Source organism: Notamacropus eugenii, chromosome 1, assembly GCF_028372415.1.
Source record: "Notamacropus eugenii isolate mMacEug1 chromosome 1, mMacEug1.pri_v2, whole genome shotgun sequence".
Lineage (NCBI taxonomy): Eukaryota > Metazoa > Chordata > Mammalia > Diprotodontia > Macropodidae > Notamacropus > Notamacropus eugenii.
In genome coordinates this window covers 592,611,767-592,683,855 of record NC_092872.1, presented here as the reverse complement: position 1 = coordinate 592,683,855, position 72,089 = coordinate 592,611,767, and the positions used below count along the sequence as shown (strand labels likewise).

The window sequence follows — 72,089 nt, the reverse complement described above, 5'->3', positions numbered from 1 at the left end:
TAATTTGTACAGGCAAACCTTGATGACAAATTGTCATTGTTTTCAAGAGAGAACAGAGAGATGTTAATCTAGTTACATCCATTTCCAGACTATATCCAGGGAGGAAGTGAGAAGATTTGCAAGAGGGATCATGACAGCCAAAAAAAAAAAAAAAAAAAAAGCCTTCTGACCTCTCCCAATCCTTCTGAGTTTGGACAAAGTAAGGGAACTTCTATGATCTTTAAAACTTCAGCTTAATTTATGGGTGTTAAAGCATTGCAAATATTTGCTTTAACAAAAACAGAACCTGGGTTTGGGAAGTTGGGGTGAGTTTGCAAATATCCCAAAACAAATGTTACAGCTGAAACATTAACTTTAAGGTTAGAGTTATAAGCACAGCTGGGTGGTTGGAATAGGCCACGAGGGACATAGGGTGAGGCCCTTTAAAGATTCCCTGCTTAGTAGGCAAGTGTGAGAGAGGGGAAATCCACTTCGCTCACTGAACCTTGCCTCTTATCCTGGCCAGTATTTGTCTGATAGGATGCAAGTTTCTTTAATGTAGAGACTCATTTTTATCTTTGTTTTCTGACTCCTATAGTGCAGTCACTGTCACATAGAAGGTGCTTAGTAAATAGTGATTAATGAATTAATTGAATACCAGTACCAGTCAGTATTTACACTGAATGAGAGAGTATGGAGGGTTCATAAAAAATCCATCTCTCCTACTGACAAAACAATTCAAAGGGTGTAGCTGTGTGACATACATAGGACAAGTAGTCTGTATGGATGGGCCTCTTTCAGTTTACTCAATAGTAAAACAAAGGAGGGATTGTAAGCCTTTATGAATCTAATTCTGTTGGTCTTATGATCTTGGTAAGCAGGTGGAGAAGGGAAGCAGGGATGAAGGGAAAGGTAGGGAGAGTGCCTGGGCATCGAGTAGATAGCATGAAGTCACCAGTGCCTGGATTCAGAGAATGTAGAGCTTCTAAAAGAAGAGTAAAGCAGGCCCAGAAATGGGAAGTCCATGGGCATCCAAGGAAAAGTTTTCTTATTGCACAATTTTATCCCAGTCCAGTCAAGACAATATCCTAACAGCTCACAATTCAGACTTTAAAGTTGTTTAAAGTTTAAAGTTGTGCCAGAGCATACCTTATACAATGGTTCTTTCTGTATCATGCTTATCAGCGCAGCATTTTGAAAATTGACCTTCTTTCAACTATTTCATTCCTTTGAAAAACTCGAAATATCTTTCCAAGGTAAATCTCATTGCTGTCTTAATTTTTCATAGAATCTTTAAGTTCAGAGAAGACAAGGGTTTTGTCCTCAGGGAGGCAAAAGGTCAGAGCTTAGCTCATCCAATCATAGTTTCTTTGGGATGGAAGGGTCTCCTCAAGGAGCCCATGTTCTGGCTTTCAAACAGGTCCATCCTTAAACCAGACTCATAGAATATTTGATAGATCTAGGAGAGACCATAGAGATCATCTAGTCCCAGGGATTCTTAACTTTATATGTGTCATAGACCTCTTTTGGAACCCTGCTCAGAATAATGTTTTTTTTAAAGTTCATAACTGTAGAAAATGATAAATTTCAATGAGAGGTTACTGGAAACAATGCTGTGATTTTTTCCTCCATTCAAGTTCATGGACATTCTGAAATCTATTCACAGTTCCCGTGTGTGTGTGTGTGTGTATGTGTATGTGTGTGTGAACCCCAGATTAAAAAGCTCTAATCTAGCTGAATCCTTCCTCTCATTTTACTAATGAGAACAATGAGACATGGGGAAGTGAAGTAACTGCTCACATATTCATTATTTCAACTCAACTAGAAAGAGGGACAAGCTGGTTCTTTTGGAAATGGAAAGATAATTTCAAAAATAACTCAAGGATTTCCATTCTGGTCTAGAGCACAGGCTGTTCTGGACCACATTCTAAAGAGGTGCCATAATCATGACATAGTTGAACAAGCTTTGGGTGGTGAGTTAGTAGACAAGAGCTTGAGTTGAGTTCTGAAATTCAGGGGCAATGTGAGCTAGGTGCTGGCTTTGGAGGAAGAATTCCACTCTCTGATACAATTATTTTCATAACCATGAACATTACGCTGAATTTCTCTGAGCCTCAGTTTCCTTATCTGTAAAAGGGGTTTAATTATACCTATAGTTTCTACCTTTCAAAGGGCTCTACATACAATCTCCTTTAAGCCTTTTACTATGAATCTTCTAGGAAAATGTATGTAGAGCCCTTTGTAAACTTTTTATTCTTTTTTCTTTTTCATAAAACGTTTGATTCCCCCCTCCTTAATGTCACATTCCACTGACTCCTTTGTCCCACAGGGTTTTGCAGCAGATAAGAACAGTGAAACAAAACAAATTAATACATTTACCCTGACTGAAAATGTATGTCTTATTCTGCACCTTTAGTTTGCCACCTCTTATCCAAGAGATAGAAGGCACACTTCACCATCAATCTTCTAAAATCGTGATTGGATACTGAAATGATCAGAGTCTTCCTGGGTTGCTTTCTTTTACTTTACAGTGGTCATCTTGTAAATTATTCTCCTGCTTCTGCTTACTAAGTTCATTACAAGTCTTCCCAAGTTTCTTTGAATTTTTCATATTTGTCATTTCTAACAGTATAATGATATTCCATTATATTTATATACCACAGTTTGTTGAACTATCCCTCAACTGATGGTCACCTACTTTGTTTCCAGTTCTTTGCTGTATGAAAATGTCACTCTAAATATTTTTGCACATATGGGACCTTTTACTGTCTTTGACCTCTATGTGATATATACCTAGTAATGGTGGTAACAAGGACAGTAAGTGGCGTGGTGGATAGAACGCTGGGTCTGGGGTCAGGAAGTCTCATCTTCTTGATTTCAAATCTAGCCTCAGATACTTACTAGCTGTGTGATGCTGTAAGTCACCTAACTCTCATTTTGTAAAATGACCTGGAGAAGGAAATGGGAAACCACTCCAGTATCTTTGCCAAGAAACTCCCAAATGGGATCGTGAAGAGTCAGACACAACTGAAAACAACTACGCAGCAACAAAGGAGTATGACAGGATGGCAAGACATTTTCTGTTTAGTGATGAGTTTTACATAGTGATAAGTGCTTACTTAGATAGTGCTTTAAGGCTTGCAGAAAGCTTAATAAATATTATATCATTTTATTCTCACAACAATCGTAGGAAAAAAGGTGCTACTCTTATCCCCATTTTACAGATGAGGAAAGTAGGCAGAGAGAGACCAAGAGCCTTGTCCAAGGTCTCACACATCTTTAGTGTCTGAGGCTGGATTTGAACTCAGGTCTTCCTGACTCCAGGTCTAGCATTCTATTTACTGTATTATCTAGCTGCCTTTTCAGTCAATACCAAATTGTCATTCAGAAAGGTTGGATGAACTAATAGTTCCACTAACTCTGGATTAGTGTTAATATATGCCCCCTGCAACATTTATCATTTTTGTCTTTTGCCAGTTTGATAGGTATGAGGTGAAATCTATGTTGTTTGAATTTGCATTTCTCTTATTTTTGTCACATTCTTTCAAATAGCTGCTGATTGAATTTTTTAGACCTTCGCAAATTTTAAAGAGCTATGAATGTGTAAGCTTTTAGTATTACAAGCTTAGTGGTCTTGGGTACCTTAAGTGACCTTATTTAACCATTATGAGCCTCAGTATCTTTATCTGAAATTGAAGTCAATAATACTTGTATTACCTATCTGATAGTGTTGTTGTGAGGAAATCTTTGCTATAATCTATGCTATAGAAATATCAACAATTTCCATTATTCTTAGCTCTTCCTTTGACACACTTTATTGCCTTGGATAATTCGATTCAATTCATTTCAATTTGACAAATACACCTTAATTCTGCAGGCCTGTGCCTGATACAGCTACAAACAATGCATTACTACCTCCCAGAGATGGCCTGTATCCTATCAATATTTATAAAATACATTGAGATTACAGGAATAAAAGCCTAGATCTTTTTCTCCTTCTATTTAAGAAGGGGTGGGATGGGGCTTGGCCTAGTTTAGGTGCTTGTTAGATGTTGAAAGCATTGCTACCTTTACTTGTGATTATTCCAGATTTTGTATGTGAAGATGGTGCTCGGCCACCAGCAGAAGGATGGGTGGATAGTTTGAGTTTGTTTTTTCCGAGTGGTGAGAATGAATCCCATTTCACCATCCATACTCTCCACACCTTGTTCCTCTGGTGACCTTTGGAATCCATTTTGAGTTACCTGGCTGCAGCTCAGTGTGCAACCATGGGACAGAGATTATCTGCATAAAATCTGGTCAGAATAAGATTGAACTCGTGCTTTTTGGGAAGGAGCATCCTAAACTATAGCTTTGGCTTTCAACCCTATTGATGCCACATTAAAAAAAAATAGCACTATTAATCCAGAGGGCATATTTGTTGTAGTCACTGGGTTTCCTTGATCTTCGCTAGGTTCTTACCTTCTTTTTTTTTTCTTCCTCACCTAGCTTTTCTTATTTCCAAATGAGTTGGAAATAAGAAAATTGGAAGAACTTTCTGAGTATACAGTCAAGAGACACTGGAATAGGCTGCTAAGGGAAGAACACTACCCTAGAGAATTTTTGTCAAAAAGCAATTAGAATGACTCAAGTGTTGTCCTTCCTGGGGACGGAGAGAGGGACTAGATAACCTCTCAAAGTTTCCTACTTCTGTGACTCTGTAAGCACATTTCTCTAAATTGCTTGTTCTTAGATGAGAAAATCTACTGCTGTTTTGATTAAAGATCTCCCTTCAGGGGGAAAAACCAGCCAACTTTTTGTCCTTAGTCCCAGATGTGAGCTCTGAGTCCAGATGTCTGCATTACTAGACATTGCCCTGCCTTTTCCCATAGAAAGACTATATGACTCACTCAACCTTGGGCTGATGTTCTCCCCCATGGCTCCTCCCACTGGAAGCTCCACTGGCTCCCCAGTGATCCCCTTCTTTCCTTATTCTCAGAGACTGAGCAGTTAGGACAGGAGCAGGGTAGTGTCACATACAGCTGCAGGATCGCAGGCTGAAATCTGGGATGGATTTTCCTAGGTGTTGCCCTCAGCTCTAGCCTTGCATATCTCCTCCCACCCTGGCTCATGGCAGATTTCAAGAATTCTTGGCTTTCTTACTCAGCTCCTGGAACCACTTTGGAGCAGCTCAGAGAGTTTCTTGTGCCCAGCTGGATTGCTCTTCTCTGTTCCTATAGGCACATTTTGCTCTCACTCTATTTTTCTGAGATGAGATGTTTGCTTTTGGCAGCCCAAACCATAATTCTGGGCCAACTGAAGATGTAGCAGCCAATAACTATTATGAGGAATGTTGTGGGGGAAGGGAAAGGGTGGAGAAATGGATCTCAAGAGAAAATTATGATAAAACAAATGACCTTTCTTTTTCTCCTTTATCCTCTCCTTTAACTCTTTTCCTTCTTCCACCTCTTCTTCCTCCTTTCCAGGTCTACTCATTCCCTCTTGTTTTTTTAATCTATCCCTCATTTCCACTCCCCTCCAACCTACTTTTCCTCTCCCCCACTCACCCATTATCTCCTCCCCAACCATCCTATCCCTCTTTTCTTCCCATTTCTTTTTTCTCATTTTGTCAGTTCAATAGCTTCCAGTTTTATTGGTGAGAATAAATTTTACCCAATTCTTGACTCTGTCTAGTGTAGTTAACAATACATCCCCTCCCTTCACTCTATCGTGGAATGATAAAAGGTATAAAAAGATTGTATTGTCTAACATACTGCTTCTAGGCTACAATATGCTGAAGCCAACGTAATAAATTCTTGATTTTACTTTTAAATCATCTGCTTTGAATGTGAAAAGAGCATTGGACTGAGAATTAGGAGAATTGGCTTCTAGTTCTTATCTCCAGCTGGTTAGATATGCAACTTAAAAAATATAAAATAAAGGAGTTGGACTCCTTCCTTCCTGATAGCCTTTAAGGAAACTGTGGATGATCAACTTTAATATGGTATTCTTCTCCCTTCCTCCTTCCCCCCAACATTTAACTTAGTCCTTCTTCTTTCCTCCTGACTCCATCCTACTGGACTAGGGAGAAGATCAACTTGGGTGCCCATACCACTTTTTTAGCTGGGAGTCATCAATTCTAATCCTTCTGGTGAGACCTCCCCAGGTCTGACACTGCAGTCTAAGGTCCTCCCAGTCGTTCCATTTGACCTGCCATTATGCTTTCTAAGCACTGTCATCTGACCTGCTGATGGATCCCTTATGGACCCCTAAGCATTGCCATCCTCCTTGCCACCAAACCCTTAGGACTTCCTCCAGGCTTTTCCATCCACCCTGCAGCTGACCCCTCCTGTATACATTATTTCCCTCATTAGAGTGTGAGTTTCTTGAAAGTAGGGACTATCTTGAATATGTCTGAGGCTAGATTTGAACTTAGGGCATTCTGATTCCAAGTCTGTAATTTGCATGGACAGGTGAGGAAACTCTTCTTATTAATGCAGACAGCACCTTGTCTGCAATTTATAATCTTAGAGAGTTGCCTAAGGTACTGATATGTTAGATGACATGCCCAGGGTCATAGAGCCAGCATGTGTCAGGCACAGGACTTAAACCCAAATTTTCCTGGTCTCAGGATCAGCTCTCTTTCCAATACCCTACTACATTCATTCATTCATTCATGATTCTCCACACTTTGTTTTCCTCATAAGTAAAACAGGGACTGATAATTAGGGTCATAGTATCAGAGCTCAAAGGGACCTTAGGGGTTGTCTAGTCCAATCACCTCATTCTTTGTGAACTAAGTGGGTAATTCAAATTTTTAGAGCTGAAAAATATCTAGGGAGGAAACCAAGATCAAGTAACTTTCCCAAAGTTATAGTGGTAGAATCAGGCCAGAACAGGAGGCTTTTGGATCCCTCTCTGGAAGACTAGACGAAGACCACCATCCTGCAGTCAGTGGGCACTTCTTCTCAGTTCAGTGGGCTGTTACACATTCTACTGCCTCCTCACTCTAAAACCACTGCCATCCTCTACTCAGCTGATGGCATCTTGGTCTCCCCAATATCCCACTGCAGAGACTCCTGCAGGTTGTCACTAGATTTATCTTCCTAAAATCATTTTCACCATGCCATACACCAGTTCAAAACCCTTAAAAGACTACCCATCTTTTACAGTATAAAGTTCGAGTTTTTCAACCTGGAATTCTGGGCTTGTGCAATCTTGAGGAATTTTCATTCTTTTGAAAATACCTGTTCAAACTCAATCCAACAAGCATTCATTAAGTGGCGTATAGAACAGAGTAACGGATTTGGAGTCTGAAGACCTCAGTCCAAATTCTCCCTCTGATGCTGATTAGATGTGTGTGAATTTGGACAAACCCTGTGTCTCAGTCTCAGTGTCCTCATCTGTAAAATGGGAAGATAATAGTACCTATATTGGGATTATTGTGAGGATCAAATGATATAATCTGTGAAATCGTTTGTAAACCTTAAAGCCCTATAGAAGTGATAGCTATTATTTTTATTACTACTATTGTTATTGTTTCAATAAGTAAGGTTCTGTGCTAGGTACTCAAGTCACAAAGACCACATGAAGCAGTCCCTGCCTTCAAGGGGTTGATGTGTTGGTGAGGGATAAAACATACAAGTATGAGTATATAGTTTTGAGACTGTCATTCTTACCTCTGTCTCAGCTCTTTCCCTGAGGGAGAGTTTTCTACTAGAATCAAGCCTAGGACTATGGGAAGGAAAAATGGTGGAAGGCCCCACCTCGATGTCGTGTCCAAACTGAGAAATTGGCTCCAGCCAGACTGGTTTATTCAGGGTCATCCAAATGTTTCCCACCCCTTCTGGCCTCTGCATCTTTGTCCTCACCCTTCCTCCCACCTAGAAAGACCCTCTCTATCTTCTCCCATTATTTAAATCCATATTATTCATAAGCCTTACCTCTGCTTTGAAGCCTTCCCTCACTATTTCTGACCCACTATGGTTTCTTTCTTCCCTGAGCACTTAATCTGTGTCACTCATAAGGCATATATCGCTGAATCAGGAAACTAATTAGGAGTCTTAGGAACCTTCTTATGTAACTTTACAGCTAGGAAAACTGAAGCTAGGAGAGGTGTGGAAGAAGATTAACAACCTCCTTTTGGTACAATTGAAACTATGAAGTATTAATATTTTCTCTAGACTAAAAAAGAATGTTCTTTTGGGAGGGGGTTGTAGGAAGATGGTAGTGTATTCGGAGCTAGAGGAGTCCAGATCCTCTGTAAATATGCTTGTGGTGCTTAGAGTGTACCAATCCAAAAAGAAATAAGAATCACCTGTAGACTTCTCCTCTTAGTCCAGGCATTCATGAAAGATCCCCAGAATCCCATAGAGACCATGGGATAGATTTGTCTAAACTGGGAGTTTTATCTGCTTGTTGACTGATGTGGGAGTTAATGTAGCTCATGATCCCCACATCAACCCCTACCCAGTGAGATCCTTTCTCAAAAATTGCTATGAGTGAACTTGATCCAGGTCACTAAAATGTAATAATTTCTCTGTGACCGAGATTGGTTGAGGATGTGTGTAGTTGTTGTGTCACTGAAATTTTCAATGGAATTACCATTCTGCTGGTCTTCAGTGTTCCAATTGTCTATGAAAAGTATGACATAGATGGGCCCCTGTGTTGGCACTGTTCATGATTAGACCAAGTCAGTGCAAAGAATCAAGCAAAAATCCCTGGTATCACAAAGAAAAAAGAGAATAATAGCCCAGAAAATGCAAATCCAACAATTATGACAACACTCTTTAATAATTATAACCATTATTTACTTGGACCTATGAATGAATATGCTCATTGTCAGCTTGAGCCTTTATTCAAAGTTTCTTTATTTGGTTGCACTAAATGCCCTCCATGGTTCCTTCCAACCTCTAAGAGTACATTATTATAACTTATAGCCAGCGAGTCATTTATCATGTTATTTTTAAACCAAAATCAGACTCTAAAAATGGGGATAACATTCTAGCTCAGCTTATTATTTTTGTAGATGATAAATAAAGACAATAAAAAGAATTTGAAATCTCAAAAAAATTGTGTAAGAGATCAAAGACAAAGGCTAAGATAGGAGAAATATCTCATCTAGTTTAAGATCATTGCACCTTCCCCATCCTTTGAAGCAACATAGATGTATGATCCACACTTATTAATTTGAAAAGAATTAAGATATCAATCCCAGAGAGGAAGCCCTTTTCAGTTCTAGTCAAAAAAGGAATTGAGCAGTTCTAGTTAAAAATCTGGGGTAGATAAGTGGTACAGTAGAGTGCAGGGCCTGGAGTTGGGAAGACTCATGTTGAGTTCAAATCTGGTCTTAGTCACTTATTGACTGTGTAACCCTAGGCAAGTCACTTTGCTCATCTGTAAAATGAGCTGGAGAAGAAAATGGCAGACTGCTCCAGTATCTTTGCCAAGAAAACCCAAAGAGGGTCACAAAGAATTGGATATGACTGAAACAATTGAAGAACAGCGACCACTGAAGATTGAGTGACTATTGTTCTACAATATTAATCTCAAATAACATTTTAACATATTATGACATTTTCCTTATTCAGGATTCTTATAAATGTTGCCTTACCTCAAATTATCTTGGGGTAGAGATATTTCAGAAGGCATGAGGGGAGATGATACTGTACCAGTTTGTATATCTCTCTGATAGAAATGCCTGAATATAGACTAATGTTAAATTAATAAAAATTATTTCTAATAGATATATTTTAAACACAGAATATAATATTAATTTTTTCTTGACATAAGTAAAATGACTTGTCCAAGGTCACACAGATAGTTAGTGAGCTAGAGTGAGTCTAGAACCCACTCCAGCATTCTTTCAACTATTTAGTAGTGGCAGGGGGATATAGTGTAAAGAGGACTGGAATTAGAGTTCAGAGATAAGTCTGGGTTTGAACACTTCCCATTTAACTTCTCTGAGCCTAAATTTGGTCATCTGTTTAAATAATAATAATAAATTAATTAATAACATTAATATTAATTAATAAATAATCAACATAATAGTACTCATGATGCCTGTCTCAAAGAAGCCTTGTGAGGAAAGTAATTTGTAAACTCTAAAGTTCTGTTGTTTCTTTTCAGCTGAGTCCTCAGAATCTGAACTTCTAGTTGAATGAAAGTTCCTAGAAGTCAGAAATTGTTTTATTTTTGTCTTTATATTTCCAGTAACTAGCTCAGTAGTTTTTGCAAGTAGCTAAAACTTTGTAGCTAAAAAATGCTTTTTAAGTTGATCTGAATTGAATTGAACTTGGTAATTGAAGTGAGTTAAGCATTGAAAATATTGAGACTCCATCTCTGCTCCAATTTGGGAGGGGGGGGGGGTCTACCTTGGTGCTTCCATTCTCAACAGTCAATAAACATTTATTAAGTTGTCAGGTGCTGTGCTAAGCACTGGGGATACAAAAATGAAAAAAGGAAGGTAGCACCTGACCTCAGGGAACTTACAGTCTCATGGGGAAAGACAACACACACAAGAAAGCTGTAAGGAAGGGAAGGTCCCCTATGTGAGGGCATGGTGGAGAAGTTTCACAGCATTGAAGGAGTGGAGGTGGGAAATGAGGAGATAGATATGTCTCCTTCTTTAAATAGAGGTTTTAGAATTCATGATTTTGCCTTAATCAGAGGGGCAAAGGATAGTGATGAGGTATGAGTACTAAGGCTGATGGGACCTTGCAGGGTGATGAGGTTTTCCCAGTGATGAGCTTTCAAGGCATGATAGAATCATCATCTTCATCACCATCATTAATGTTTGTCCTTTGTTCCCCAAGAGGACCATGACATCAGAAAGGTGATACTATGACATACAAATGAATTGAGTTTAAGTGAGGCAGGGCTGTGCAAAGTGACCAGCCTCACTTTCTCCTCCAGAGCCATCTGGGTGCAGTGACCAGATGTAATTCAGGACAACTGGAGATGGCCCAGGATGCAATGGGGGACCTTGGCCTTTTTGAGCTAAGGTTTTTGTAACAGGCCTCAGTTTGACTGAGGCAATCTTAATGATTGAATGGGTAGAAAGCAGTAGGGCCAGGTGGGGAATGAGGCAGCATGGTATATATAGAATACTGACACTGGAATTAGGAAGACCTGTGCTCATTTCTTGCCTTTGATGCTAGCTGCATGGGCAAGTCATATAAGCAATCTGAACTTCATTTAGAAAATGGCATCAGTAAAGTCACTCAAAGGGTCATTGTGAGAATTAAATGGCTGCAAAGAAATAGATAAATTGATGATTATTTTTAATATCCTAAATCAGAAGTGTCATTCATGTGACCCATATTGGCTAGCAACATTCCTGAGTTTAGTGACCTAAACTAGATTCAAATGAAACGCAATTGGGAAATATTTAAGAAAATAAAGAATACAGTAGAACATAGATTGGGTCAGTTGTGTTGTACAGGGGGTAGAGCACCTGACTGGAGTCAGGAAGACCTGAGTTCAAATCTGACCTCAGATACTAGCCCTATGACTCCTGGACAAGTCATTTAATCCTGCTTGGCCTAGTTTCCTCATGTGTAAAATGAGTTGGAGAAGGAAATGGCAAATCACTCCAGGATTTTTGCCAAGAAAACTCCAAATGGGGTCACAAAGGGTTGGTCATGACTAAAATGACTGAATGACAAAGAACATAGATAACATTAGTATGTAATTTTCTAAGTCATATACAACCTGTAGGGAGCCTTATGTATGGTTTAGAGGTCTTAGTAGCCTGTTTCCATATTCTTCAAAAAGACCAAGTAGTTCTAAGTACATCTCTTTGCATCTGTCCCATGCTCTTAACTCATATGGCCTCTAACCTATTCAGGACTTTATTGCCTCTCATGTGGATTATTTTAATAGCCTCCAAATTGTTCTCTCGGTTTTTAGTCTTTCCCCTCCACAGATCTCCCAAATGATATTCCTAAATACAATTCTGACTATGCTGATCCTTTTCTCAACAAATCTTTACTGACTTCCTATTACCTTTGTGATCAAATGCAGAATTGTTGGCCTAGCATATAAAGCCCTACACAATCTTTCACCTACCATTACTATCTTATTTCACACCAGTCCCCTTTACACTTCTTCTATTCTAGTCAAACTGGCCCTGTGTATGACATTCCATTTGTTCCCCTTTGTACAAATGGTTCCCCCAAGCCTGGAATATACCCACCTCTTAGAATAGCTTCTTCAAGACAGTTTAGTTGCTACTTCCTGCCCAAGGCTTTGTTCATCCCCCTGGTCATCTCTCTGTCTGTCTTAAGTTTTACAAAGTGTTTTATAAACATCAACTCATTTTATCTTCACAACAATCTTGGAAAGGGTAGGTACTATTTTTATTCCCATTTTATAGATGAGGAAACTGAGGTAGCTAGGGTCACATCGCTAATTGTTAGCTGAGTGTTCCTGACTCCAAGTGCAGTACTCTGTTATACCACCTAGCTGCCTCGTATGTATCTGTATCTATCTTTGTGCACATGTTGATATATAGGTATACATATATATGTATAGTTTATATTTATTGTCTAGGGACAGGGAGGTAGAACTGTGCTAGTGAAGAGGAGGGAATCGTTATTTCTTCCTGGCCTACCTTAGAGTGAGTCGTAGTAATATCTCCTGGTTATGCCCTTTGGCCTCCCTTTGGGTGTGATCCCTTGAGGAAGGGTTTCTTTTCAAACCTGACTTGGGAAGAAACAATGAGAAAAAGGAAATGCCTGAACTGATCATCTCAGTGAGGCTAATTATCGGCTCACTTAGAAACCTTTCCCCATCAACGCTGATAAGCTCCTTTTATCTAACTGGTCTAGAGCTCTCTTTGGGAAGCCATAAAAATATGAATCAATCATTTTCTCTTCTGTACAGTTCTGAGCCCCCATGCTGGGAAGGTCCTAGCAATCATTAAAAAACCTCAAAACTCTATCCTGGGTACTTTACCCATGTTACCTCTCCCTTGGCCAACACTGAGCAAACACACACACAGAGATCAGCAATTCAATGAGTGACCATTTTATCCCAAATCAAAATTGAAAGCAGAACAGACTCTTAAGAAAAAGCAATTGAGAAACAAGCCCATCCCTCCACCCCCCCATCCCCACCCCAACCCCCATGCAGATTCATCAGTTCTGTTCATATCATCAAGAACAGTTCTAGCCATGTTGTATTTTATTTTAGTGATCCAGGTTTGGCTCCTCTGATCGGTTTCTCCCAATGGTGGTGCTAGTGGCTGGGGTGGCAGCAGGAGTGGCAATGAGATAGCAGTCCCTTGAGGGTCCAGGCACCATCTTGCCTATAACCTATCTCTTAGCCTCACTCCAGTCTCACGTAGTTCTTTGCCTCTGATGCAATCATCTCTACTTTACTCTGTCAGGTCATGTTCCTTCCTAAAAATTACTTCTTTATCTGTCCTGGGTCAGCCTAGAAACTAATCTTTCTGTCACAATCTCATGACTCTTTAAGGGTTTGAGCAGATGGTAACACACTGGGGAATCTGTGTCTGCCAATAGACAGGAGTATCCTTATCCTGTTACATTCAAAGTTCTTTATAACCTGGGCTCTTCCTGCCTTCCGCCTTAAAGTTCTTCATAGATGTCTACCATTCCTTCTTATACATACTCTGCTGGAGCTTCCTTGTTGCTCCTCACAAAGGATACTCTTTCTTTTGACTCTGTGCATGTTCATTGGATGTCCAGTCTCCCATGCCTGGAACTCTCTCCCTTCTCATTTCTACCTTGGCTTCCTTCAAGTCTCAGTTAAAGGCCCACATTCTGCAAGAAGTCTTTCTTAGTCGTCCTTAATCTTAGTGCTTTCCCTCTGAGATAGCCCCCAGTTTATCCTGTATGCATCTTGTATACATATACATGTTTCCATGTTGCCTCCTCCATTAGACTGTGAGCTCCTTGAGAAGATGAATTCTTTTTGGTTGCCTTTTTTTATATCTTTGGTGCTTAGCATAGTGCCTAGTGCATGAGAGGTGCTCAATAAATACTTGTTGATTGATTGACATTCATTTGTATTTATTTATCTTGTATAGGTTGTATCCTCTTATTAAAAGGAAAACACCTTGAGGAACTATTTCATTTTTGTCTTCTTTTTGTCTCTATGTACCCAATGCTTAGCAGAGCAAGTATCTGTTGAATTTTATTAAATTAAAAGAGGAGTCCCAAAGGAATTTTGAAGGTCAAATGCAGGGTTCCAAATAGCTATTTATTGGTGACATCTGGGGAAGAGCAAAGGAGTTTAATTCAATAAATATTTCCCAAGTTCTTATGATGCACAAAGCACATTTTTATGGACATACAACTGGCTGAGGATAGGGAATCTAAGATCCCAATGTGTCTTTTTTGTTGTTTTTAAGGAACATTTGGTTCAACAGAACAAACTTTTGCTTTAAAGGCTCTCCTTAGACAAAATGTTTTCTACTGACACATGAAAGTTGTGCCAGACTCTGACTGTATAACTGATCTGACTATAGAGATAGCTTTGTTCAAAAATCCGCTGAGCATTAGCATCAGGTAAGGTACAGCCATGGCAGTGAATGCATGACTAAGGTGTTTGTCAGTGGTACAGAACTGGGCTTAGATAAGGGCCCAAATAAAAGAAGGATTCTTTACTGATAGAAAGGTTTAGCACATGCCCCCATTTACAGCTGACACCGTACCAATTACATTGAACCTCAGAACACTATGTACAAAGTCTCCTCTGTATAATTCATAGCAGTGCAAAAGAGATTGTACTAACCATCTAATATAGAAAAACAAAGTGGATGGAAAATATACATTACCCAGACTATGGTGTGCAGCTTGATGGGTGACTACTTGAGTTAGTCCATGAGATACAGATATCTTGCTCAGATATAGCACATGTACCATGAGCTAGTGCCGGAAGTGGGTAATAGGAGAACATCAGGCTGAATTGTTTCTGTGTGATGCTTTCAATTATCTCTTCATAAAAGCCTGTCTCTTTAACAGCAAAATTTTCCTAGAAATGGTATATGGCTATGAATTATGGAACACTGCAGTCTTGGAAGAATCAAAATTACGAGTGACCAAAATGGCAAATGAAATATGCATGATGAGATCAAATGAGATAATGTATGTAAAGTGTTTTGAAAATAACAGAACTCTACATAAATTTCAATTATAATCATTATTATTATGGTGGACATAAATAGTCTGAAGCATATTACCAATTACTATTTGTGTATAAGAAATAAAGTAAAATATAAACTATTTGAGGACAGGGATTGTTTTTGTATCCGCATGACCTTTCACATAGTAAGCACTTAAGCAATGTTTGTTGAATTAAATTAAGGGGTATAAAAGGCATCGTTAAAGCTGGATTGACAATAAAGCAAGAAGAACAATAGATAGATAGTCCAGGACCTACATCAGTAGCCCTGCCTTTCTGCCATTTTTATTTATTGATAATATCTTTTATATCACCTTCAGATCCAAATATCTCTCTCTCCTTTTCCCTACCCATAAGTCATGCCTTGTAATAAAGATTTAAAAAGAAAGAGTTCAAAAAAGTAGCCAAGAGGTCAACAAAACTAACCAACAAATTAACCATGTTTGACTGTATATGCAATATTTCAAGACCCATATTCCTCTCTATCTGCATAGAATTAGTAAAAGGACTCGAGGAAGGAACTAGCATGTTATATTGATCCTCTAATGCAATGATGTCACCCTCAAATAGAAGCAGAGCCACTAAACCGTATATAAGGACTACTGCAGGCTTCATGTTGACTTAGAAAACAACATATTAACATTATCTATATTCTGTTGTATTTTGATTTATTTTGTTAAATATTTCCCGATTATATCTTGATCTAGTTCAGGCCATACTCTGTTCTAATACATTTATAAAGCACTTTGTGGTTTGTAAAGTACTTTCCTCACAACCACATAGTGAAATAACTAGTATAGGTGTTACTATTTCAATTTTACAAATGAAGAAACTGAGACTCTGAAAGCTGGAAGGGGAGTTGGAGGGCATTAAGTCTATGCCCCCTCATTTTACACTGGCTTTTTTACAGATGAGAAAACTGAGGCTCAGAGACATTAAGAGACTTGCCCATGGTCACACAGTCAACGTCTGAAGTCAGATTTTTAACCCCCAGGTCTTCTTGACACAAAGTCAGGAATTCTGTCCACACTGTTTTAAAGTGACTTTTCCATAATCACATAGGAAGTAAACATTTCAGGTAGGATCTCTCTTGGTTCTGAGTACAACATCCATTCATTATACCATTGCTGTCTATGGAGGAGTATTTAAATGAAATGGATAAGAACAGCCTAGAACAGGATGTGTGTGTGTGTGCATGTGCATGTGTGAATAGATAAATAGATTTAGAACTAAAAGAGGACTTAGAGGTCATCAAGACCGACTCTCTCATTTTATTTTATTTTTTTTTACGAGAGGGTTTTTATTGTAGGTCCTTATAAAACATTCACTAGATATTTTTTCAACAATTAAACCTTCATCTGATTACATGCTTCCTTCTTTACACAGAGGGGAGTCCTATATAGTTTTAAAATATTGAGACATTTCTAAGAGGAAATTTAAACAAAATATAAACAGACAAAGCAGAAAGCATACAGACAAAGATTGTAGTTAAAAGTTCAGGAGTGTGGGAACCGTCTTCTCAAAATGGTGTCTACTCTATGATAGAATAATTTTTTAGAAGAAATTTCTACAGGATATTTGTTGTTTTTCTTTCTAGTTTTCTCTTAACTTTTGTGTTTGTTTTTCAAAGTTTGTACTCAACTTGTACTTTTCTCTTCTTTTATTAATTTATTTGTTTTCAACAATCACTTCCATAAGTTTTTAATTTTCTCCCCCTCCCTCCTCAATCCCTCCCTGAGACAGCATGCAGTCTTATATGGGTTCTACACATACATTCTTATTAAACACATTATCCCATTAGTCATGTTGCATAGAAGAATTAAAATGAATGGAAGAAACCATGAGAAAAAACAAAACAAAATATAACACAAGAGAAAATTGTCTGCTTCATTCTGTGTTCCATTTCATAGTTCTTTCTCTGAATGTGAATGGCATTTTGCATCAAGAGTCCTTTGGAAATGTTTTAGTTCCTCGCGTTGCTGTGAAGGGCTAACTCTATCAGAAACAGTCCTCGCACACTGTGGCTGTTACTGTGTACAGTGTTCTCCTGGTTCTGCTCATTTCATTCAGCATCAGTTCATATAAGTCTTTCCAGGGCTCTCTGAGGTCCACCTGTTCATCATTTCTTATAGCACAATAGTAGTCCTTTACATTCATATACCACAATATATTCAGCCATTCCTCAGTTGATGAGCATTCCCTCGAATTCCAGTCTTGGCCATCACAGCAAGAGCTGCTATAAATATTTTTGTATATGTGGGTCCTTTTCCCATTTTTATGATCTCTTTGGGATACAGCCTGAGAAGTGATATTGCTAGGTCAAAGAGTATGCACATTTTTATAGCCCTTCGGGCAGTTCCAAATTGCTCTCCAGAATGGTTAGATCAGCTACCAGCTCCACCAACAATGAATTAGTGTTCCAGCTCTCCCACATCTTCTCCAGCATTTATCATCTTCCTGTTTTGTCATGTTTGCCAATCTGATAGGTGTGATGTGGTACCTCAGAATTGTTTTGATATGTATCTATTCAATCAACAGTGATTTAGATCAGCTCTGGACTTCTCATAAAAAAAGTTTGAAACTCTTCTATTAAAGGTCCATTCCCAACCCCCACACTCCCCTGTAAGATGATACTCAGCTTTACAGAGTGTTATTCTTGATTGTAAGCCTTTATCTTTTGACCTCTGGAATATTTCAAGATCTCTCATTTTTAGTGGAAGGTGCCATGTTTTATATAATCCTGACTGTAGTTTCTTGGTACTTGAACAGTTTCTTTCTGGATGTATTTTTTCTTCCATGTGGAAGCTCTTAATTTTGGCTAAGACATTCCTGGGACTTTTCCTTTTGGGATTCCTTTTAGAAGGGGATGATTAGCTGCTTTCTATCTTTACTTTGCCTTCTGGTTCTAATAGATTTGTGCAGTCTTTATTTTTTATTTCTTGAAATGTGGTATCTAGGCTTTTAAAAAAAAGTCATGATTTTTCAGGAGGTCCAATTATTCTTAAATTAGCTCTCTTTGACTTGTTTTGCAGATTAGTTTTTCATATCATATAAGTTACATTTTCTTCTACTTTTTCAGTGTTTTGATTTTGTTCTAACATGAGACTGTTCTTACTGTCTCATGAAGTCACTGATTCATTTCAACAAAACTAACCAACTCGTTTTTAGGCAGACCATTTTTGGAGTAAGGTTTGATACTTTTTCTTATAAAAATGATTCTCCTTCCAATTCTTTCCTTGAAAGCTTTTTTCCTTTTTCATTCATTCATTCATTCACTCATTTTTTTTCTAGTTTTCTCTTCATTTTTTCTAGGTATTCGTGTAGTCCTTATTTAGAATCCATTTTTGTAGTTAGATCTGAAAAAAAAAAAAGATCCTGGTCAGCATTTTCTGTATTTATTTGCTCTTCCAGCTTTAGTTCCTGAACTGGGGCTTTGTTCCAGGGCCAGTCTCCATCCCCTGCTGTACTTTTGGGTCAAGCAATCAGCTGTACTCTGTCTTGCTCTGAATTGCCTGGGCTCTTGCATTGATTTCTACCTCTTGAGTTAGGTTCCATTTGATTACTGAGGTTCAGAGTAGTGGCCTATGCTGGCATCTCAGGGTTGAGTGTTAGGGACCCACATTCTGAGCTCTATGGCACCACATTGGTTGCTGCCCTGCTACTGCTCCCCATGGCTTCCAACATTCCTATCCTCAGGCTTTCTAAATACCTTGGTAATTCCTGAGGGGAGTCTTCCATTCTTGTTGCCCTGACACAGAGATTTACAGATTATACAGATGTGCCACATCTGGTCATACTGGTGTTCCCTTTGCTGGAAGGTTCTTCATTTCCTATTTCCTATGGAATTCTTGCTGACTTCTAAAATGCAATTCTGGAGCAAAAAGAAACCTATTATAATTTCTCATTGGATTTCTTATTATTTGGGTTGGTGCAAACTTCAGGGATTTGGGGAGAGTAGGTATGTGGGAAATGGGCAATTTTCCTCTGTTCAGGTAGCCATCTTGGCAGAAAGTCCAACTCCTTCATTTAACAGATAAGAAAACTGAGCCTGATAAAGTTAAGAGACTTCTCTAGGGTTACACAGTTATGAAATGTCTGAGGCAAGATTTGGAGCTAGGTCTTCCTGACTCGAAGCTCAGGTATCTATCTACTTATTATACCTAGCTATACGGTAGAGGCAGAGGAGTTGCGGTGGGAAAGGGATATGTGATTTGTTTCATGGAAGAACCACTTATATGGATGAAGGGTATAATCCTTTGAAGTGCATAAAAATGCACACAGAGCACTGTGCTCAGCACTGGGTGGTGATGGTGATGGCAGAGAGATAGACAGGCAACTTTCTTGACTGAGTTCACTCTCTAGTAGAAGAAAGGAAAAAGCAGGAGTAGAAAGAAACACAAGTAACTCTGAACCAAAATAGAGTATGGTAAGAGCCTAAGAAAGGATTGAGGTGTAAGAAGGGGAAGATTCATTTCTACTTGTGGAAACTGAGGGAGGTTTCATGGAGAAGAGAACATTTAAACTGGGTCTTGAAGGGGACCAGGAAGGAATTCAAAAGACAAAGTATGATGGTGGCAGGGGGCATGGAGTGAGCAAACTTTTTTTACCTTCTTGACCTTCCCCCTTGTTCCTTTGAGATCTTTTGTGATACAAAAACTGTGTCTTTCTGAACAGTTATCAGCTGGTGGTAGCAGCCTAATGATTAAAAAGGAGATTTAGAAAAAAAAAATATGGCCAAACCTATTTTTTTTTCTTTGTAGAGGTGTGGAACCATGGATGTGGAATGTTGTATATGTTTTCAGATATGGATGATATACTGGTTGGTTTTACTGAACTGTTATTCTCTTTTTTTAAAAAAATTCTTATTAAAAAGGATGACTCACTGCAGAGGGGAAAGGAGGGGAAGGGATATATTTCGAAATGAAAGTGACGTAAAAAAAAGATATTAATAAAAATAAGGCTGAAAATACAGAAGACAAGTAATGAGAGGAATCATAGAACATCTTTGTGGCCCAGGGCAGGGCAAGGGGAGATAAAAATTTATGAAATAAAGATTTAGGTGTAAGGAGCTATATTCTGACAATGGAGTGGTAACATTGAATTAAATTCAAAAGATTTAGATTCCTATCCCACTTCTATCACTTACTGGTTACTTGACCTTGGATAAATCAATTAACCTTGCTCAGTTTTCTTATCTATAAAATAAGGGTGATAACACCTACCCTGATTACTTCAGAGGGTTGCTGAGAAGACCCTGGAGATGAGTCATCTATTACTGTATATTTTATTTGAGGCCTCTTTTCTCTCACTAAGCCCAAACCACCATGTTCAGGTTGAGGCCAAGTTTGTGGGTAAGGAGAGGCAGAGGGAATATGCTCAGTTCCCTCTCACCTGGACTGTAATCTTGCAGTCCCTGTCTGAGCCTCAGTGTCCAGCTCGCTCAATCCTCCCTATTCTGCCTTAGGAGGAATGGAATGATTTTCTGTTGGCACTGGGAAAGCTGTTCATTTTCTGGAGGACTACAGTTGCCAAGATGGGGAATAAAAAAATAAAATGCTGAGCTTTATAACAGCCAGTTGCTCAGGAAATAACAAGGGATCAAGCAGATAAGAAGTCCAGTCCAGTCTGGATATTTGTCCTTTCTGAAACTTCCTGCCTGGCTCTGGATGCCAGCTCTCCCCATGCATGGAAGAGGTGAGCCTGGCCAGAGATCCAAGCTTTGAGTGTTGACTCTGGTGTTCTGGATAGGATGAATTCACAAGTAAATTGGCAGAGGCAGAAATCAACAGGAACCAGTAATAGTCCTGATGACTGGAAGCCTGCTTAGTCACGCCCGTGCCTGTGATTCTGAGTGCGCTGGCATCCTCAGACCTCTATAGCTATCTGTCTGTCTGTCTGTCTCTCCCCACTGCCCCTATAACTACCCCAGCTATGAGATGTAGAAAGCAGGGCATAGTAGAAAGAGAGAGCTGGACTTGCAGTTAAAAGATCCACTTGTGAGCTGTGTGACTCTGGATAAGCCACATTACCCCTCTTAGTCCTGGTTTCTTCAACTGTAAAATGTGGGAAAGAAATAAAATTTGTAGTACCCAATAGGGGTTCCGAGGCAAGTATTTAATAAACTGTATTAAATGCTATGAAGTCATGAATTCTTGTGACTAGACAGCCAAGCAAATGGTCAACTTAGAAGACCAAGGTTCAAATCTCTATATCTGTCTGATCAAGTCTCTTAATTCTCTGTACCTTAGGCAACAATCTTGGACTCATCTCTCAAGTCACCACAGGCAAGTGGGAAGAACACCTACTTTGGATTCATTCATAGGACCTAGGTTGAAATCTCAACTCTGAAACTGGCTCCCTCTGTGATCTTTGGCACGTCACTGAAACGTCCTGGATCTGTTTCTTTGCCTATAAAATGAGGGGGGCTAAACAAGATGGTTACTGGAATTCTTTCCAACTCTACAGCTAAGATTATAACTGGGATTGCTGTCTGTTGGTGAAGGGAGTTTCCCCTATGCTAAGGGATGGATTGAAAGCTCTTGCCCATACTGGTGGACGCATCTAGTCACTTACTTTGTTGAGTGACTATAACTATGTCTTACGTGTAGAAAGTGATAGGTATGAATCTTTGTGTATCTAGGGGCTAGTTAGCTCCACAGGTTACAACCAAATGCTTATGAAACCAAGTTTCAGGGCTCTGTTATTACTTTGAATCATTTGCTTCACACAGAGAAAAAAGCTATTCTCTGAGCAAAACTAGCTTCAACTCGGTGTTTCAGTATTAACAGCTGGTGGCTCCAAGATGGACCAAACCAGAGACTAGGGATGTCTCCATGGAACCTAGTGCCACCACTGGAAGACCAGCAACAACTCAAAGCAGTTGTCCAATTAATTCACGTCTTTTTTTTTTTTTTTATTAAGGACAGTATGTTTCCAATGTATGTGTATGTTGAGTAAGACAAGTGAGAGAGGAAAATATCTGTACTTAATAGAACCACAAAATAAGCCTTGCTCCACTAGCCCAGGGCCTAGAAGAAGTCAAGACTGGAATGAGAATCATTCAGGCATCTAAACAGCACTGGGGAAACGCTGCCTCTCTTTTCCAGTCTGTTTTGGTTTGGTTTTCGCGGACAATTCTGTTGGTGCTCAGACTGGATTTTTGGTGTCAGGCTTGTTCAGTAGGGAGAGGCAGTGTGGTATGGTAGGTACTGCTGGAGAGGGGAAGTACAAGTCTCACCCCTGACTCAGATAGCTAAGTGACCCTCTGAGCAAGCATCTCATCTCCTCAAGCCTCAAATTCTCCTTTGTTAAATGGGGATAATAATGCCCCCTCCAAGACTGACTTCACTCTGTTGTTACAAGGCTGAAATGGCATGAGGCTTATAAAGTACATTGGAAACTTTATGCTGTATATAAATATCATTATTATTGTTAATGTTATTCTTATTTCATTGGAAGTCAAGTGTCATTGGTAAATGTAGGTTGGCCAGCATAGATTTTTAGAAAACTTTACGGAACTTTAGCCTAGGCTTCCATTCTAAAGTAAGTTACCCAAACGAGTTCAGTCCCCACAGTAGGAATGAGTCTGTGTCCAAATTAATTTTTAAGCTCTGAATAATGTTAGGCTAGGAGTCAAGAGACCTTGGCTCAGGTGTTTGCCCTGATACTGTCCGGATGTGTGACTGAACAATTGTTTAATGTTTCCAAGCCTCGATTTCCTCATCTATAAAGTGAGGGCGGGATCACAATTTTGGAGCTTGAAGGGACTTTAAGAAGCCATCTAGTCTAACCCCTGAGGCCCAGAAAGGTGAAGAGACTTGTCCAAAGTCACACAGTAAGAACCAAGGAATTAAACCCAGCTTCCCTAATTGTTCCTTAGGCTAACGAGTTCTTACATTGATATTGGGTTTGACAAAGGTTTTTCTTTTTCTTTTTTTCCCCCCTGGATTGTTTGTTTTCTCTGCTTTTCCTTTTTCTGGCTGGGATTCTAATCCCAAAACCAGAGGTGTGCTGAAGCTGGCTCTTACCTGCTAGTCAGAGCTGTTGTTAAATTTTCAGTGTGAGCATTTACATCTTTGAAATTGGCAAATATAAATCAGGGCTTGAATTATGGTTTTGTTGATTGTCCAGACTTAATAAAGTGGTGGAGAAAATATAAATAATGTAGATTAAATGTAGAAATGTGTCATGCCATCTCTGAAGAGCAAGTTGTTAAACATTTACCAAGATACCCCTGCTAAAACCCTGAGTGCATCCAAGAGAAGAGTTTTTAAATGGATCTTCCCTTAGTGTAGCCAGTCAGTCAACAACATTAATTTGAACCTATTAAAGCTTAAAGTGGCACTAAGACTTTTGGGATACCTTATACAGCGACTGGGGAGCCTTAGATTGTAGATCTTTGTTAAAATGACAAAATCTTTTAGCTGTGGGTGGGGTGGAATATTTTTCTAGCCTCCATATTGTGATTCACAGGCTGATTTCTTGACTCCATGGAATCCCTAAATTCCCTAAGATTTACAGGGGCTGTCTTGGGTAGTAGCCACCTTTGTTTATAGCAACAAAGACAGATGAACTTTGATTGTTTTTGAACAGAATCAGAATCACAGAGGTAGAGTAGACCTTAAAGGTCATTTTGTTGAACATTCTCATTTCTAGATGAGACAAAACTGTGAACTTATTTAAAACTTCCAGCCTCTCCATTTGAACCCTCATTCTCTCTCCTCCCTTCCCTTGATGGAATCTGACCCCTCTTCCCCACTCCCACTCCCAAGATCTGATAAACGAATTCACTTGAAGTTGTGAATGACTGGTAGTACCTTAAGGTTTTGTGTTTCCAATCAGCTAAATTCAACAAACATTTAACCTTTAATTAGGAAGGGAGCCTTCAGCCAAAGGGCCGAAGCTCTGAATTTCAGTAAACAGCCAGATGGCAGAGAAGGATTTAAGACACTTATCTGGGCCTTCCCCAGACCTTGAAACCATACCCCATGGATTACCTGATCTACTCATATGTGTGACCAGCCCTGCTCGGCATCGTCATGAGTAATTTAGGTTGCGTTTTAAGACCTTAGATGGGCTGTCATTTTCCTATAGTCATCGTCATTGCATAAAGAATTTCCAAAGCAGGCTGGTGTGCCAAGGGAATGACTGGCACCAAGTTCCTGCTCTCTTAGAACTTAGTACAAGATAAAAGAGGAAGACGGTGGCAGAAATAACCAGTAAAGTCTGTGATCCCTATGACTGGATTGCACTCTTTCCTCAATGTACCTCTAGTAATACTGCCTAGCTCCAAGGCTCTTCTCAGGTACCACCTCCTCCAGGAAGCTTTCGCTGATCTTTAGGCATGTTAATGTTCCTCCGTCCTCAAATTATCTTCTCTGTCCACAAGCCACATGCCCTAAGAGAATATAAGCTTTCTGAGGGCAACCTTTTTTTCTTCTGACATTCCCAAGATGTAGCACAACACTTTATGCACAGAAGGGACTTGATAATTGTTTACTGACTGACTGACTGAATGAGTGCTAGCTGGGGACACCAAGTCAAGAACTGATCCAACTGAGGAGTGCATATTGCTTTGGGATCCATTAGTTCCCTGAGTTCAGATCTCAGTTTTCTCACTTTTAAAATGGGAACAAGGCCAATCTAGTTTTCAGGGTCATTGTGAAAATGAACAAATCGAAAACCACAGAACTTCTGGGCAAGTGAACCATGTATTTAATTAAATAAAAGTTATGGAAATACCTACTATATATTAAACATAGTTCTAGGAGCTAGGGATATAAAAATTGAAAAACAAACACAAAAATGGGCACTATTCCTTCCCTTAAGTAGTCTAAAGGGGGAGGGGAGATAAATACAAAATGTACACAGATAAATATAGCACAAGGTCTTGTGTGACAAATACTATACAAATTTAAGGAGACAGAAATCCCTTTCAGCTGGGGCTAGGGGGAAAAGAGGGAAGGAGTATTAGGAAAGGTTGTATGGAAGGGGTCGTACCTGAGTTGGGCCCTGAAGGAAGAGGAGGATTTCAATAGGCAGGGCTATGGAGGGAGTACACCCTAAGGGTGGGTGATGGTTCTCTGTGATACACAGAGGAAGGAAAAGTTAAGAAATGGCAGAAAGAGATTGGGCAGAGTTAGTAGTCCAGTTGGGGTAGAACATGGAATGCTCAAAGGGGAGAAATCTGAAATAACACTGGAGAAAAAAGATGGAGCTAGAATGAATAAATGAATGAATTAAAGATATTGATTGAGGACTATGTGCCAGGCATTTCCTACAATACTGGGGAGTGGGGTGGGTGGGGGAGTGGGGGTAGGGAGGTACAAAAATACAAAAAGGAAGGCAGTTCCAACCATCAAGAAGCTTACTTTATAGAGAAAGACAACACATAGCCAAATGATGGGAGAATCTGTTGGATTACTGGACTCAGAGAGAGGTTGAAAGAAGTATATGTGTACATAGAGTGTGGTAGGGCAGATGGTAGAATGACCTAGGTATGTGTAGATGGCAAGATGGAAGGCGAAGCATGATTTGGTGGCCCAGAATTGCCTATAATATTGCAGGTTTAGCTAAGTTTGCATTTACTTTGTTGCCAATTAGGATAGCTCAGCCCCAGAATAGGAATTCTAAAGCTGAGTGGACTGAGTGGGTAGAAATCCTTAAATACCAGGCTAAGAGGATCTGGAGGTCTTAATGGATCACAAACCCTCAACAATGTGATATGGTTGCTCTCCCTCCCCCACCAAAGCTAATTTGATCTTAAACATGTTTGAGAGAGGCATAGTATCCCATAGTAGAAAGGAAGATGCCCATTATGATCTTTCTTATCGTTTGCAGATGTTTATACACCTGATGAAAATATATCCAAAGGACTTCCTCATCCATCTGAGTAGGACATCGACCTAGTCTGTCTTTGAAACAGAGGCAACCTTATTTGTGTGGTTGTAAGAGTCAGTCCAAACCACACTGGTGAAGTATTTGAAGGTGCTGGGTTTTTTAATGCACTCCCACACTCCTCATCTCCCTGATTCCTTTCTTTTGCCTCTGGATCCAGGGCAGTCTCCTACCTGGGGGGTGGGGGGAAAAATAGGGAGCTGATAATTCATTGACAGGTAGGTGTAGGTTGAAGTATTTCCATTTGAAAAGAGAGCATAAGGAGAGGAACTCTAAGGAAAATGTGTTGCCTAACAGTTAAAAGGGCCTTACTTGATCACTACAAATGTATGGAAAGGTGACAAAAAATGAACTAGAGTTCATTAACCTCTGCCCAGCCCCATTGCCCCCCCCCATTGTTGAAATCATGTGTAAAACCCCTGATTCTTCCAAATGTTTCATGTTTGAATTTCCATCCGGTGACCTGAATTTGCCCATTTTTATGGCCAGTTGTGCCCCCACAGTCCTGTTATTATATCTGTTTTTTTCTAGTCTCACCCCACCCTGTCAAAGATGAGGCCACCATGCCTGGTTGTCTTTTGAGCTGGTCTCATGCTTTTTGTTATTCTGTAACATGAAACAGAAACCATACTGTGAAGGAGGAAGCCACAGAATGAGCCACTCTAAGGCCAGCAGGTGCTCCAGTGTACAGGGTGTGACAAATAAGAGACTCACCTGTTTGACTTTATGTAAGGCTGCTCTCCCCCACACCCTGAATGCTAATGCACAGGCTTTACCTCACTTATCCTTTCCCTTTGTCTCTGAACTCTAGAGATAGGCCTGTATTTCTAGTAAGATTGCCTCTGGAAAGGAGGCTTAATCAAGGTCACATAGGGAAGTCAATGGTCCAGACCAGAACACAGGTCTCCTAATACCTTCCTCCCCCACCCCAGCTTCCCTTTCTGCTTGATTGCTTCTGTGTCACGGTTTACAAGGAAAGAGGTCAAAGCTTACTGTTTCAGACACCGCTCTTTGCAATTGGGGAACTGGGGATTTTTAATCTGGACAGAAGAGAAAGTAATGGAAGTAGAGGAAAGCCCAGACTGCCAGCCTACCAATGGATTGTATATCTTGTCTGGGGACTAGCACCTCTTTCTAAGTCTGGAGAAATTCATGCTCAGAAGGTTGGGCCAGCTACTTCAGAAATGTGGTAGGGCAGAACTAAGAGATGAATAAAAGGGCCGAACAAAGGATAAATAAAAATAAATCACATAGCAATATTGTTTTAAGAACAACTTGGAGCAGAAAAGTAATTTTGACTATTATAAACACCTAAATTGACTACAAAGGGCATATGAAGGAAGACACTATCTGAGAAAGAACTGATAAGTAGAAGTATGAGTAGAATGATTTTACATATATCATATTTGTGTATAATGGTAGCCATCAGGTGGGGGAAGAAAAAAAGAAATTTATATAATAATGTTATATATTTAAAAGGAATCGCAGATTGTACATAGTAGGTTTGCAGTTTCATGTGCAATCATCTTTTTTATTGTACCATGTTATGGAAATGCTTGTGTCATTCTAGAAATTAAAAATAAAATAAAATTTTAAAAATAAGTAAGAGAATTGGGTGAGGAAGACTCTAGTCAAAGTTAGGTGGTGTAAATTTGTCGTGTAGCTAACTAGCCAGTATGGTTCTCTGATGTTCTTCAGGGCTTCCAGTGTAGGAACTTACTCAGGGTTGGGATTTAACAGCAGTTTTTAACTCACATTTATGTAGTTTTAGAGAACATTTTCTTCACAAACACCTCTTGAGGCAGGTAACATAGTTACTTTAGCATCACCTTTTTCTAGGTAAAGAAATACAGGTAGAGGGAGGACAAGTCATTTGCCTGGGGATACCCAACTAGCAAGTCCCATGGTGGGATCTGAACCTGTGTCTCTTAGTTCAAAATCCAGCCTACACCAGACTGTCTCCAGGCTTTTCCTTGTATTTTAGAGAATAGATACCAAAGTTAAAAAAATAAACCGCCTGAGCTGGATGCTCTAAAAATGTGGTCCCTTTCTATGCAACATGACTGAGGTGAAAATGTATTTAATAGGAATGTACGTGTAGAACCTGTATAAGATTGCATGCTGTCATGGGGAGGGAGTGGAGAGGGAGGGGGGAAGGAGGGGGAGGGAAGAGAAAAAATCTAAGATATATGGAAGTGATTACAGAGAACTGAAAACAAAATAATTTAAAATTTTAAAAAATAAAATAAAATAAAAATTAAAATGTGGTCCCTGTTAAAGATTGTCTTGACTCTGCCAGAGAAGTGAGAAGCATCTCCAGTGATAGTCCAAAAGCACTTCCTGTTGAAAGAAACATGAATGGAGCTCCTTAATAGCAGGAACATAAACCAGACACTTCCAGGAAGGCTGAGAGGCAGGGCTCCCTATGAACCAGACTCCTAGTTTTTAGACTTAACACAAATATGATGTTTGTTTTTGGGACTGAAGGACAGACCCAAGCCAGGAAAGTGGCATTTCCCAGAAATCAAAGGACTGGTTGTACTGCCAGGCTGTGTCACTGCTTTTAATAGACTAGTCCCTGGAATGGTTGTACATGGACTCTGTTTAGGAGGGGCTTCCCCAAATGTTGTGATAGAGGAAGAAATGGGCATAAATTTAGCTTTCTTTATTTGCTCTCTAGTTCTGTTAAAGGGAAAATTGTTTGCAAACACTCCTATGTGACCTTGACCTGCCTCTCTGAGCCTCAGTTTAACTAATCCATAAAGTAAAAGGGTTAACCTAGATGATCTCTGAGGCCCCTTTTGGCTTGAAGATGCCATGAGTAAACTGAACCTGATTTAAATTGGAACTCCAAAACTTATTGACTGTGTGACCATGGTCGAATCTTTTCACATCTCTGAATATCAGCTTCTTCATCTGTAAAGTAGAGCTAGTTGTACTTGCACTGTCAGCTACTAAAGGACTCTTGTAAGGAAAGTGCTTTGCAAACCTTAAAGCACCATCCAGAGGAGATCTCTTCTTCTTTTCTGTCTGCTCCTCCTTTTCTGCCTCCTCTATCTCCTTCTTCTCTTCCTCTTTTCTCCTTTTTCTCCTCTTTCTCTTTTTCCTCCTTCATTTCCTCTTCTCTTTCTCTTCTATCCACTCTTTCTCTTCTTTCTTCTTCTTCTCCATTTTCTCCTTCATCTCCTCCTTCTACTTATCATCATCATCATCACCACCATCATCACTGGCATTAGCTTGTATGGCAGGAGATGTGGGTTCTAAAATCTTGCTCTTTAACTTGCTGGTTTGTCTGGGAAAAATCACCTAAATTCTCTGGGCCAGTTTCCTCTTCTATTAAATCAGGGATTCTGAACATTTTTTGCATCTGGACCCATTCAGCAGTCTACTGAAACCTATGGGCCCTTTCTCAATATAATGTTTTTAAATGCATACCATAAAATATATAGGATTACAAAAGAACCAAATATGTTGAAATATATGTATAAAAATTTTTTTAAAAGCAAGTTTGTGAGTCTCCTGGAATCAATCCATAAACCTGAACCCCTGGTTAAGAGCCCTTTTGTTGAAAGAATGATAACCCCCATATGTAGATTTATGCCCAGAATTTTAGCCCTCTTGTTCCAGCTGCCCTGTGGATCTCTCCTCTTGGATGTCCTGCCAGAACCTCAAACTCAAAGTGTCCCTAACTGAGCTTTTCCTAGCTAAGTGATCATTATTCTCAGTTCTAAAAATCCTTTGATTCCCAGAGTGCTTCTGGGTGCTGCTAAAACAGCTAAGTCATAAGAAGGGAGAAGGAAAAAAATGGAGGAAAAATGGAAGAGCATAGGATCAGAGTTTTAGCACTAGAAGGGACCTTCAGGGCCATCCTTCTAATTTTATAGATGAGGAAACTAAGGCTCAGAGAGGTGAAAGCAACTTGCGTGTGGCTAAGTATGTGAAGTAGAATTTGAACCCAGGCCTTTCAGACTTCAAGTCTAGCATTGCCTCTTCTATAAGAGAAAAATAAGGGAAGGGAGAAGTGAAGGAAGAGGGAGAAAAGGAAAAGGATGAGGGATGACATTGGCAAGGTGACCCAAACCATCGCCTCAGGGACCACTCAAAGGCACCTGTTTCATACACCACCTACCCTATCCTGGGAATTTCGACGTACAAGCCCATAGTGCTTGTCAGTGTGCCAACACCCAATAAATCAGAGAACCTGGTTCTGCTACTTACTACCTGTGTCCCTCTCTCTGGACCTCAGTTTATTCATCTGTCAAATGAAGGGATAAACAGTTCTACCTCTAAATCCTGTGATCCCATCATTCTATGCTCCCTCAGACTGTCAGGGTTCCCAGACTGGCATCCAGAATAGATGCTGTGCCACCTTTCTATAATATTAATTGGATCTTCCCCATCAATTAATAGGCCTCAAATACCTTTGTTAATTTCTATTGAGGCACTGGGTCAGAGGATCCTACCCTCCAGCTTTGAAAAGTGTAAAATACTCTGAGGTGAGGTTTTACTTTGGGACTTACTCATTGGAAATATTTGTCGACAATGAGACTCTGGGCAGCACTTAGGATCCCCACCTCCACCCCAACCCCCTGGCTTTGAAAACCCGGATGTTGGTGCTTCTCTCTCCTGTAACTATGTATCTATGTGTGGTCAGTTATCTGTCTGTTGATCTGTGATGTATGTATTGCTTATGGTCAGACAGTTGGAAGCCCTGTCTGTTGGTTGATCTTTGTTTCTCTGTATTTTCTCTGAAGTTCAGGGTGCTGATTTTTTCCTCTGGACCAAGTGAATGATATATATGCTTGATTAGAGTGATTGTTACCCCTCAATAGTTGATTTCCTTTTAAAAAAGCAGATGTAAGAAGATGTACAGCAGGCCCTCCTGTGTATGTTGGGGTCCTTGGTGTTACAGCTTCCTTAGCTTGATGCTGCAAGTTTTCCACCGTTCGATGGCAAGATACCTATTGCCTCCAGACTCTGTGTCACAGTTACTGATGACCTAGAAAAGAAAATTTGTGCCACAAAAGCCTTTGGCCCTATGAGATAATTCAATATCAGAAGCTGATATTTTATCAGTGGAAATGACATTGAAAAAGATGCATTGCCATCTGCCATGGGGCCTTTCCAACTGACTTGGAGCTGAAATCTTCCATATGTGTTATCTTCCCCATTAGAATGGGAGCTCTATGAGAGGAAGGGCTGTCTGACTTTTCTATTTGTATCTTTTATACATAGTAACCACTTAATAAATGGATTAGTTATTCATTCATTCATAAACTACAGATGACTTGCCAGTCTGCATTAGTAGAAGGAGTTCCCTATCCCGATTAAATCATTGACATAAGAAAAATTACTAGATTGACTTGGAAATGAGCCACCCCATGTAAAGCAACAGACTTCAATTTAATTTTGCATGAATCTCCTGGTAGGACTGGCCCTGGACAAAACAGTGAAAGATGATGGCACCGAGCCAGGCCTTTTTGTGCCTTCCTCCTTTTCCCAGATGCATCAGATGCAGGACTAACCATTGCTGAACCCTAATATTAGTTTGTTTTCCCTGAGTAGATCCCCTGCTCACAACCTTCTCCCCTGCAAACACAGAAGACTCTAATGAATTGTTGACTTTCTATCTTCTTTGTGGGAGGCAGCTAGATAAATGTGTCCAGACAGAGGTAGCAGAGTTGAGTGGAAAACATGCTGGACTTGGTGTCAGAAGACCTGCGTTCAAATTCAGATTCTGATATTTTTACTACTTATGTGGCCTTTGGATAGGTCACTCTATTTCCCTTCCCTTCAGCCACCTTATCTAGGGTCTTTTCCAACTTGAAATCTGAGCTCATAAAATATGAGTAACCTAAATTAATTTACAGATTTAGTGCTATACCAATTAAACGACCAAGAAGTTACTTTATAGAACTAGACAAAATAATGACAAAATTCATGTGGAGGAACAAAAGGTCAAGAATTTCAAGGGAAATAAAAAAAATCAGAATGAAGGAGGCTTATTAGCATCATCAGATCTCAAGTTAGGCTATAAAATGGGAAACATCAAAACCGTTTGGCATCAGTTTAAAAAACAGAAAATTTGATCAATGAATCAGACTAGACACCTAAGACCCAGAAGCAATCAAACATAATAGCTTAATGGGTAGTAAACATAAGTACACCAGCTACAAGGATAAAGACTCCTCCCCCAACAAATGCTGTTGGGAAAATTGGAAAGCATTTTGGTAAAAATTAGATGTAGACCAGCATCTTACATCACATGCCTTAAGTGTCAAATTGACATCATTAAAAAAAAATTAGAGGAGGGTAGAAGAAGTTACTTGACAAAACTATGGCTAGAATTTTTAAATAAGCAAAGGATAGCTATGATCATAGGAGACAAAATGGGCAATTTTCATGTTATAAAACTGAATAGCTTTTACACAAGCAAAATCAGTACAATTAGAAGTAGGGATAAGTCATTGTGGTAAATACCTCTGATAAGGCTGCATATCTAAAATTTATTGGAAATTGTTGTAAATTGAAAAGAATGAGTCATTACTTAATAGATGGTGAAGGAAGGGAGCAAACGTTTATGAAGGGTCTGCTCTGTACCAGGTACTGTGCTCAGTGCTTTATGAATAGCAAAGGATGTGAACAGTTTTTAAAAGACTTGCAAGCTCTCAACAATCAAAGCAAAGAATCCTCCAAAACTCTACTTATAAAGGAAATTAAAATCAAAACAACACTGAATCCTCATTTAATACCCAGCAACCTGGCAAAGATGCAAAAGATGGAACTAATGAAGGTTGAAGAAGGATAGAGACATTAATGCTTTATTGGTGGAGCTGTGAATTAGGATAACCATTTTGGAAAGCAATTTGTAATTAGGCAAACAAAAGTGGCTGAACAATTCATACCATTTGACCCAGAGATTCCCCTTTTGAGGCATGTGCCCGAAGGAGGTTATTGATGAAATGAAAGTCCCCATATACACCAAAATATTTATAGAAACATTTTCTGTGGTAGTACATAACTGGAAATAAAGTAAATGCCCGTTGATTAGTGAGATGGCTAAACAAATGTTACTGTGCTACAAGAAATGAAAAATATGATGACTACAGAGAAGCATGGAAAGACTTACATAAACTAATGTAGAATGAAGTAAGCAAAGCCAAGAGAACAATATATGCAGTGACTTATGCCAATGTGAATGAAAAGAGCATTCACCATAAAACAAAACACAAAATGATGCAGAATTACAAAGAACGAACGTCCCCAAAGAAGAAATATGAAAAGACACTTCTCCCTACTCCTTTGAAGAGAAGCATGTGTTTGGGGATGTCTATGAGTTTGAAACATTGAAAAAATTGGTAGATTTTTTTCAATGTATTGATAAATTTGGGGGATTTTTTTCTTACTTTTAAAAAAATTCCTTGTTGTAAGGACAACTTTACGGGAGAGTGAGTTGAAAGAATATAGGAGGAAACAGACAATGTAAAACAAAAGATATCAAATATGTATAATTTAAAAAATAAACACAAAGAAAAATTTTGAAAGTTCAAAAGGGGATATAGACGGTGTTCTGTTGTCACTGCTATATGGAAGTACTCTTTGCTCCAGTGACAGTGACCTCCTTTGCTATTCCAAGGAAAAGATCCTCCATCTCTTGACCCTAAGCATTTTCTTTAGCTGTCTCTCATGTCTTGAATGCTTTCCCTCTTCATTTCTGCCTCCTGGCTTTCCTGGCTTCCTTAAAATCCCATTTTCTAAAGGAAGCCTTTCCCAGTCCCTCAATTCTAGTGTTTCCCTCTTTTAATTTTTTTCCTATTTATTCTCTATATAGCTTGTTTGTACATATCTGCTTCCTTGTTGAATCCCCCATTAGATTTTGAGCTCCTTGAGAGTAGGAATACTGTTTGCCTCTTCTTGTAACCCAAGCACTTACCACATGGTAGACATTTAATAAACGTTTGTTGACCCACTGAATTACACAATCATTTAAAATGTGACATGATCACAGTTTCACATACCACCCTCTTGTTCTTTATGTATTGAAATACTTATGTTTCTTAATGATTGTTATGGTCATTCTCTTTAAAAGGAAATTTTTAAATGGGAAAATGTGGTTTCAAAATGTAATGCCACTTTTTTCCCTTCTAAATACTATCTTATTTCTTCCAATTACATGTAAAGATATTTTCAACATTCATTTTTTAATAAGATTTTGGGTTCTAAATTTCTGATATATGTTATACATGTGTGATCAATGTCATTTTTTTAACAAAAAAACCCCCAAAATGTATCAACAAAATCTACTTTGATATTAAAAAAGAAAGAAAAGGAAATGTGAATTTAACCAATTTGGATTTTTCAATTTACAGTCATAAAATTGGTAAAGTTGACAAAAGATGAAAATGTTGGAGAGACTGTGGGAATGTAGGCACACCAATGCTTTGTTGGTGGAACTGGGAGGTAGTTCAACCATTCTGAGAAATAATTTGAAATTTTAGTCCTCAAATCATTAAATTGAATGTGCCCTTTGACCCAATGGTACTACTACTAGACATGCCCCAGGGAGGTTAAAGACAGATGGAAAGTTCCCATGTTTACAAAAAAATTTATAGCGACACTTTTTATAGTAGCAAAGAGTTGGGGAAAATCTGGATGCCCATCAGCTGGCTGAATAACTTATGCTGTATCAATGTAGTGGAATATTATTACACTGTAAAAAATGATGGACCTAAAGAATTCAGAGAAATTTGGAGAGACTTCATAAACTCATTCAGAGCGAAGTGAACTGGACCAAAAGTACAATTCACATGATAGCCAAAATTATGTAAAGGAAAACAACATCGAAAGACTTTAGAACTCTTATCAATGTAATGACAATCATGACTTTAAGACTTATGGTAAAATATTCCTGCCTTCAGTTGAGAGAGAAGTGGTGACCTAGAGGTATAGAATAAGACATAAATGATCAGATATGACCAATGTGTTGATTTGCTTTACTTGACTGTAATTATAAGGGAAGTATTTATGGCAGAAATAGAGAGGAATGTCAGTCAATGGGAAATAAGAATACATATAAAAAGGAAGATAAGATATTTTAAAACAGAATTATTTATGTATTTGATCAAAAATATTTCTAATGTAATTCATATATATTTTTAAATTTTGTATGAATGACATATTTGCACTTCTGTTTTCTAAGGAAAAAATATCAAATCAATAAGCATTTATTAAATGTTTATAATATTCCAGGCACTGCGCTAGGAGGTGGGTATACAAATACAGGCAAAAAGAAAGAGAATCCCCTTCTCAAAGAGCTCACATTCCAAAGGGGGCAGACAAAACAGAAAAAGGAGCTAAAAGCAAGAGAAGACAGGAGAAAGGTATCTCCACTGGGGGTGGGGGTCAGGGGAGTCATGGCGGAAGAGTCCAGAGTGAGATTATTGTTGTTGTGTTTGCCCTTTGTTTTCAAAGAGGACCATGACATCAGGAAGGTGATGCCATGACTTGCAAGTGAATTGGATTTAAGCGAGGGAGGGCTGTGCAAAGTCACCAGCCTCACTTTCTCCTCTGGAGCCATCTGGGTCCAGTGGCAAGATACAGATCAGAGCTAGGAGAAGAAAGAAGGGCCCTTCCATGAGATAGAGGTTCAAGGTGAAATTCATGGATGAGAGATGGTGATTACTGGAATAGAAGGATCTTCAGGGTAAGAAGGTGACTGGAGGAGAGGGTGAGAAGATTCGAGATGAGAAGGCAGCTAAGGCATATGGTGAAGTACGGGTCATGTTAGAGTCTGGTAGTAAGTTAAAAAGAGTTGGGGAAGCAGAGTTTAGTGCTAGATGAAACATGATAATTGAAGGCCCTCATTTTAGAAATGAGCAGACTGGGGCCAGAAAACTGAAGTGGCTTGCTCAGGGTAAAGATGAGAATCTCAGGTTCTTGCTACTAGTACCATGTTCTTTGTAATTCACAAGATTGAAATAAAAGAATGATGGATGCATCCCATGATCAAACATAGCCTACCACCTTTCCTCCCAAACCTGACTTCCTAACTTCTCTTGCCCTATTGATAGCAAAAGATGTCCTTTTAAGAAGATGTCCTATTAAAAGACAGCATGGCATAGTGGGAAAGGGTGTTGGCCCCAGAGTTAGGGTCAAATTCTGACTCTAATGCTTACTCGTTGTGTAGTCTTGTTTTTCTCAGCTTTCTCATCTGTCAAATGGTAATACTAATGCTTGTGATATCTCACATGGTGGTTGAGGAAAGTGCTTTGTAAACCTTAACGTACTACATGTTGATGTGATCTGTTATTACTCTTTTCCCAGGCTTGACCCTTCTGGATTACATTTAACTCACCTTCATGAACAAACAGTGGCCAAGTCCTCCCATTTCTACTTCTTAAACATTTCTAGAATTTTCCATTTATGCTCACCATGTCCCTATATTAACTGTTACTTCTCACCAGCACCATTGAAATTGTCTTATTGGTCTGCTTAACACTTTGGTTGTTGTTCAGTCATTTTCAGTTGTGTCTGATTCTGTGACCCCATGTAGGGGTTTTCTTGGCAAAGATACTGGAGTGGATTGCCATTTCCTTCTCTAGCTCATTTTACAGATGAAGAAACTGAGGTAAACAAGGTCAAGTGACTTGCCCAGAGTCACATAATTATTCTAAGTGTCAGAGGCCAGATTTGAACTCAGTAGGATGAGGCTTCCTGACTCCAGATCCAAGCTACTATCCATCTACTGCACCACCTAGTTTCCTAATACTTTTGTCTCCTTTCTAACCCATCCTTCATTGTATCACTAAAGTAATCTTTCCAATATGAAGCTTTCATCAGACCTCTCATATTTAAAAAATTCTACTAGATTCCCCACTATTCCAAAAGACAAGTGAAAACTCCTCAGTGTGGCATTTAAGGATCCCCATAACTTGAGGTCCCCCTTTCTAGCTACATTTCATTCTCTGTTGCCCCTCTCAATTAATTAACCAACTAGTAAGTACCCTCGTAAGTTGGAAATCAGGAGGAAGTGCTTTCTAGGCACAGGCAATGCATAGGTATGGGGATAGGAAATGAGATGTTATATGTGAAAAACAGAGAGAAGGCTAATTCAGCTGGATCACAGAGCACCAGTGATGTCTAGTGAGGATGGAGTGAAACACCATGTCATGTTGCTTAGGGCTTTAAAAGCCAAAAAAAAAAGAGTTAATATTTGATTCTAGAGGAAATAGGGCATTGTAATGCTATTTAGAGAGTTAGAGATCTTCCCCAGCCATTGATGGACCTGCCCATTAAAGGAAGCTTGATTAGGGGAGGCCCACACCTTTTATTAATTTCTAGTGCACTGGTTCTCAAGGGTTGAGATGTCCTCTGACTCTAAAAAGTGGATAAGTACTCTGAGGTAAGGTTTTACTTTGGGGCTTACTCATTGGAGGTGTTTGTTTGGCCAGAGGAGACTCTGGGCAATGCTAAGGAGCCCCTCTCCTCTTACACCCCTTTATAGTCAGACAGTTATCTGTCTGTTGATCTGTGATATATGGATTGCTTATGGTCAGACAGTTAGAAGCCCTGTCTGTTGGTTGATATTTGTTTCTCTGTTTCTATTTTCTCTGAAGTTCAGGGTGCTGACTTTTCCCCCTGAACTAAGTATATATATGTGTAAATATATGTGTTTGATTAAGGTGATTACTGACGCCCCAAAAGTTGCTTTCCTTTCAGAAAAGCAGATCTAAGAACCTGTGATAGCAGGCCACCCTGGATATGTCAGAGTGCTTACTTTTACAGGAGCTATTAGCACTGATGGAGTGATTTGCGGACTAGTTGGTGTTTAAGGGAAATGACTTAGGCAGCAGTATGGATGATGAGCAGTTGTGATGAGAAACTTGAAGTGGTGAGGCCAGCCTGGGGGTTGTTGCAAAATAAGCGAGAAGTAATGATGGCATCAAGCAAATTGTTAGTTGTGTGAGTACAGATAAGGGGCCTGATACAAGAGATGCTGCATGCAAAGGTCAAAGCGGTGGGATTTGGCAAGCGGTTGGAAATGTGGATTGGGAGAGATGGAGGAATCCAGTATGATCCTAGAAGGATAGTTGTACTTTTTGACAGAAGTGGGGAAATTTGGAAGAGGGGAGGGGCAGGGGAGGAAAAGAATGCATTTAGTTTGAGACAAATCATCTTATATCTTATAGATACTTATATATATATATGTATATACATGTGTGTGTGTGTGTGTGTGTGTGTGTATTACCTCCCATAATACCTTGAGGGTAGGCATACTTTCGTGCTTTTGTTTTTTTACTTTTATATCCTCAGAGCCTAACACATGACCTGGCTCATAATAGGCATTTAAAAAATACTTATTGAGCAATTGATGCTATTTCCCTTCATGTACTCATCTCTAGAAAAGCTGCATTACTCACCATTCCCTGACCTAGTCCTGATGTTTTCAGCTGCTGTATATGGTCCCCTATTCCTGCAATGGCAGTTGTAGGCATGGGAAGAAGGAGGAACACAGGATCAAGATGGAAGAGTCTTTACATCATCTCATCTTATACCAGAGAGGAACTTCCCTCTTCACCATCTTTAAAGGTGGATTTTGAAAAAGTCTTTTTGGAAAAAGACTTCTAAGAGAGAATCTATTATTTTCTGAGGCAACCCCTTGAATTTTTGGACAGAATCTCAGTTAGTAACTAAGAGCCCATCCCACCCAACTTATACCTGAGTAAGAATTAGCTGTCATGGAAAGGGAGCGGAATTTGGAGTCAGAGAACATTTAAATCCACCTCTGATGTTTATTACCAAGTCATTAAATTTCTTTGAGCCTCATTTTCCTCAACTATAAAATGAGGGAGTTGGACTAGGGGACCCTGAGGTCCTTTTCAGCTGTAAAGCTAGGATCCTATCATCTTTGGCCCAAGGGCCACTAATGAAGAGGAATCCACCCCCTCCTCATTGGCAGTTAAGTGGCATTGTGGGTAGAATGCTGGACCAGGAGTCAGAAAAAGACCTGAATTCAAATCTAGCCTCACACACTTACTAGCTGTGTGATCACGGGCAAGTCACTTAAATTCTCTTAGCTTCCTCATCTGTAAAATAGGGATATAATAGCACCTACCTCTCAGGGTTTTTCTGAGGAAAAAATGAAATGTTTGTAAAGTGCTTTGCAAACCTTAAAACACTATATAAATGCTAGCTGGCATATTATTATTATTTATTATTATTACTTCTTGATGCTGCCTATTCCACTTTGAATGGTTCTCATTGTTAGGGCAGCTAAATGGTGCAGTAGATAGAATGCAGGACCTAGTCAGGAAGACTCATCTTCCTGAGTTCCAATCTGGCCTCAGACATTTACTAGCTGGGTGACTCTGGGCAAGTCGCTTAACCTTGTTTGCCTCAGTTTCCTCACCTGTAAAATGAGCTGGAGGAGGAAATGGCAAACCCTCCAGTGTCTCTGCCAAGGAAACTCCTAATGGCGTCATGAAGAGTTGGATATAATTGAAAACAAACAATAAAAATTGTTAGAAATTTTTTCCTTTCATGTTGTCCAAATGTGCTTCTTTATGTCATCTACTAACTGCTCCTGATTTTGTTCTCTGAGACCTGCAGACCAAGTGTAATCTCTCTTCTGCACAAACGCCCTTGAAATCTTCAGAGACAGCTATTCTGTCTCCCCTTGCCAAGTGTTTTTCTCCATCTGGTCCACATTTGGCTGACTAGAGAGTGACCTCACCATCTTGGTCATTCTCTTCATCCAATTTATTAATGTCTTTCCTGAAAAATGATGTTCAGAACTGAACACGTTTCTTCAGATATGGGCTGACCAGGGCAGAGAGGCTGTCACTTCTTTACTCTTGGACAGCATACCTTTTTGCAGGCCATTTAATGTTATATTTGCTTTTTTGGCTGCTGTATCACATTGTTGGCTTGTGTTCAACTTACATGGTTTGAAGTCCACTAAAACCCCTAGATCTTTTCTTGTGATCTGCTATCTAGCCACATTTCTGACATCTTTTATTTGCAAAGTTGAGTTTTTTGAACGCAAGCATAAGAATTTAGATTTATCCCTGTTAAATTTCATCTTATGTGATTCAGTCCAATGTTACATACCTTGTTGAGATCTTTTTTAGATTCTCATTTTGTCATATGTTTACTATTCCTCTTAGAGTTATAGCAGGAGGGAAAGGATAAGTCAGCAAAAGATACAGAGAAGAATTGTTCTTGGAGGTGGAAAGAGATCCATGACAATGGAAGCCAAGGAAGGAGAGAAATATCTAGAAAAAAGGGGGTATGCCCCACAGAGATCAAGGAAGATGAGAGGCAGCTGGGTGACATAGTGGATAGAATGCTGGGTTTGGAAATAGGAGGATGGGAGTTTGTATCCAGCCTCAGATCCTATGTAACCTTGGGCAAGTCACTTAGCCTGTTTGCCTCAGGTTCCTTACCTTAAAAATGGGGATAATAATAATACCACCTACCTCTCAGATGAGAATCATGTGAGGTAATACCTGTAACATGCTTTGCACAATGCCTGGCATACAGTAGGTACTATATAAATGCTAGCTATGATTATCTCTTGGTTGTTCCACCAAAGAAAAGAAAGTGGATGAAACAGGCAAGTGAAAATAGTGGGGGACAAGGGTGGTTAGGATGGCCTAGCACAAAACCTTAGACTAGACAGTGACTGGCTGATAGAGGGCACAGTAATATAATGGGGGGCAAAGTGATGGTCATCTCTACCATGATATTCTCTCATTGGGAAATCTGGACAGTCTTTCTCTACTGTGACCATTCTTAAGAATGCAGAGTATTGCTAAGGCAATGTGTAAGTGCTGAGCTGCCCAAAGTTCCAAAAATGCATCACTGGACACATGTTTTAGGCCCCTAAATATGCCTTGAGGCAGAATAGGATTACAAAATTTACAACTGGAAGGGACCTCAGAAGTCAGGACAAATAAAGAAATTGAGGCCTTATAGATTTAAGTGATCTGTCCAAGGTAACACAGGTTATAAAATAAGCATAATAATCCTTTGCCTACTTACTTAACAGGGTTGCTGTGAGGAAAGTACTTTGTAAACCTGAAAATGCTATACAAATAAGAATACTTTGTTAGTAAGTAGCAGAGCAAAGGTCTTATGACCCCTCTTCACATTCAAACTGATCTACTAGCTGCTTCCCTGATTCAAAATCTCTTTTTCCATTTCTGTGGCTTTGTACAACTGATCCCCAGGCCTGGAATGCATTCCCTCCTCACCTCTGCCTCTTCAGCTCAGCTCAGCTGCTACCTCCTACAGGAAACCTTCCATGGTCCCGTCTAGTTATTAGTCAAATCACCTTTGGCTCTGAAATCCCCCCATACTCACTTAGCTGCGAACACGTCCTTCCTCCCAGTGAGTAGAATGTGAGATCCTCATGAGCAGGGACTATCTGGTTTTTTGTCTTATGTGCCTGACACATAGTAGGCCTTGAACAAATGTATGCTGAATTCAATTGTTATGGAATCTATCCCTTCTCCTGCTCCCCCCTCCCCTCTCCTGTTGGCTCTCCTCTGGCTGATTTGATTTCCAGCTGTGCTGCAAGGAATGTTTCCCAGATGTTGCATTCCTATTTGGTTTTTCCTCATTTGTATTAAAGGCAGAATCTGCAGCCCAAATAATCACCTCAGTCTGTGAAAGCGCCATAGAACGGACTCTCTAAATGAAGACAGCCCACACCGACTCCCACTTTTCCCTTCATTACTCACTGGCCCTCCTCCCCCTCAATTTGCTCCCAGTGAGTGGCTTACCTTACTTAACCCTCTTCAACAAAGTCAGGTGAATCTTCAGAATCTCAATTCCCAGCTGCTCCTCTCTGGCAACTCTGCTATTTTATGTCTAACCACCCCCCCACCCCCACCCCCATGCCAACTCCTCTTTTTTTCACTCTTTGCTCTTTATTTTCAGATATGACCTCAGCTCGGCCCTCCCTTTGCTGCTTCTTCTAGGTGATTGTGGACTCATGATTCCCCTAGCATCTTATCACTGGAAACTGGTCTCTCCAACTTTGGGGCTGTTCTATAATTAGGTGGCCTGGTGGGTGGCTGCAGGATGGATTAGAAGAGCCAAGGAAATGAAGTGATTTCTGGCCTAATAGAAAGACTCAGGTCTCTCTCAACCTTCTTTCTCATTCCTACCCTACTAGTCAGGACTTGATATTCTTGTCACACTGGGATCTGATTCAGCAGACATTAATTAAGCACTTACTATATGCAGGGTTAGAGGCAGCATGGGGTAGTAGCTAGAGAGCCAGCCTTGGGATTAGAAAGACCTGAGTTCAAGTCTCACTTCTGACACATACAGGCTGTGTGACCCTGGGCCAGTCATGTAAGCTATCAGTGCTCCAAGAGTCTGTCTAAGACTGAGTGGCAACAATAACAGTAGCTAACATTTGTGTATATTTGATCTTCACAACAACCCCGGCCGGTAGGTGCTATTATTATTCCCATTTTACAGATGAGGAAACAGGTTAACAGAGGTTAAGTGACTTGCCCAGGGTCACACAGCTAGGAAGTGTCTGAAGTCAGTTTCAAACTCAGGTCTTCCTGGCTCCACATAGGAATGTAAACAGCTTAACTTTATGGAGTCCCTGGGATTTCTCTTTCACGTTTAACTTTCAATGCTTCTCTTGAGTCTTGTGTTTGAATGTTAAAATTTCCATTTAGCCCTGGTCTTTTCATGAGGAATGTTTGAAAGTCTTCTGCTTCATGAAATATCCTTTTTCTCCCCCTGAAGGATTATATTCAGTTTTACTGGGTAGGCTATTCGTGGTTTTAATCCTAGCTCCTTTGCTTTCTGGAATATCATATTCTAAGTCCTCTAGTGCGTTAACGTGGAAGTTGCTAAATCTTGTGTGATCCCCACTGTGGCGCCTTCATCTAGCATCAGCAAAGAATACCCCGTGATCTCTTTCTGACTCCTTCTGTCAGATTGTTTCTGGGCTGAGAGCTTTCAAAGCTGCTGCTGCTAAGGTAACTGCTTCCAAGGCCCACCACAACTATTACTGTGCTCAGTCAAGCCACTACTTGGGTGACACAGCCCTTTCCTGCTGACCTTCTAAGTCATCTTAGACTGGAAAAATGTTGGCTCTGTCCCCAAAATTTGATTTGAAGAATTATTTTAAAGTTGTTTGAATGAGGATATTGGGAGTATTCAGCTGGTTTGCTGCCTGTCCTTGGCCATCTTGGTTCCACCTCCCTCCCTCTCCTCTCCCCCCAACTTCCCCTGCCCCCCCCCCCCCCCCCCCTTGAGCTGTAAGCTAGGGATTCTATGAGGTAGAGGTGAGAAGAGAGTGCATTCCATAGGTGAGCACTTGTACAAAGGCACAGGGGTAAGAGATTTATTTGGGCCCAACAGGCATTTTAGGATCATCAGATTTCAGTTTAGAAGGACCTGATAGATCAAGTTCAGCTCCTTCATATTTACAAATGAATCTGATTCCGACTTGCTCCATATCATACAGGTAGAAGGAACAAAATTGAGATTCAGATCAGGCCTTCGGACACCAGGGCCCGCATCGTTTTCATTATACCACAGCTATCTCTTTGATTGTCTAAAATTATGGATATGATCTTGACTTCCTTTTTAATAATTCATAAGCATGCTGTCCCCCCTCCCCTTGTTCTCCTGACAGCCTGGAGGAAGTCTAAGACTTCGAAGGATCCATGAAGATGGGGAGGGGAAAAGGAGAGGAAGATAGGTACAGGCTTAAAAGAAATGATGATCTTAATATCAAAAACTCTGGAGAGACACAATCCGTATTTCTGGGAAAAACAGGAGAAGAAAATGGAGCAGACAGCTGGTGAATGTGGACAGATTTTCTGTTGCTAATCGTCCCGGTCCACTGCTTATCCAGAAATGCTTTGGAAATCATTTGACTCCTCAAAGGTGGGCCAAAAGTCACTGAACAAGTTAATCCCTTTATCAAAACTCTCCTTCTTCCCTCAAACACGGAGTTAAGAAAGTTCTATATCTGGGGAAAATAAATAAATAAAAGTCGTAGCAAAAATAGCCCTGGCCGCCTGGCCCTTGCCAATTTCTCATTTCCTCCTGTGAGAAGCTTTCTCCAGTGCAGCTGCCCCTGGAGAGTGTGGAGGGCAGTTAGAACAATGTGAGCAGTGCGGCCAGCCGGAGGTTCCCGGGGAAGCACAGCTGGGCACATATTTTTGGCCCCCAAAGAAGTGCCTGGAGGCGGAATAATCTTCCAAGTTTCAGAAACATAAGTGTCAACAAAAGTTTTGTTGCTCCCTCACTTGGAGACATGTAGGAAAGCTGTGGCAAATTCAGAACACATATGTACCTCCAGGCCAACATTTTCAGACGATGGGAGCATCAGACACACCCTCGTGACCCATTTTCAAACCCCATCTCCCTCAGGCCAGCCCTAATTCTTTATGTTTTCGTTGGAGGATCTCCTAACACTGAGAACATGGAAGTCAAGCATCCAATTTGTTATTCTCATCTTTCCACCCCTCTCTTAGTGTCTCTGTCTCGTTTGGATTGGAATTTCTGAAGGGGAAGGAGAGACCCGTCTACTTATTTTTATGTTACTTACAGAGAACTCAGCATTACTCTACTTACAGAGAACTGTCTGCATTTCATGGCAGTGAGTGTTGTTAATCAAAGTCATCACCTCCCCCATTTAACTGGCTTCCCTTTCTGACTTCCTTATTCTGACTGAAGTTCCACCATTCTCCCAGACACTTTGGCTCCTAACTCTGAACACATCCTTGTTCCTTCATCTCCCATAGTTCCCACATCTCCCATAGTTCCCACATCCAAGCAATTGACATGTCCTGGTGACTTTTCTTACCCAACATCTATTTCCTTTTCATTCCAGTGGTCATTACCTTTAAAAGCTCCTACCTGTATTAGTAATACATCCTATTCAGTGGCTTTCCTGCCCTGAAGTCATTCATTAGACCAGTCAATATCAGATTCATCAGACAAAAATGTCCCAAATGCTTATTTCCATCTTTATACATTTCTTTGCTCATGCAGCTCATTGCTTCTCACCATGACTCTTTCCCTCTACTTATCCAAACTCCAAGTATTTGCTGAGTTGATTATAAATGTATAACATAGTGATGGACACTGAGAGGTGATACAAAAGCGTGTTTGAAAAAACATGAGAAAACAAATACTTGTTCTCTAGGAGCTTAAAATCCAGTTGGGGAAGAGATTATATATAATGTATATATATACACATATATACATACATATAGGTATATATACACATACATATGTGCATATACGCATACATGTATATATTATGCAAATATATATTTTGTTCAATCATTTTTCATTTGTATCTAACTCTTTGTGACCCTGTTTAGGGATTTCTTGGCAAAGATACTGGAGTAGTTTGCCATTTCCTTCTCTAACTCATGTTATAGATGAGGGAATGAGGCAAACAGGGTTAAGTGACTTGCCCAGGGTCACTTAGATAAATGTCTGAGGCTGGATTTGAACTTGTGAAGTTGAGTCTTCCTGATTCCAAGCCCAGGGCTCTAATTACTGTGCCACCTTGCTGCCTACATATACCTATACATACATATACATATACACATCTATGTATGGCATGTGTATAGGTGTATATATATATGCACATATATTTATGTAGGTATAGATATGTACAGAGACATATGCATGTACATATGTGTGTATATATGCACACAATACACATGTGGCTATATGTTTCAGTGGAAGAGTGCTGAACTTAAAGTCAGAAAACGTGACCTGAGTCCTGGTTCTATCACTAACCAGTCATGTGACTGGTCAATTACTTAACTTCCTTGACACTCACTACTTTATACTATCTGCTTTTTGGGATATTGGTAAGAAAATTTTTTTTCAAACTGAAAAGTTCTATTTAAATATAGGATATATTACATTAATACTGGATGGATGCTATTTTAATGTGAGCAATTGGTAGTATTACTGTTAGGAATAGAACCTATGATTGTATTGATACAAGGGACTCTCAGAAGAAGGAATTCCCTCTATCAATACAGATTGGCACCTTCTTTGCAATTTAATGGTTTAGAGAGCTGTCTTGAGAATTAAGAGAGAAGTGACTTGTCCAGGGTCACAAAACTACTACGTCTGAATCAGGACTAGAAACTAGGTCTCCTTGGCTCTGAAGTCAATTCTCCAACCACAGGCCATAGTCCTTAGTAATTCTATGAGGATAAGGAGGTACATATGACTTAGTGTACAATGAGTAGGCTTGCAAAGCACCACATTTTCAGAAAACTCATTCATCTCAGATCAGGAAACAATCAAAACAAAAGAAATATAAGTAATGTTTGCTTGAGAATACATGAATATGGAGTGAGAGATGAGGCAGCAGCCTTTCTGCCTCTTAGATGGCTCCTGGCAGTCTTCATTCATGAGATGCCAGAGAAGAGAGACCATCTACAAAAATAATGATAATCATCATCATAGCAACAATAATAGCTCTTTAAGGTTTGCAAAGTGCTTTACCAATATTATCTTATTAAATCCTCACATTAGCCCTGGAAGGCAGGTACCATTATTATCCCCATTTGACAGATGAGGATATTGAGAGAAACAGAGGGTAAGTGGCTTGTCAAGAATGACATAGCTAATATCCTAAAAGATAGTCTTTTAAAATATTATCATACAATCCAGGGTTAAGCAAAAGGCAAGTATATATTGTTTGATGACATATTCCTGTACACTAACACAATGACATAGCACTGTTTTATTTTTCTTGCCTACTTCAAATAAATACTTTTTAAAAAATCACATAGGTAGGAAGTTTCTGAGGAAGAATTTGAACTCAAGTCTTCCTGACTCCAGGTCCAATGTTCTACTCCAGGCACCAGGTAACTGTTTCTTTAGTATATCTCTGGACTTATGGTTCAGCAGCCAATTAAAAGAATTTTCATCAATTATACAGAAGGAATCTCTGAGTCACTATGAATGACAGAAAACAGTCTGAGGATATCTTTGCATGTTCTGAAGAGGGGGAAGGAACTCTAATTGGAAATTTTTGAACAGAGCCTTGATGAACACTCATTACTTTGGATGTAAAACAAGTATTTTTTCAGAACCATTAAGATCTCTTCTGACTCTGAAATTCTGTAAGTTAGGATTCATCTGAGGTTGGAGACTTTGCATTTGTAATGAGACAGGTCCCCACCATTCTTTGTTTTTCTCCAGCAGCACCCTGGGACCTGAGAGTAGGAGAAGAGAGTGTGTGGAGAGGGGATGACCAAAGGTTGGGGACAGACATGATGTAGACAGGGAAAATGCCAAAAGGGGAGGAGGCCTAATATAGCAATGAGGGCAGCGTTGAAGTAGCTAACCATGGAGTCAAGAGGAATTAGAAGAAAACTAATAGGCTTAATGAAGTAGGAAGGATTGGGTGATTGGCAGTCTTGTTTAGAGCAGAAAGCATATGGAGTGGGGGAGAGAACATTAAGAAGCTGTAATCAGAGAGTGGGAGAACCAAGTTCAAGATTTATAGAATCACAGGGTCATAGGTTTGGAACTGGGGGTAAGCTTACACATAATTTATTCCAGCCTCTTAATTTTATAAATAAGGAGACTTGGGCACAAAGTCACACAACTAATGCATGGAAGAGTTCTCTGACTAAATTCAATGTTCTTTCCTTTACAGAACCTATTACGTGTAAAGTACCATGTTATATACCAGGGGAGATACAAAAGTTAAATAAGATACAGTCTGTGTCCTCATGGAACTTAGAATTCATTAGAAGATATGATGCATACATAAATAAGCATATCTCTTACAATCTGGTTTCAATTCATCCCATTCTTCTGACATAGCTCTCTCAGAAGCGACTAATTACCTCTTTATCTCCAAATCCAAGGTCTTTTCCCCCATCTTCATATTCCTTAATCTCTCTACAATCTTTGACATCTTCTTCTTAATAACCTCATTTGACTTTTGTGGTACTATGTTATTATAACTTGACTCCTACCTTTCAGACCATTCTTTCTCTGTCTCTTTTGCTGACTCCTTACCCCGCCCCTTCCTCTTAGATGTAAGTATTCTGTCCTGGGTCTTCTTTTCTCTATATATTCTTTTTCTCAGTGTTATCCACTAGCTGGGATTCAATTATTTCAATCATTCAATCATTTTTTTACAGTTGACTTTCAAATCTGTATTTCTGATCTCAATTATTTCCAGAATTCTAGATTTCTATTATCTTTTAACTTTTTAAAATGAATTTAACAAACAAACATTTCAATATGCAAAGAATAAAAAAGAAGATTGCATATGGACTTGGGAACTGTTTTGGTTGTATCACTCAAATTGAACATAATAGTAAGAAAACTGTCCTACTTGTCTGTGTCTCTTCCTCCACTTCTCTGCTTCCTTCTCTGTATTTTTATTTTTTCTGGATAATTAATCATTAGTGAATAATTAATAAAAGAATGGTCATTTGGCTATCTCTCATAAACCAAAGACCCCTTCTAGGGTCCTCTTTATGCTCATAGACCCTTCTTCGTTGTATTTTCAAACGTTTCATTGGTTATCTTTTTTATTTTCTTTCTTGGTATCATTATCACTACCCACCAAGACTCCCCTCTAAATAGAAGCCTTCTCTTGTGTAACAACACCTTCTTGGATATACTCTGAAATATAAACTTGTTCTGAATGCTGTGTTCACAAAGGGAGCCATGATTCCTGATTGGATGAAAGATTAATGAATACTGATGTAAGAAATATAGGAGTTGGAAGCAGGCATATTTCAAGAGAGGGAGTCAGGAGAGAGAGACAGAGACAGAGAAACACAGATTTTTGAATGGCATGAACTTTTGAGCTGTGGACTGGATTTTGAGGGCTATGGACTTGTACCTCAGAGGCAATCTACTCCAACCCATAACTAAAGAAACACTGCTTTGTAACATGCCAGCCAAATGGTCACCCAGCCTTAGCTAAAGACTTTTAATAAGAGTTCATTTTTAAATAACTCTAATTGATAGGAAGTTTTCCCTTACATCAAGCTTTCTGGAGTCAAGCAGAATAAGTCTAATCCGTTTTCTATGTGGAACCCTTTAAATACTTTAATCCATCTTAACTGACGTTTCACACAGTTGACCCAAAATGCATTTATAGTTTGATAAAACTCTCTAATCTTTTTCAGACACACTGATGAACCTCCGGGCCTCCCTTTTTTTCTTTGTGAAGTTGATTTTTTTAAACTCAAGTATAAAACTTTACATTGATGCTTACTCAGTTTCATCTTATAGCCTAAGCTATTAAAACTGAAAACTGCATGAAAGACTTCTGGGACACTTTGGGTTTGGTTCAATTTTCTAAACGGTTGAGATCTTTTGAGTGCTAAGACTATTGTCACTTTAGCCTACATTTACGTAACCTCAGCACCCTACAAATATGCATTTTTATATATTATCAGTTGTTTTATGTTCTCTTTGATTGACCAACAGGTCTCGGGCCAAGCCCCATTTGGTCATTATTTGGGCTCTGATGGCTCGGAGTGAATGTAAATAGCAATTGTTTCTGCCTCATTTCTTACCTGGCCTTCATTACTGATTGGGCATTGCCTCAGTCACTGGGACCTATTAAAAGCCTTAGCTCAAATAGGCCAAAGTCTCCCATTGCATCCAGGGCCATCTCCAGATGTCCTGATCTATATCTGGCCGCTGGATTCAGATGTCTCCAGAGGAGAAAGTGAGGCTGGTGACTTTGCACAGCCCTGCCTCACTTAAATACAATTCACTTGAATGTCATGGCATCACCTTCCTGATGTCGTGGTCCTCTCCAAGGGCAAAGGACAAACAACAACATATACATTACTCTTACTTCTCTAATTAGGTTTTTGGGGCAAATAATGTGCTTTATCCTTCTGAATCCTTCAGCTGGCCAATCACAGTACTGAGTACATGATGAGTACTCATAAAAATTCTTGTTGAGGGGGTGGGTGGGTGGATGGATAGATGGAACAGATGGACAATGGTTCAATAACACAAGGGTGTAGTAAAAAGAGCTCTGCAAGGTCAGAAGACCTGGATCTACTAGTTCTCTCTCCATTTACTAGTCATGTGACCTTAGGTAAGTCACTTAACCTGTCTAAGCCTCCATTTCTTCATCTGTAAAATGGAGATAATAATTCTTATATTATCTTATCATAAGATGGAACGTGGTGAATTGGATGTTGGATGTGGGATGAGGAAGACACATAGAGTTGTGTGACCATCCTTAGAATAACTTAACTACTCTGAGCCTCAGGCAATACTCTCAGACTCCCTGTTATAGATTGGTTGCAGTCTGAGAGCTCCTGAATTAAGAAACTGACAGACCTTCTGCAGAAGCTATGATACCTCTGTTTCACAGGTTGTTGTGAGGATCAAATGACATCATATTATATATATATATAATAGTACTTTGTAAATATATAGATGAGATATGATAATGTGAGTTTTGTCACCAGTCTGAAACAATGGATAGGGTGGTTCTTGGCCTTTACAGAAGTCTATAGGGAAGCGATCCCTTCCCCTGCTCTGGATGATTTTTACAACACTCCTGGGAGACAGAGAAGCAGATATACTAACAACCCTTCACAGCAGCTGAGGCAATGAGTATATAGAGCAATGACCTCAAAGTCTCTTGTCCAAATGATACCAACATGAGACAAAAGGTCAGGTTTGCTGGCCTCAGAGCTCCTGCTTTCCCTGCCTGGCACAATGGGAAACTGGAGTGGGAGGCACAAAGCAGAGGTCATGGTCCCAACCTTTAGGAAGAGACAAGGTGGACTCCAGCTTGGATGTGAGAGTAAGGGATGAGTGAGAGCCTAATTATAAGCTGCTCACTTAACATCCTTGAAAGGAAGGCATTATACTATATAGGAGGCTCTTTTTATGCTCAAAACTGTATTGTGCTGGCTTTATCCCAGAAATCAGGAGAAATTAGCATATGGCCTTTAGATCAGTTCCCAAGGATTGAGATAACTGCTATGTTGGGAAGCACCATAAAATGAAGCATGTACACAATAGTTCATAATAATACCTCCTATCTCTAGGTCACTTGAAGCTTGATAAAATGCTTCCCTCATGGCAACACCAAGAGGCAGAACAAATAAAATTCTAAGACTCCAGTGAATCTGTATTATATTCATGTGAATATTCCTTCTAGCAATTCAAGCCTTAGACCTCATTTGTACCTGCTCATTCATTGCCCCTCTTATCTACATCTTTCCTTGGAGAAAGGGCATGAACAAAGTCCCACAGAGAAAATGAGTCAGAAATAAACAGAAACTTGCCTGACTAGAGGATCTGACTGAATCTATCCCTTGGTTCCAGGAAGGTTATCCTCCCCCAACTTTTAGTACCCAAGGTTTACATCGCCGTGATATTTTTTTTTCCCTCTTGATAAGGTTGCTTAGTAAATGTTCTTCATTAATTGTCTGGCTTGGGTTCTAGCTCTTTAACTATACCCATTTTCTTTTTCTTTGAGTACAGAACTGGGTTCGTAGTGTGTGCTCTGAAAATGCTACTGTTCGCTCATTTCAGTCACATCCCATCTTCATGACCTCGTTTGGAGTTTTCTTGGCAAAGATACCAGAGTGATTTTTCCATTTCCTTCTTCAGCTCATTTCACAGAGGAGGAAACTGAGGCCAGCAGGGTTAAGTGACTTTCCTAGGGTCACATAGCTAGTAAGTCTCTGAGACTGGATTTGAACTCAGGTCTTCCTGACTCTAAGTCCAATGCCCTATCCATTGTGCCACTTTAAAATTAGATCACTTTAGATGTTTACTTCTAGACAGCTGTGAGGTAAGAAAAAGCAAATAAAAGATTCTCTCACTATATAAGTGGAAAAAACTGAGGTAAAGAGAAATGAAGTGATTTGCCCAGTCAACCAAAAAGTCTGGGATGAAGTCAGGCCCAAAACCTGAGAAACTAAATCCAGGTTATTTCTGTTTCCCTATCTTAGTCTGTCTCAGTACCTAGGACAAGAGGGAATCTGATAATCAGCATTTGCAAGGCTTCAGAAGGTTTCTTTTTCACCCTTATGAGGAAAGTGGGGAAACCAAGCAATCAATAAGCATTTATTAAGCACCTTCTGTGTTCCAGGCGCTGTGCTAAGGGCTAGGGATACAAGAAAGGTAAAAACAGATCCTGCCCTCAAAGAGCTTACATCTAATAGTGGAGAAAGCATGTAAAAAAATGTAGAGACAGCAAAATATATATATATATATATACATATATATATATATATACATACACACACACACACACATATATGTACCTAAAAGATACATATAAGCATAATGAGGAAACCTCAGTTCCTTTCCAATCCTACAGGGAACTAACCTGCTGATGTTGTAAAGCCATCTGTACTCAGCTGTACAGCTGGTATATGAGGAGCAAGTTGTGAAATCTACCTTAACCATCTCTGTCCACCAGATGTAAACACAGCCCTGGTGCCTACAGTCTCATGCTGGGTAAAAGCAGCAGGTCCCAAAAGGTATATCTGTGGAGACAAAGCTACTATCTGATAATTGCAGAGAGGAGCAGAACTGGTGAATAGAGACCTATTAACAAGTGTTCTGTAGGGATCATACATGGCCTGGGGCCCATTTCCATTGTGGGAGCAGAGAAAGCTAAAGCACCTTCTTTTTGCTTGTGAGTTGTCTGTCTTGTTCCTGACCCTGTTGTACTACAACCCCTGCCCTGTCTGCTACCTTTCTTCCACCTGAAACAGCAAGGGTAGTCCTATTTATTAGAGAGGGTTTACAAGAGAGTAGGGGCAGCTAGGTGGTGCAGTGGATAGAGCACCAGTGCAGGAGTCAGGAGGACCTGAGTTCAAATCTCACCTTAGACACTGGACACTCACTACCTGGGTGACCTTGGGCAAGTCACTTAACCCCAATTGCCTCATCCTGGGTCATCTCCAGTCATCGTGATGAGTGTCTGGTCACTGGATTCAGATGGCTCTGGAGGAGGAGTGAGGCTGGTGACCTACACAGCCCTCCCTCACTCAAAACAAAGGCAAATACAAGTTATATTATTGTTTTTCTGATGGCATGGTCCTCTTTGGCAACAAAGGACAAACACACAAGAGAGTTAACCTGAAGAAGAGCCTTTCCTGTTACTAGCCTCCAGCAGCAGGCCTGTCCAATCAAAGGATACTACATGCCCTATTCCTACCTGTGAGTCCCCAAGCAACAGCTTTGTCTATTTCTGAGGTGGCTGATACCCAATTCACCTGTCTAAATAAAAAACCCATACAAGCTTTGTCCTTTTTTTCCCTTCAGGGAGTCTTTGCCCATGCAGACAGGGCTCTGAACTGAATAAACCCTCCTTGATTTCTAAATGTATGGTAAAAGGTTTAGTTTGAGGGTTTTGGTTCCGGTTCTGATTCTGATTTGTGGTGGCACCAACAATTTCATCCACAGGCTTCACTGACGGGCATTTAGAGGATGGAAAAGGAAAGAAAGGGAAGGGAGGGAACAAAAAGGAAAGTAACGGGGAAGACAGAGGAAAAGTTTCTCTTGTCTTCCAAGTTTGCCAGCTGGTCTTGCCTCTTGGACATTTGATATTATAAAGTAATTGAACTCAGAGTGAATCTATGTGTGATTTTACTTATTTACTTTAGAACATGTTCTTATGTTACAATATCTTTGAAGTCGGGATGAAAACATCTTGCCATAATTTAACGTTTTAATGGTATTTGACTTCTGTGAACTTTTAAGAACGTTTCACAATAATAGTAATAATATATTTTACATGACACGAATGCATGAAAGAAAAGAATTTATTAAGTATTTACTACATACAAGTAAAGCAACTACAAATACAAAGAGAGAGAGAATTCTTTCCTTCAAAAAACTTATGTTCAAATGGGAGAGATGACATAAAGGCCTGGGACCTGGAGAAGTCATAGGGATGGTGAATGAAACAACATGGAAATCCATTGACATGTTCTCTGCAGAGCACTGGTAATGTTGATTGGATTACGCTTCCCAGAGCAAGAGGTTTTAAGTAGGGAAGTTTAGGGGAATGAGTTTTGATTTGAACATAGTGAATTCGAGATGACTTTGCAATGTTGTATTGATAATGGATTTTTGCTTATTGTTAATATAATTTTGCTTCTTAATGAGATCTTCCCCACCCATTAACAGGCCTGCCCATTAAGGAGAGTTTGATTAGGGAATATTTGTAGGAAGGCCCACATGTCTAGTGAGGCACTGATTCTCAAGGGTTGTGATGCCCTCTGGTTCTGAAAGATGTGTAAGTATTCTGAGGTGAGGTTTTACTTTGGGGGCTTAGTTTTTGGAAGAAGGTTTGTGTGCCAGGTGAGTCTCTGGGAAGCTGCTAAGGAGCCCCCCAGCTTTGAAAACTCAGATGGTGCTTCTCTCTCTGATAACTATGTATATGTATGTAATTAATGGTCAGACAGTTGAGTCTGTCTGTTGATCTATGATATATGTATTGCTTTTGTCAGGCAGTTGGAAGCATTATGGGTTGATCTTTATTTCTCTGTATTTTCTCTGAAGTTCAGGGTACTTTTCCCCCTGAGCTAAGTGAATGATATTTCTGTGCTTGATTAAAGTAATTGTTGACCCCTTGAAAGTTGCTTTTCCTTTCAGAAAAGCAGGTCAAAGAACCTGTGATAGTAGACCCTCCTGTGTATGTCAGGGTCCTTATTTGTACAAACATACATTTGGAAATGCATAATAGGTAGACATTTTATGGGATTAGAACTCAGAAAAAGAGACTAAATCTGAATGTATAGATCTGGAAGTCATAGATTCATGATGGATCCAGAGCTGAAAGGGACCTCAGAGGCCATGTAACCCAACCTTATCTCTCTCTCTCTCTCTTATTTTATTTTATTTTTTTTACAAAGGACTAAAAAAATCTGAGGACCAGGGAAGTTAAGGGGTTTGCCTAAGGTCAGACAGATAAGCATCAAATGCAATATTTGATCCTGACTCAAGCTACAGTCGTTCTTTCCCCTGTCATCCATATTGCCTAGCCCACACTGACATTCTTCACAGTAGGTGTTCAATAAATATTTGTTGAGTGAAGGAATGAAGAAACATGGACCCTGTTATCCCATGCTTTTTGTGGTACTTATAGCAACACTAGCCTCATAGTTTGGAAAAGGAATGAAACTGTGGAAAGAGCAATGGCTTTGGAATTAGAGAACCTGGGTTTAAATTTTGGCTAAGCACCTTATTACCTGCATTATCTTGAGTGAGTCACTTTAACCGTCTGGGTCTCAGTTTCTTCATCTGTTCTTTTTAAATTCCTTTCCAATTCTAAAAGTCTTGGGGAGCTGTTGGTTTGTGGTTGTATGAGTGGATCAGCACTTCAAGGGACAGGTTACATCCCTTGGAAATGACGTGGTTAATTATTTCTCCTAGGGTCCTGACCACTAGGGAAAGCTCCAGTTCATCTCTTTACAAAGCTATCTGGTCCAAAGTCTAGAACAGAGGGCAGAGGGAAGCTGCTTCACTGTGACCATCTCAAACTCCTAGGATGTTCAGAGCAGTAGAAGGGGACTTGAGCTCAGTGTTTGTTTCTGGTCTTGAAAAGCCTAGGGGGAAAGTGGCTGTGGAGAACACAAGCTATAATTAGAGATTTTCTTAGAACTTTATAGCAAGAAGGGACTTTTAAGATTATCTAGTCCAGCCCTGTCATTTTATAGATGAGGGAGCTGAGGCTGAGAGAGGTATTACAGTGTAATTGGTAGTTAAGTGGAACACTAGCTCAAGAGTGAAACATTCCTCACTCTTGCAGTCTAAACATTCCCCCAAACACTCACCCAAATCTCACCCAGGATCAAAGATTTGGAGCCCTAGAGGACCTGAGAAGTCATCTAGTCCAACACCCTCATTTTGCAATTCTTTTCATTTATCTGCTTGCTTTTTCATTCATCCATACATCCATCCATTTATTCAGCCATCCATTTATTTATTTAACCATCCATCCATTTATCTATTTGCTTGTTTGTTTACTAGTTCATGCATTCACTCCTTCATTCCTTCGTTGGTTTGTTTACTTATTACCTTGCTTTGTATCCCCAGTGCTTAGCACAGTGTCTGGTGTATGGTAGGCATTGAATAAATGCTTGTTGGCTTGACTTCGTGAGTTCTCCCAGAACTTCCATTCTGAAGACAGGCCCAAGCCAGCCGTCCCTCGTTTCTCTCTTGGTTCTGTTTCTTCCTCTCTGTACTTTGCCACCATGCACCAGCTGCCTTCTCACCCTGCATCATCCTCCGTCTCTATGCCACTTTGGAGATTCTCCCACATTTTGAAGAAGGGCCCAGGCCAGTCATTCTTGACTGACAAGAAACTAAGGATAGAAGAAATTATGCAATTTGTCCGACTTCACACAGCTGGGGCATGGTACCAGAGGGATCCAAACCCACACCCTCTGACTGCAAACTCAGCACGCTTTCTGCTATATCATTCATATTCCTCAAACTGTAAGGTGTTTTCAGCTATTTCTTTCCTTGGAAGTTGATGTGAATCTTTTCCATAAAGGCATAGGGATCCTTATGTTACCTGCATAGGGAGAGGATGAAGTTAGAAAAAGAACAAAGGGTCAGGAAGTCCTTCCCTACTCTGTTTCCTCTTTTCTCCAATCCCTCCCCTCTGATCACTTGGCACTGTTACAATTTTTCAGGGACAGTTTGTCACCAGCATGCTGGCAGCGCCTTGAAGAGCTGAGAACAGATCTGAATAGAAAAATTGAGAGAAAGGGGTTCATGGAGGTTAACAAAGCATTCTGTCCCACTACAGCTGGGTGGGGAAGGCCTGTCGCATTCCCTCTCTGCAACTGACTGCCTGGGAAATGGAGATGCCTTTTTGGCCCTCCCCTAGCCTGGGTGCCACACTTAGAGAACATTTCATTTATTCCGTGCCCAGGATCAGGATCATTTCATTTTGCTTGCACTGCTCCAATCAGAAGGTAAACAGCCAGCATAAATAATGCTTCCTAGCTCCTGCCCCTTCAGAAAGAGGTTTTCACTGCAGGCTTCCCTGCTATTCTCCTTGGCCAGCAACTGTTTGGTTAATAGAAAATGTCTGGTAAGATTGTTACTCCGCTCTTACTGGAATTAATAATTAATAACTACACTGGGAGATTTAATATATGGAGATATCACTCTTCAGGAAAGCTCAGGGACTATCATGTTCTAGTTTTGTTGCATGGATTAGGAAATTTGCCTGAATTCAGACTCTGCCTTTCCCTCCTAGGAAGTTTTCTGTCAATAATAATAATGAGGATGACATAAATTATTTCTAATCTATTATATGTAGTTAGATACAAATTATTAAATAAAAGTAGCGTTTAGGTAGCACTTTAAGTTTTGTAAAGCATTTTCCAAGTAATATCTCAAATGATCCTCGTAAGAACCCTGAGAGTTAGGCTCTATTACTATCCCCATTTGACCAATAAGGAAACTGACAGAAGTTGAACTGAGGCATATAACTAGGAAGTATCTGAGGCAGGACTTTAACTCAGATCTTGATTCCACGTCTGCTATGCTACCTGGCTGCCTATGTCCATACACCCCACTCTCTCCCCAAGGCCAATAATTAACATGAGATCGCACCAGTTTCTTCTTTTTCCAATACAGGACCCCAGAAACCTAAAGCAAACACAAATGCTCACCAGAGAAACATGGACATAACAATCTAGATTCGATTAGCATTCATCCCAAGGAAATGAATTAACCTTTACTTTCCCCCTTTTCTAAGGTTCTTCTCTTTACTCTCTTGCCTACTTAATCTGAATCTATTTGCTTTCATACTTGGCTAGTGACTATCCTAAATTATGGAGGCCCAGTCTTATTACCCACTGAGACACCTTGACTCTTACCGCGAGCCCACCTTTTTGTTGAAGAAAAAAAAAAGGCTGGACTTTCCAGGTTGAGAGAGCATCAGCTCATGGTTTTTGAGCTAGAAGGAACCTTGGAGGTTATCTAGCTCAGAGGTGTCAAACATGCCAACATGGTGACCCTGCAACATTCCCAAGAGTGGGTGAACCACATTAAAATGTAATTGAGAAATATTTAACAAGAAACAAAAATACAAAAGAACTTAGATAATGTTGATATGCAGTTTTTTAAATCATTGTGTGGCCACAGGGATCCTTATACATGTTTAGTGGTCCCTTTGGACACCTTGGATCTGGGTCAACCCACTCATTTTACAGTTATTAGGGTCCTAAGAGGTAACTAATTTAGTCTTATAGTTTAGAATTGAGAAAGACCTTTGAGATCATCTGTTCCGATTATTTTACATTTGAAGAAACTAAACACAAGAGAACTGAAGTGATTTAGATTTCAGTGCTTTAGATCTGCGAGGGACATGAGAAGTCTTCAAATCCATCCCCTTCCTTTTACATATAAGGAATCTGAGGTCAAGTGGGAAAATGCCTTGTCCAAAGTCATGCAGCTAATGTGAGCTGAAGGTAGGATTCAAGCCCAGGTCTTCTTACTCTGAATCTAAGCTATTTCCATGGCATTATGCTGCCTTAAACTCTTGCCAAATGTTTACCCAGCTAAGACATTTGGGCAAATTGCTGGCTTACTGTTCTCCAGTGTTTTCTTGTAGGGAGCCTGTGGGCATAGATTTAGAATGTGTTACAGAGGCATTCATTTTATTCAGTATAAATGATACAAACTTAAGAAGCAACAGAAGGGAAACCCCCAACAGATTTTGGTCACTTACCTGAATGACTGTTTTATGCCCACTTACTCCTTCTACATATTCATAACATCTGCCCTTGTTGAATATGGTGAATAAAGCAAAGACTAGAAGGAGTTAATGCAACTGTGTAAATTAACCCTGGCCAGATTCCAGACCCAAAGCTACACAAGGCCTTAAATCACTAACAGAGGAGCCAATACACTGGACTAACCATGTATTTCCTCAAGCAGCTGTAGCTCGATGCCACCTACGGGCATTGACACTCTGACCCTGAATAGTGTGGGAGGAATTATTGAACCTCTTGTTCACCAAGTTGGGAGAGGCTGTGATGGATAATGTAAACAGCTTTAGGATTCAGATAAGCTCACAGCCAGGGTCACTGAGCAAATGAAGGTTCAAACAGAGACTGAACCCCAGATTTCCTCAATTCTACTTCAGGGGCCTGGCCCAAATTGGATTAGCCTGAGAACATAGAAGGACCTTATTTTTCCTTTGTCAGAATTTAAGTTGCCACTTCTCTGACTTCCAAATGTCACAGTAACCTGGAGAGCCTTTCCCTAGTTTCCCTTTATTCATATGATCTGCTTCTAAAAAATATTCCTCATTTATGAATACCAATGCCACCCCCAGAGAATTCCGAAGCCAAGAAGTCATCTTCAATCAGAATCTCAGACATACAAATTCAACACTTTTAAGATTTTTGACCTCTGAAACCCAAATCCAAGTAGTATCCCCAGAATGAGGTAGCTAGATGGCTCAGTGGCTAGAGCGCTGGTCTTGGAGTCAAGAAGACATAAGTTTCAATCCAGTCTCAGACACTTATTAGCTGTGTGATCCTGGGCAAGTTACTTAACCCAGTTTGCTTCATTTTCCTCATTTGTAAAATGAGTTAGAGAAGGAAATGGCTAACCACTCCAGTACCGTGACTAAGAAAACCTTAAATGGGGTTACAAAGAGTCAGATAGCGCTGAAACAACACAACAACAAAAATCCCCAGAATGCCAGAGATTCTGTTGCAATAGCCAGGGTAGCTAGGGAATGTGCTCTGTATAGTCAGATTTAGTATGATTGACCCTCCACCCTCCCAACTCCCCCCCGCATCTTCTCTTCACTTTGGCCAAATCAAGTGGTTGAATCAGATGATCTTCAAGAGTCCATTAAATTTCTTTATCCTTATCTGCATAAAGTAGAACTTGGAACTTGTCAAAGACAACAACAAAGCCTGTGTACTCCTGGTTTCTACTAGTTTAATGAATATGTATTATTAAGTCTGATTAGGACCAATAGTAATAGGCAATATTGGCCGACTAGAAATTCACCCAGTCTGGTTAGTTTTTCATGAAAAAGATAATGAGACGAGGTCAAGATCTAATTAGGCAAACGGACTTAGGCTCCAATCACCTAGCAGAAAGGAATCAATATGACTATCCATAGTTTCTCTCCTGCACTCCAGTTCACACCAACAACTGGGTATCTTGTAGACATCTAAAATTCTACAGATCAAAAATGAAGCTTCTAATCTTCCTCATCCCAAGCTCCTCCTCTTATTCAATTTCCATATTTCTTTTAAGGGACTTGTTATTCAGTAGTTTTCGTCATGCCCAACTCTTCTTGATCCAATTTGGGGTTTTCTTGGCAAAGGTACTAGTGTAGCTTGCCATTGCCTTCTCCAGTTCATTTTACAGGAAACTGAGGTCAACAGAGTTAAATGATTTGCCCAGGGTCACACAGCTAGTAAGTGTCTGAGGACAGATTTGAACTTGAAAACATGAATCTGACTTAAGGTTCAGTGCTCTATCTACTTGGAGACCTAACAGCTCCTTTAAGGGAGTTACTAACCTCAAGAGCATCCTTGATTCTTTTTCTCCCACCAGCCATTTATCCAATCAATTAGCAAGTCTTATATAGCTTACCTCTATATCTCTCAATCTGATGTCTTCTTCCTACTCGTATGACTCCCACCCCAGTTCAGGCCCTCATCATTTTTTGCCTGGACTATTACAATAGTCTGCTCATTAGATTCCCAGCTTTCAGTCTCTTCCTTCTTTAATGCCTTCCTAGACATCTGCCAAAATTATCTTCCTAAATCATAGATCACATGACCCCCTTAATTGAGAACCTTCACTGGGTCCCTCTTAAGGATGATAGATTAGGATACAAACTTCTCTGGCATTGAAAGACCTCCCAAATCCTGCTTTGGCTTATTTTCCCAGACATATTCCCCTTCACACTTTACATTCCAGTCAAACTAGCCTGCTTGCTCTTAATCAAATTCAGCTTTTAATCTCCAGCCTCCATGTATTTACACAGGCTAACTGCTTTGCCTGGAATGCAATTCCTCATCATGTCTGCCTCTTGGAATTTCCATCTTCCTTCAAGATTCAGCTCATGTGTTACCTTCTACTGTAACTCTTTCCTGATTCTTCCTAGTTGTTAGTGCTAGTGCTCTCTCCCTTCAACTGATCTCAAATTTACTTGTCTATTATATTTTCCCTCTAGAAAGCAAGCTCTTTGAGAGCAGACTGCTTTTTATTTTTGCCTTTTTATCCCCAGTGCTTATCATCCTGCCTTACACATAACATAGTAGATAGAGGCCCCTCTCAAAGCTGAAAGCCAGGAGCACCACGATCTCTCCTCTCCCAATCTCACAATAATTCCCCTCCCCTCCATGTAGTCATAGACCATCAAGTGATAATTCTCCACCAATGAGGAGGGGCTTATGCAAATGAACTTGAGCCCTGAGTTAAATGTGTGTGTTTGTCCTTCATTGCCAAAGAAGACCATGCCATCAGAGAAACAATGACATGACTTGCACTTGACTTTGTTTTGAGTGAGGGAGGGCTGTGCAGGTCACCAACCTCACTTCTCCTCCAGAGCCATCTGAATCCAGTGACCAGATATTCATCAGGATGATTGGAGATGACCCAGGATGAGGCAACTGGGGTTAAGTGACTTGCCCAAGGTCACCCAGGTAGTGAGTGTCAAGTGTCTGAGGTGAGATTTGAACTCAGGTCCTCCTGACTCCTGCACTGGTGCTCTATCCACTGCACCACCTAGCTGTTCCTGAGTGAAATAGATATTTAATAAATGCTTATTGGGTTGGATTTGACCTTAAGAGGACTATACTCAACTTTAACAAGACTCCCCTTTCCAAAATCTTCAAGTGGTCATTCAGCTTTTACCCAAAGACATCCAATCAAGAGGAACTCAATACTTCTTGAAGCAGACCATTGTATTTTTAGATAACTCTTAATAGATGAGTTTTCCCTTACATTAACTCTAAATCTGTCTCACTGTAACTTCTACCCTTTGTTCTTGATTTTCTCTATGAAGCCAAGCAAAGTGAGTTGAATCTCTTCCATGTGGCTGCCCTTTGTATACCTGAAGAAAATCAAGTCAACCAGCCTTTATTAAGCTCCTGCTATGTGCCAGGCACTGTGGTGATATGTCTGTGTCTTTCTGTCCCCCAGACTTCTCTTCTCTAGGTTAAACATTTCCACTTCTTTCAAACAATCCTAGTATGATCTGGAAACTCCTCACCATCCTGACTGCTTTCTTACACACATGCACTAGCTTGGGATTGTCTTTCTAAAATGTGCCACTCCTCAGTCAAATGTAGCATAACCAGGGCCAAGTAAAGCAGAGCTATCATGTGGATGCCATGCCTCTCTTCATTTAGTCAAAGGTCACATTGACTTTTTTGGTTGACATATTGCATTATTGGGGCAGCTAGGTGGAACAATGGATAAAGTGCCAGGCCTAAAGGTAGGCAGATCCATCTTCCTGAGTTCAAATCAGGCCTCAGACACTTCCTAAGTGTATGATCTAACTAACTGGGAGAGTCACTTAACCCTATTTGCCTCAGTTTCTTCATCTGTAAAATGAGCCAACTATGCAGTCTTTCTTTTTAAAAAAAATTAAATTAAAAAAATGTCTTTAAAAAATTGTAAGCTTAATAATAATCAAATACAAACCACTGAGCAGTTTGCTCTTGGGACAGGCAATGACTGCTAATGCTTTCCTTTCTAAAATAACAGGTTATTTCTATAAGTCCCTGGGAAAGGTAATTTCTTCCACAGGATAGCTTGGCCCCTAACCTCTAGCAGACTCGCCTGAAGCAGGAGTGTATGTTGTATCACAGGAGAGAAGTCTGCTTATAGGAGTATGCTTATTAGTGGGTTATCTGGTTATTGTGTTAGTGCAGTTGAACCAGAGGTGTATTGGTAAATGTTTAGCAACCAACTCTAGGGAAAAAGAAAAGTACCCATGTGTAAGGGGGCTAGGAACTCTCCAACACCATTAGTTCCAGGCACCTTGGGTATGGTCCTACAATGGTGTCTGAGAGTTCCTAGCCCCCTTACACCCATGACACTCTTGAAAGTTTAATTTGCATTATTAACGTTTTCCCTATCACTTCCTTAAGTCTAGACAATAAAACCCCCCCATCACATTTAACAACTAAGTGGGGCTGGTTAGAGATAGCTCCAACACACCCCGGGTTAAAGCTCATTGTAGAATCTTTCTAACAATGTAAGTTGTACATGACCGTATAAGCTTCTTTTATACTGAGTGATAATGTACTGTGTAATTTGGCAAATACTTTTGTCGCTTTTTTTTCTAAAAGGTATGGACAGTTTAAGGGTATTGAGTGACTTAAGTTTCTTGCTTTTGAAGATGTAAGCTATAATCTCACCAGGCTTTCCCTCATAGAAATTCCTTGTATCCTTTTCTAGAGGGATTGGGGAAAAAGGAGGAAAGGAGAAAAGAAATATCTTTTGTGTTTACATGTAAGCTGCTTGCTGCGTTTGTCATTGGAAGAAGCTAGACCTGCTGACAGAAGAGTTAGAGTCTTTCACAGAAATATGTATTGGAGCAGCCCTGGGGTTTTGAGTTGGCCATGATAAATTTAGAATGCCCCCGTCAGCGTCAGCGGTGTGCTAGGCCACTGAGTAAATAGCTGCTTAGGCAGTCATTTCAAACTCAACATGGAAAGAGGTTATAACTGCATATATCAGGAAATGATATACTGGAGCACTTTTCTGAAATAACATGCTATTTGACCCAATATTTTCCAGAATGCAAAAGACTCTTTGATCTCTGAGGCGAGTAGTCCTGACACAATTGGGAGGTCAAAATCAGATGAAGATGCCCAGCTAGAGGCAAGGGCTGATTAATACATAGGCAGACCCACAGATCCTTGGAGCCAGGCCTGGGTGAGGCCAATAGGTCAGGGCTAGGATGGGATGGCAATTTAGAAACATGGATGAGGGCATCAGGATAAAGGTTTCCCTTCCCACTGTAGGGATTGAGAACAGTTTTGCAGACAGGTTCAAAATCTATAGGCCCATGGACTGGGTTCTTCTTTTGTGGGTTTTTAATTTCATTTCATTTTATTTTATTTGCCTGTTCTAATTTAAACCTAATCTCTCATTCTTCCTGTAGCCAGCGCATCTCTTGTGGAATACTCATTCGTCACAATGCTAGGCAGATAGTAACTTGTCAATAAAAATTTAAGTATATGTTCTTGTAACTGTCAGAGTCAATGGTAACACCTGAGGTCCTTGAAACAGGAGAGTTTTAAATTATGCTGTTCTGATAATCACCCCTGACTGTGACTTACCATCTATCCCTCCCTCTGCTTACTGCTCACTACACTACGTCACTAGGCTAAAGGTGGGGAAACTGTCCTAGAAACCACATGTAGCCTTCTATGTCCTCAGGTGTGGTCTTTTAACTGAATCCAAACTTCACAGAACAAATTCTCTTAATAAAAGGATTTGCTCTATAAAACTTGAACTCAGTCAAAAGGCTGCACCCAAGGACCTAGAAGACCACATGTAGCCTCAAAGCCTCAGGTTCCCCACCCCTGGCTGACAATATACAATACATGTATATTAGATTACATTAAATTATGAGTTCCTTGAGGGCAAGGACTATCTTTTGCCTTTCTTTGGATCCCCAGTGTTTAGCACAGTGCTTGACCCATACTAACACTTAATAAATGTTGATTGTCTGACTACTTGTGCTCAGCATTCCTCCTGAAACAGAATTTCCCTTGGAATTCTATAGGAAAAGCAAAAATTTTCACAGAAAGGAAGGCAGAGTTTATTTTATATCCTTTATCAAGACTGGCATTTAAGACTTTCCACACCATGGCCCCAGCCTAGTGATCCAGCTTTACCTCCCCCTGCTCCTCATGTCTCTCCACTCCCACCTCAGTCTTTAGTGTACCCTGCACCCACCACATGCCTTTGTACCAGGGGGTTTAAGCTCTTTGTGTGGAGGACCACTTTGGCAGTCTGATGTAGCCTTAAGGACCTCTACTGAGATGTTTTAAAATTCATAAAGTAAAAACATAGTATTACAAAGGAACCAATTACATAGAAACATAGTTATCGATGTTAAAAAAAAAGTTCACACATCCCTGGTGAAGAACCTCTGTTACATATTTTTGCTCAGGCTTATCTCCCCACCCCAAATGCCTTTCTTTCTTGTGTCTGCTTATCTAAATGTTAAAATTTTTTCAAGGCTCAGTTTAAACCATATTTGTCAATGAAAAATTACTTGACAATTCTGGCCCAAACCACAACTTTCTTTCTAGAACATTCCACTGTACACATGAGGCAAAATGAAACTGAAGAAAGAAAACCAAACCCACAGAGCAGATCTGAATAATGTTTCTCCCCATTCCTAAATCAGAGTTTCAGCTCTGATGTGCTCTAAGGATGAATTGATCATGAGTTGTGTGTCCTAGGGTGGAACATAACAGCTAGATTGGCAGTTACTATGTGAATGAATTGAAAAATAAAGGTCTCAAGCAGAAAAAAACTCTGCTCCCCTTTCTCATCTATCTGTCTATGTCTGTCTGTCTATCTATCTATCTATCTATCTATCTATCTATCTATCTATCTATCTATCTATCTATCTATCTATCATCTAGCTGTCTAACTATCCTCTTATAAAAGTCTGATATTGAAAACCTATACATGAGTAAAACCCATTTCTCAATGGAATAAGTGGTCAAGGAGGTGAGCATTTTTCAAGAGGAAATAAATTGTAAATAATCATTTAACAAATTGTTCAGACTCCCTATTCATCAGAAAAACACAAACCCCCCCAAACTTGAGTTACTGCCTTACGCCAATCAATTGAGCAAAATTTTGAAAAACAATCAAATTTGATATTTTCAGACTCATGAGGGAACAGGTGTGCTTGTTACCTATTTAACTGGGCTGTGAATCTCCTCCCAGTTTGGTTGCGATTGCTTCTGTTCTTGTCTGGCAAAGCAGTATGAGAGTATATGATTAGTGTTATAAAACTAACCCTACTTTTTAATTCAGTGAACCCACTATCTCCAAATTTTTGTATTTTTTGTATTAGTTCTGTATATATCTGTATATGTACATGTTGTTTCCACCACTAGAATGTAAATTTCTTGAGAACAGGGATTGTTCCATCTTTGTCTTTGCATCCCTAATACCCTGGTATGATATCTTGCACATAGTGGGTATTTAATAAATGCTTGTTGCTTGACTGATATCATTAAAATGACAAAAATATTTGTAGTTGCTTTGTTTGTAACAGGGAAATGTGGAAACAATATAAGTATGCAAATGCACATATATGTATGTATGTAGGTATACATAATAGTTACACATAGGTATATGTATATCTAAAATGTTATGTTCCTTATATGTATGTATAAGTGTGCTTATGTGTACATATAAAAATGAAAACAACTGGTAAATATGTATATATTAATGTTTGTTACACACATATACCTCAATGTATGTTATATACGCATATGTATATGTACATATATGTGTGTGTTTATATGTACATATGTGTGTATATATATACATATATAAAGAACTGGTAAATAACTTTAAAAATACACTATAGTGTATTAGTCTAGGGTAGGAGATCTTAACCTGAGCTCTATGAACTTCTCTCTCATTTTTTTTTTCATATTTTGTTTGCTGCACATAAGCATAATTGGTTTCCTTTGTAATTCTGTATATTTTATTTTATGCATTTAAAAACATTGTTCTGAGAAGCAATCCATCGACCTCACTAGACTGTCAAGAGTCCATGATGCAAACAAGGTTAAGAAGCCCTGATCTAAGCGAATGGTTTTGTAGCATTAAAAATAACAAATACAAGCAATGCAAAGAACCATGGAAATAGTTCTGTTCCATGACATGAATTGAGAAATCAGAACTGGAATAACATATTCGCTGATGATAGCTACGTAAAAATAATAGCCATCAAATTGCATAAGCCCATAGACATAAAGGAGATCAGAAGTAGGGGAGAGACTAAATAAGTTGTCCTTATTTTACTATTCTATGAAAGTTTATATTTTAAAAAACGTAAATAGTTTGGATTACATGGTTTTACTGGGAGATCAGTCCTTCTTTTGTTTGAATTTGTGGAAGCTGTTATTAATCTTATAATAAATAGTAGCCAGCATTTATATGGCACTCTGAGGTATGGAAATGCTTTATAAATATTCTCATTTTATCCTCATAATAACCCTGGGAGATAGGTGCTATTATTATTTACCTATTATTAAAATTATAGCTGCTTATAATAAGTAATGGGTAGCCAAGTGGTACAGTGGATAGATCACTGGAATCAGGAAGACTCTTTTTCCTAAGTTTAAATCTGGCCTCAGATGTTTACTGGCTCTGTGACCCTGGGCAAGTCACTTAACCCTGTTTGCCACCGTTCCTCTTCTGTAAAATGAGTTAGAGAAGGAAATGGCAAACCACTCCAGTATTTTTGCAAAGAAAATCCCAGATGAGATCATGGAGAGTTAGGCATGACTGAAATGACTAAACAACAGTAATAAATTTTTTTAAAAAAAATGGCAAAGAAAAGGCAAAAAGGAGCCAGAAGTTAAAGGAGGGAGAAGAAATATCCCAAGTAGAAAGGGGGAACCACATTGACAACTAAAACCCAGGCCGCACCACCCATATCCCATTTTTAGTGACCTGTATCCAGAACTTTTGAGGTTGCTACTTGTCTTTTTCTGCTTTCTAAGACACTCCAATTTCATCCAGTTTCCTGTCTTCAGGGGAGCAAATCTTGGACTCCTCTTAGATCATCTGAGACAATGTTTTAGGGTTTTTTTTTAAAATTTTATGAAATAAAACAAACATTTCCCTAACATAGTAGAATAAAGAAAAAGATGATTGCACATGAAACTGCAAATCTCTTGTTATTCCTTTTAAATATATATTAAAGTTATCATGAAGCTCTCTTTGTTTTCTTCCCTCCCAGTACCCCCTGCCCTAGAGAGATGGATACCATCAGGTACAAATATGTACATATATGTAACATCATTCTATACATCTCTTCATTGGTTCTTTCCCTGGATGCAGATGGTGTCATTTCATAGGTTCATGAATGTTGTATACAAGAACAGTAATATCTTTTAAAAACAAGTTTGAGTGACTGGTTTTTTTTAAAGAATTTTACTTGCACCTAAGAGAGAAAGGCAAAGTAAAAAAAAAATAAAGATAATAGTAACAGTTAGCATTCATATGGTACTTCATTACAGTTTATAGGCCACTTTACAAATATTTTCTCATTTGATCCTCATAAGAACTCTGTAAGGTAGTTGCTAAAATTATCCTCATTTTACAAATGAACATTTGGCCTGAGTGAGACTTTTGTCTCTGTTGTCTCTCCTTTTCTATCTTAGGTGAAGGAATATTGGAGATGGAATGAACCAGGCTACAACCTCATAAGCTCTGAAAGATGAAAAGAGCAAACCACCAGAGGTCTAGGGCTGCGAGTCCGTGCCAGAGTTTGCTAGTGACCAAGCCTGGTGTGAAGGGAAGCCTTGAGGAACCAGTTTGACCAAACACAGCAAGAGATCACTGGCTTCTGCAAGCAAGGGAGAGACTTCATTCACTGGTTAGATTGTGTTTGGAAGCAAAATAGGTGGGGGCAGGTACTATGTAACACCCCACAAGTCTCCCTCTCTGAGGCTGAGGTGGTAGTGAAAAGAGTGTGCTCTCAGGTGTTGGGGGAAATGTTTGTATTTCTTAGTATATCTTCTTAAGGAATACCCCTTTGTAAAAGTTAATTGATGTTAATTGTTTAAATGGTGTGGCCACACAATCTTGGGCAAATGATTTTGGGGAAAACACATTGTATTAGAGACTCACGCCTCTAAGACACCTTAGGGATAATCCTAGAACCCTTTGGAGAGGTGTAGCCTTGCTCTGAGAACCAACTTGTCCCACTTGAGAGTGGGAGTTGGGATAAAGACTCTCTGAGATGATAAAGGCAGTATTATGATTTCCCCCCTCATTTTATATGGAGGGAAAATGAGATTCAGAGAGATTCAATAACTTGCCCAAGGTTAGTCACTGAATCTCTCTGAATCTCATTTTCCTTCCACATAAAATGAGACTTGATCCTAAGTGTTCTAACTCTAAGTGCTTTGCTTTTTCTATCATGTCATGTTGCCTCTCCAGTCTTTCTGTCAGTCTGATGTCATCCTTACAGTCAGTTACTGTTCTAACTAAACTTGACCCCAGTAACTGCTCCTTCCTGAACCTAAAATCAATTCTTCCCTGATTTTTTGGCTTGAAACTGTCATCTAGTTATATATCCTACCAAGATATATATATATATATCCTACCAAGGCCCATTTTCAGATTAACAGTGCTTCTTAACTGGGCACCTTATCTCTTCATCCCTTTGCTTAGAGAGATTAGCAAGTGCTAGGTATAATGAACCTTTCTCTCAGCTGCTAGCTACATGTACATTCTTTTTTATTTAAATTTAATTAGCATTGTTAACATTTTAGACATTGATTTCTTAAGTTTAGACAATCAACAAAATAACAAATCAAGCCATGTTGTGTAGCATTTGTCAATTTCTGAAGTGTAAATGTTCACACTGAAATTTAATAATTAGTTCTTGCAAGCCATGGGAGCTGGCTCCAGCACACCCCTGATCTTGCATGTGTTCTTAAGTTTTTAAAATAATTTATAATTTATTTTAAACATTCTTTTCTTTTTAAAATTTGAGTTTCACAGTCTCTCCTTCCCTCTCATCCCTCCCCCATCCATTGAGAAGGCAAACAACATGATATTACACATGTGAAATTGTGTAAAACCTGTTTCCATATTAGCAATATTTCAAAAAAAGGAAAAAAAGGAAAATAAAGGAAGGAAGGAAGAAAGGAAAGAAGTAAGAAAGGAAGGAAGGAAGGAAGGAAGGAAAGAAAACCATCATATTTCAATTTTCACTCAGAGTCTCTCTGTAGAAGTGGATAGCATTATTTTACCATGAGTCCTGTGGACCATTGTATTGATCAGTGTAGCCAAGTCTTTCACGGTTGATCATCATTACAACATTGCTGTTACTGTGTAGAATGATCTCCTAGTCCTTCTCAACATTTTATTTCCCCTCAGTTCATACAGGTTTTTTCATGTTTTTTTTCCTGAAACCACCCCATTATCCTTTCTCATAGCACTCTACCAGCACCATATGCCACAACTTTTTCAGCTACTCCCCAATTAATGAGCATCCCCCCAGTTTCCTGTTCTTTGCCACCATAAAAAGAGCTGCTATAAATATTTTTATACATATAGGTCTTTTTTCTTTTTCTTTGATCTCTTTAGAGTACAGACTTAGTAGTGGCATTGCTGGGTCAGAGTATGCACAGTTTTATAGCCCTTTGGACATAGTTCCACAGTTCCACATTGCTCTCCAGAATGGTTGGACCAGTTCACTATTTCACCAGTAGTTCATTAATGGAATTGTTTTCTTTTATCCCTTCCAGCATTTGTCATTTCTGATAGGTGGTGAGGTGATTTTAATTTGCCTTTCTCTAATTAATAGTGATTTAGAGCATTTTTATATGACAAAAATGCCTCTTCTAAAAATGCCTGTTCGTATCTTTTGACCATTTTTTAATTGGGGTGTGGTTCTTATTTTTATAAATTTGACTCAACTCCTACATATTTGAGAAATGAGGCCTTTATCAGAAAAACTTGCTATCGACATTTTTGATATTATTTCTTTGTTCATGATACCTTTTTAGCATAATGTAGTTTTCCTGATGATCTCTTTTAATTAGGTACATTTTTTCTTTTGCTTTGTCTGAGATCATGATTACTATCCCTACCTTTTTTTAAACTTCAGCTGAAGTATAATAGATTCTGCTCCAGATCTTTGTTTTAACTCTGTGTGTGCCTTTCTGTTTCAAGTATGTATTGCTGGACTCTGATTTTTTAATCCATTCTACTATTTGCATCTTTTCTATGGACAAGCTCATTTCCCTCATGTTCACAGCTAGGATTAACTCTGTATTTACCTTCCTCCTATTTTCTCTCCTTTTATCCTGCTCTTCTTCAAAAGTCTGTTTTGCTTCTGACCACTGCTTCCCTTAATGTGCCCTCCCTTAAATCATCTCCCTACCCCATCTCCCTTTCCTTCCTAGTTCCCTATTGGGTAAGATAGATTTCTATATGTAAATATATATTTATGTATGTATATATTTCTTCCCTCTGAGCCAGTTCCAATGAGAATGAGGTTTAAATATTATCTACTACCACCCCAAACCCCCCACATTTTCCTCTCTACTGTAAAAGCCCTTCCTTATGTGCTTGTTTTGTGTGAGAACTCTTTCACCGTTCTACCTCTCCCTTCCCCCTTCTCCCCTTGTATTCCTCTTTCTCACTCGTACATTCTTTATTTTGCAGATTATCCAAACATAATTGACTCATACTCATGCCCTCTGTCTATGTAGAATCCTTCTAACTGTCCTAATAATGATAAAGTTCTTGTTATATGTATCATCTTCCCATATAGGAATGTAAACAATCTGACATTATTGAATCCTCTCTTTCATGTTTATCTTTTAATGCTTCTCTTGAGTCTTGAGTTTGAATGTTAAATTTTTTATTCAATTCTGGTCTTTTCATCAGAGATGCTAGTTCTCTCATTAAATAGTCATTTTCCCCTGAATTACTCAATTTTGCTGGGTAGGTTATTCTTGGTGGTTGTAATCCTAGTTCTTTTGCTTTTTGGAATATCATATTCTAAATCCTTCATTCCTTTAATGTGGAAACTGCTAAATCTTGTGTGATTCTGACTTTGGCTCCACAATTTTTGAATGTTTTCTTTCCAGCTGCTTGCAATATTTTCTCTTCAGAGCTCTGGAATTTAGCTATGATATTCCAAGGAGTTTTCATTGTAAGACCTCTTTCAGGAAGTGATCAGCATATTCTTTTGAGTTCTAGTTTACTAGACTATCTATCTATACTCTAGTAAAGGAGAGTTTTCCTTGATAATTTCTTGAAATGTAATGTTTTGGCTCCTTTTGTTGGCCATGGCTTTC

At 39.5% G+C, this 72,089-nt stretch overlaps 1 long non-coding RNA gene across 1 annotated transcript; it reads right to left on the bottom strand.

Annotated features, from left to right (window-relative positions):
• Positions 1–17,578: 17,578 nt before the first annotated feature.
• Positions 17,579–41,872, bottom strand: LOC140520542 (uncharacterized). The gene is made up of 2 exons (XR_011972569.1): positions 41,790–41,872; positions 17,579–18,464 (listed from the first exon to the last, which is right to left on the bottom strand). It is a non-coding gene; the product is annotated as an uncharacterized lncRNA (long non-coding RNA).
• Between the last annotated feature and the right edge of the window lie 30,217 nt (positions 41,873–72,089).